Source organism: Haemaphysalis longicornis, unplaced genomic scaffold, assembly GCF_048455015.1.
Source record: "Haemaphysalis longicornis isolate Haplotype H1 unplaced genomic scaffold, Haemaphysalis longicornis Haplotype H1 scaffold_1, whole genome shotgun sequence".
Taxonomy (NCBI): Eukaryota; Metazoa; Arthropoda; class Arachnida; order Ixodida; family Ixodidae; genus Haemaphysalis; species Haemaphysalis longicornis.
In genome coordinates, this window is record NW_027526203.1 from 356445752 (window position 1) to 356517473 (window position 71722).

The window sequence follows — 71722 nt, forward strand, 5'->3', positions numbered from 1 at the left end:
AGTACTAGGTAAAGAGAAAATCGCGTCCACAATGTTCGCTCTACTATGGTCCCTAATACGGATTTTTCGCGGACTTGTGTCGGCTTGTGATGTGTACTGACGTCACCTAAACTGGTGATTTTTCTCATTTTATTTAAAAATATTCCTTTGTTATCTTTTGAAAAAATAGTTTGTATGAAAACATTCTATATCGAGACCTTTAATTCGATCTCTCCCAAGCCCCAGTGGCGTCACACTCACATTTAACCCAACTTATGACTCACGTGACTATATCTCATGAGTATAACTATGAAGCAATTTTTAATTTGTCCCACGTGATTCCCCTCAATAAGATCTTTAATTTGATACGCCACAAGCCCTAATGGCACAACTTTCACTTTTAACCGAATCCATGACTCACGTGACTATCTCATAACCATAACCAGGAAACGATTTTAATTTATCCCACGTGATTCTCCTCATTGAGATCTTTAATTTGATACCTCATAAGCCTAGTGGCACCACTTAGACTATTAAAGGAGCCATGAAGAGAAAACAAGTTTGGTTCATTCAAAAGATTGCCTCGTTAGAATCAACGAAAGAGCGCGGTCGATCGCAGGCCAACGGAGTGGCAGAATGCATGCCAAGAATGCATGCGAAATACAGTTCGCGGCGTGTCCCGTTTTCCTTTCTGACTGTATTCGTCAAGTTCTAGCTGCTTTCCACCACTTCAAAGGGAAAGCTTGCGGGACTGAATGCGCATTATTGAATGGGCAGTAATTTACCGCACAGAGCGCGCGAGGAGAGCACATTGACTTATTCATTTACTGTGACTGATTAAAAAAGAAACCGCATTTCGTTACCTTTTTTTTCGTTCTTCCTTCACGAACGCTTGCGCGAAAGTTCGAAGCACGAACAGCTTTAAGAAGCTGCACGAATAAAACAACTGGAACCGAACGATTATAAAAGCTCCTTTTATTTCTCTTCAAACGGGAACGATCGCTGGCTGCCACTCCGTAGCCTGTACTGAACTTGCGGTAGTCAAGGTCAGATCGGAATCGCTGTTCCGGCGTGCTTAACGTGAAGAAAGAATGACAGCCTCGCAAGCGCCCGGGGAGGCACTTGCACAGCGCGTGCATCCGAGTTGTACCAGTTGTACACATTTTGTACGCACGCAGATCTGAGCTGGAGACTGCACACACACACATTGCGCAATTCAGGCGCAAGGGCCTCGCCACTTCCTAGCACACTTAAAGAAAACCGAAACCAAAACTGAACTATGCACTTACTCTTTCTCCGCTAATTAAAGCTTAATTACACTAAAAGTTTTTATAGAGCTAGTTTTATTTACTGATGCAATTATTTGTAACTATTTTGCTTCAGTTCTTTGTTTTAGTTAAATAATTACGGAACAACTTTTTAGAATGCTGAATACAATTGATCTGACAACCATGGGAATTGTTTCATGTCAGCGCCCACGATTTGTACGGTCTCAGAGCTCGCTTTACCATAGAGTTTCTTACAGTATACACTAGAGAGGAATCTGGCGCTAGCGTCTATGCGGCTCACATCAAGGTCGTCTGTGTCGTCATGGGCCGCCATTATACATCGCGCTCGCCTTAGTTTCATCATTGGCTTGGATTGAAACGTTTTAGTGACCGCAAATTTAAACAAAGTGCCACAAAAACGAGAAGAATAGTGTTCAATTAAGTAAGTGGAAAATAAAAACACGCTGTTTTAAAACTAAGAAAAAAAAGAAGTAAAGCGTATTTTTGCCGGAACGGTTGCGCCTGCTATTCCGCAGGCCAATTAGTTACGAACAATGTTATTATTTGGGGGGTAACTCATTAGAGACTGTGATTTTATTAATTTTACCATTATTTCAAAAAATAAGTTGTTTGAAGAGTTTCGAAAGTTTTTTGAGCGTGCCTACGAAAACGTTGCCTTCGTGGTGAACCGGCGCACCGCGACCGCCAGCTAGTTTAACAAGAAAAATGAAAACGTGGCGTTAAACAGTAGTGGACGATGACAAGATAGGACGCATAAAAGAGCCCATTTCTGCCGTATCTTGTCTTCGTCGAAGTACGTTTTGTTTCTTCTTTTCATCGGCTACAAATTTCGCGGCGGCATATTACCCGCTCAGTCATACGTCCTTCGACTGCGGCATGAGCAACGTCAGGTGCGATCACGCATTGCCTGCTGTTTCACTGAACACGGCTACCACAGAAACGGGAGGATTTCGGCTTCCTTGTAGCTCGTAAACGTGTGAATGCATAGTGAAGAAAGCAAATCCCCAAAAACGCTTAAGAATCCAGTTGTCATGCCAAGCCCAAGCCAAAAAGGATGTATTCCCATGAACCCCCATGACGACATGGCTTACGAGGCGCAGTTTCCTCTCTAGTATACTTACTAAGAAACTCTATGCGCTTTACCACAGAACGGCTCTCAAGCTTGGACGTTCCCTGTCTTCCCTATAGGCGGCGTAAAAATCGACGCCCCACGTGACCAACCTAAAGCGCTGTTTTCGACCATCAAGCCCACCAGACGGCGCAGGCAAAATGTTACTTTTGGTATAGAATACAAAACATTCATTCCGTGACTCAAAGAGCCCACACAGTTCGCTTACAATGTGTTATTTAAAAATACTATTAACAAGTTCCGCATCAAACATTCGTTGAGCAAAAATGTACGCAACTTTTTACGAACAGCCGACTGGTGCACCACCTCGTTTCTGAATTCGCAACCACAAAGCCGCCAATTCAAATTGAAACCGCTGCAACGGCCGACCGTTTCAATGTGCGCGGAGCACCGGTTTCGTGACTGTTATTGCTGTTATGTGCTTTTGCGTCCATCAGTTGTTGAGAGGACTGGCAAAACACGGGAATTGAGTGCTTGTGGAATGACAAATGTGGGAAATTCCGTATCGGAAGGCAGCTGTCGAGGCCAGAATATTCGATTCTTCCAACAGAAGGTGAGTGTTATGCACTCCGCTAGAAAGACGGTGCAAAGGAAACCGTTGTCGCCGTCAATACTTCATTTGTGCCCTTCGTTCGAAATCTTAGCGCAAGTGAACGAGTTGTTATGGCAAAAAAAAAATGTTGTCACGAAAGCGACGTACAATTGCAGCGATCGAAATGAAATGATGTCCTGGCCTCTGTAAACTTGCGGATGTCAATAAACGATTTGTTCTCACTTGCTGCTCACTGTGGTCTGTGCCAGTCGAGGCCATCTGGTCACCTGGCGTAACATCACTTCACTAGCGCGGCGCAAGTAAACACGCGACCAGCGTGCCAGCCAGGAGCCAGCAGGAGCAGCCACGGCCGGACTCGACGCCCCTTTCGCGCGCGGGAGGAGGAGAGTCGAGTCCGGCCGTGGAGCAGCGAGCCGGCGGCCGCCGTGCGAGGGCAGCCATGTTATTAAGGAGCTCAAGCGGCCTGTGCAAAAAGCATCCGCCATGTTTACAAAGCCGTGTTTACAGCGCCATCAAGCGGGCGTACTGGGTAGTTCACGACGCCGCCACTACGCTTTTTCTGGCACTACAGGCAAAGCTAGACCTTTGCTTCTCTAAAATCCTCCCTGTTCTGTGACAGAACAGGGCTTTACCCCCCCGTGCCGCCGCAATAGGGACCGGGCAGCTGGACGGGTGGCGCCACCACTCGGCGCTTCCCTCGTCAGTGGAATGAGCCGGTGCATTGGACTACACAGCCTCCTGTTGTTGTTGTCGTGTTTGCTTCGGTGCTTTGAATGTTTTGGTGGTGTTGTGGGCCTACATGTGAGATGAAACGAAGTCTAGACAGATGTGTTGGGTTCTTAGATGCAGTAACGGCTACGCAAACTTGTCGGACGCTTCTAAAGTTGGATATCGGCTACAATGGCATGAGCGCTTTTTGCAGTGATCTACGCTTGGCTCCACCCGTTCTGAGTACGAATAAAACTACTATTATTAGTATTCATTTCTCCTTAAATGCACAAACGGCTACATAAACTTATTTGACGATTCTAAGTTTGGGAACGGGCTACACTGACATGAGCGCTTTTGGCAGCGCTCTGCGCATGGCTCCGCGTGATCTGAGTAGGAATCAAACTATTACGAATATTAGTATTCATTTGTACCACTTTAAATTAACTTCACTGGCTTCAATGACTACTGCTTCCACTCCAGCCTTAGAGCTGGGATACTTCGATACGTGTGCTTTGAAGAGAAAGGCACTTGCGTACGAGATGGATTACCGTGTAGCCGTAGAAATGTTGCGGTAGTTTCTACTTTCATTCGGTAACCGTGAGCTTTGTGCCTTCGTTTTTGTTGAGCGACACTGTGACAGCGTGGGAGCCTGAATGCAGAAGTGGAACTCCCACGTTTGTGGTGGTCATTTTATCAGCAAAAGTTAATTACCCACCCAACTGCCCAAGCTACAAACCATCCCTCCTCCCCTTCCCGTTTTACCACCTGCGTGAAATAAATGCTGGCACCGATAGTTAAAAATGTGGCAGTGTTAACGTCAGCCGGTGTATTTTAATGCTTAAGTAATATTTACAGAGTACCTCAAAAATTGTGTAATGCCTTGTGAAGACGCCAAAAACGCGCTATTAGTTGCCTAAAATATGGGTGCATCACCCCGAGTCCTCCAGCACAGACACATTTCCGACACGCTGGAAAAAGTGTAGCTTTGGAGAGGGGTGCACGGAAGTTCAGAATTAAACAGCAAAATCATCTAGCCCTCCGTCTAATGATTACCATGGTTGAACGCAAAGCTTTCTGCGCGCGAAATCGAATGGGAATTGGTCAAAGACGCTGCGATCAAAAAACCAAACTGCGTGCTGGTCAAATTCGAAGCTCAAGTAGTCAAAATTAAATCCAGAAGGCAACCAATGAAAGCCGCACGAGAAAGTTTGCGAGAAACCATCATCGTCGTTAGACGGAGAAGTGCATGATTTTTCAACGGTACGTGGCAGATTGTAAAACGACCGCAGCATTCAGTTGTGAAACTGAGTACAGGTTTTCGGCACCCTCCTGTCTATCGTCCTTCAGCCACGCAGGAATTGGTTTTTGAAAAACCATTAACCAATACTAGCCAGCAACCATTGCAATTCTTGTAAAGCAATGCTTCTCCACGACAAGCAATAAAGTTCTATCATGCGGTATTTCTTCTGTAAACAATTCCCGGTGACTGTAGTAAGAGCATTTCGGTGAAATAAACACGTTTCAGCCGTAGTTAATGAAGTTACGGAAGCGTCGTCCATCACAATTTCTGTTTTGAGGTAAATCTTAGAAGGGACCCCCCAACTTTGCCTTTCGCTTGTGCACGACGCTGTTTCCTCATCAACTGCCAAAGGCCAGCACCGCAGCATTCCTGAATCGGTTGCACACACCAGCTTTGTGGGAGCATTTAGCTGCAATACACTTCTCGATACGCGAAACTGCATGCAGGCATCAAAAAATTTCATGAAGGAAAGGACTTTCACTTCCAGCTTGACTTCCAGCTTGGCGAATTGAGCGTCGTCTGCTATTTGTAAATACTGAGTATGGGCGTAAATTACACACATGGCATGCCTCGTATAAAGGTTACATCCACGCTCAAGATTTACCGATCTGAAAAAAGCCCCTGTAGTTATCTACGCTTTGCAAACCGCACCGCAGAAAAACGACAGAAAGCCATGCACAGTAACGCTGCGCTGACCGCCACCGGCATTCCACTGACGAACGGTTCGCCACGGGCGGCGCTGTTCGCTGAAGCGACGGTGGTGCCATACAACGGCCGCCCGGTCCCTATTGGGCCAACGTGCTCAACGCGTTGTTCTTTTCGTTTCCCACGAGACCTAGCAAAGCGAAACAGGCAATATGATTCAAACTTAATTCTTCAGTAAACCGCGTTGCGGCGATAATTTTAGCGCGGTTTTGACACAATGACTTGCTTCGGCGGCGAGCGAGCGACCCAAAATGGCGGCGCCAGCGTATACGTGTCTCTACCCTGTACGGCGGATGCGTGAATGAAGGTACTCTAGGCTGCAGAGCGGTCGGTTCCTGTGATGTCATTGCAGACCCCGAAAACAAACGATTTAGTGGGAAAATCAGAATTTTAACTTAAAATGTTTAATTTCTCAGTGAATAAAGCATCGTTTGTATCCGGATAAGCGCTGGGGGCACTATAAAACACGAAATCTTTCGAATAAAACCAACTTGCATTTTCTCTTCATGGCTCCTTTAACCCAATTCGTGACTCACGTGACTATCTCATCACTATAACCAGGAACCAATTTTCAGTTTGTTCTACGTGATTCCCCTAATCGACACTTTTAATTTCATACCTCACAAGCTCTAGTGGCACCACTTTACTTTTAACCCAATCTATGACTGACGTGACTATCTCATACTATAACAAGGATGCAACATTAGATTTGTCCCACGTGATTTGATTCCCCTCGTTGAGACCTTTATAATTTGATGCCACACAAGCCCTAGTGGCATCACTTCGACTTTTAACCGAATCCACGACTCACGTGACTATCTCATGACTATAACGAGGAAGTGATTTTTAATTTATCCCACGCGATTCCTCTCATCGAGATATTTAATTTGATATCTCGTAAGCCCTAGTGGCACCACTTTGACTTTTAACCTAATTCGTTACTCACGTGACCATCTCATGACTATAACCAGGAAGTGATTTTTAATTTATCCCACGTGATTGCCCTCATCGAGACCTTTAATTTGATACCTCACAAGCCCTAGTGGCACCACTTTGACTTTTAACCGAATCCACGACTCACGTGACTATCTCATGACTATAACGAGGAAGTGATTTTTAATTTATCCCACGCGATTCCTCTCATCGAGATATTTAATTTGATATCTCGTAAGCCCTAGTGGCACCACTTTGACTTTTAACCTAATTCGTTACTCACGTGACCATCTCATGACTATAACCAGGAAGTGATTTTTAATTTATCCCACGTGATTGCCCTCATCGAGACCTTTAATTTGATACCTCACAAGCCCTAGTGGCACCACTATGACTTTTAACCGAATCCACGACTCACGTGACTATCTCATGACTATAACGAGGAAGTGATTTTTAATTTATCCCACGCGATTCCTCTCATCGAGATATTTAATTTGATATCTCGTAAGCCCTAGTGGCACCACTTTGACTTTTAACCTAATTCGTTACTCACGTGACCATCTCATGACTATAACCAGGAAGTGATTTTTAATTTATCCCACGTGATTGCCCTCATCGAGACCTTTAATTTGATACCTCACAAGCCCTAGTGGCACCACTTTGACTTTTAACCGAATCCACGACTCACGTGACTATCTCATGACTATAACGAGGAAGTGATTTTTAATTTATCCCACGCGATTCCTCTCATCGAGATATTTAATTTGATATCTCGTAAGCCCTAGTGGCACCACTTTGACTTTTAACCTAATTCGTTACTCACGTGACCATCTCATGACTATAACCAGGAAGTGATTTTTAATTTATCCCACGTGATTGCCCTCATCGAGACCTTTAATTTGATACCTCACAAGCCCTAGTGGCACCACTTTGACTTTTAACCGAATCCACGACTCACGTGACTATCTCATGACTATAACGAGGAAGTGATTTTTAATTTATCCCACGCGATTCCTCTCATCGAGATATTTAATTTGATATCTCGTAAGCCCTAGTGGCACCACTTTGACTTTTAACCTAATTCGTTACTCACGTGACCATCTCATGACTATAACCAGGAAGTGATTTTTAATTTATCCCACGTGATTGCCCTCATCGAGACCTTTAATTTGATACCTCACAAGCCCTAGTGGCACCACTTTGACTTTTAACCGAATCCACGACTCACGTGACTATCTCATGACTATAACGAGGAAGTGATTTTTAATTTATCCCACGCGATTCCTCTCATCGAGATATTTAATTTGATACATCGTAAGCCCTAGTGGCACCACTTTGACTTTTAACCCAATTCGTTACTCACGTGACCATCTCATGACTATAACCAGGAAGTGATTTTTAATTTATCCCACGTGATTCCCCTCCGAGACCTTTGATACCTCACAAGCCCTAGTGGCACCACTTTGACTTTTAACCCAATTCGTGATTCACGTGACTATCTCATTACTATAACCAGTAAGCAATTTTTTAATTTGTCCCAAGTGATTCCCTTCATCGAGACCTTTAATTTAATACCTCGTAGGCCCTAGTGGCACAAATTTCACTTTTAACCAAACCTATGACTCGCGTGACTATCGCATGACTAAACCAGGAATCGATTTTTAATTTGTCCCACGTGATGACCCTCATCGAGACTAATTTGATACCTCAGAAGCCCTAGTGACATCACTTTCACTTTCAACCCACTATTTGTGGCTCACGTGACTATCTCATGACTTATAACCAGGAAGCAGTTTTTAATTTCTCCCACGTGATTCCCCTCATCGAGACCTTTAATTTGATGACCCACAAGCCCTAATGGCACCACTTCGACTTTTAACCCAATCTATGACTGACGTGACTATCTCAAACTATAACAAGGACGCAACATTAGATTTGTCCCACGTGATTTGATTCCCCTCGTTGAGACCTTTAATTTGATGCCACACAAGCCGTAGTGGCATCACTTTGACTTTTAACACAATTCTGACTCACGTGACTATCTCATTACTATAACCAGGAAGCAATTTTTAATTTGTCCCACGTGATTCGCCTCATCGAGAACTTTCATTTGATACCTCATAGGCCTTGTGGCACCATTTTCACTTTTAACCCAATTTGTGGCTCACGTGACTATCTCATGACTATAACCAGGAAGCAGTTTTTAATTTCTCCCACATGATTCCCCTGATGCCCCACAGGCCCTAGTGGCATCACTTTCACTTTTAACCGAATCCACGACTCACGTGACTCATGACTATAACCAGGAAGCAGTTTTTAATTTCTCCCACATGATTCCCCTCATCGAGACCTGTAATTTGATGCCCCACAGGCCCTAGTGGCATCACTTTCACTTTTAACCGAATCCACGACTCACGTGACTCATGACTATAACCAGGAAGCAATTTTTAATTTGTCCCACGTGATTCCCCTCATCGAGACCTGTAATTTGATGCCCCACAGGCCCTACTGGCATCACTTTCACTTTTAACCGAATCCACGACTCACGTGACTCATGACTATAACCAGGAAGCAGTTTTTAATTTCTCCCACATGATTCCCCTAATCGAGACCTGTAATTTGATGCCCCACGTACAGGCCCTAGTGGCATCACTTTCACTTTTAACCGAATCCACGACTCACGTGACTCATTACTATAACCAGGAAGCAATTTTTAATTTGTCCCACGTGATTCCCCTCATCGAGAACTTTCATTTGATACCTCATAGGCCCTAATGGCACCATTTTCACTTTTAACCCAATTTGTGGCTCACGTGACTATATCATGACTATAACCAGGAAGCAGTTTTTAATTTCTCCCACGATTCCCCTCATCGAGACCTGTAATTTGATGCCCCACAAGCCCTAGTGGCATCACTTTCACTTTTAACCGAATCCACGACTCACGTGACTCACGACTATAACCAGGAAGCAATTTTTAAAGTGTCCCACGTGATTGCCCTCATCGAGACCTTTAATTTGATGCACCACAAGCCCTAGTGGCACCACTTTGACTTTTAACCCAATTTGTGACTCACGTGACTATCTCATTACTATAACCAGTAAGCAATTTTTAATTTGTCCCACGTGATTCCCCTCATCGAGACCTTTAATTTGATACCGCACAAGAACTAGTGACAATAATTTGATTTTTAACCCAATAAATTAATAATTAAAATGAATTAGGTAATTAATGAAATGAACAAGCGTCACCCACACCTAATTTCTGACAAAAAATGTGTCATATGACTGCCATTATCAGGCTAACGAGCGGTTACACTTTTAAATAACACGGAAACACGCGCGCTCCACATTCACACGCCAGGGCATGTCCATACCATTTTTGCGATTTTCTTCCGCGGGTGGCGCTGTTGAACGGCACCAGCAGCGCCACCTGTCCCACGTTCGGGCCCCTATTCAGTGTCCCTTTAAAAGGGTACTGATACCAATTTTTGGGGTTAATATTATTACACAGTTCGCTTCTTTTACAAGGCAAAATAACCTGGTTGAAATATGAAGAGCCTGCGACATGTGGAACATACTTTAATTTCATCTCGTTTATCATGCCAACAGAATGGCGGGCGGAGTGGCATGCAGCAAGTGGACATCACTCCGTCGTGGGAACAGAAGGTAACGTAGCCATCTGCCTCCTGACGTTCGTCACAAACTTGTGACATCACTTCACACATGCGTGCAGCCCGGCGAGAGGCAGCTAGGTGCTGGCACGTTCATGAACTGATGCACGTAGCCAGGGCTACAGGCATAACCGCTTCTCAGAAAGGCACTCTTGAAAAAACAAAGTTCTACATGCAGGTAAGAAGCCAATAATTTAGCATAGAATCGTAATAGAAGACTTAGAAGAATTAAGACTTTTATTGAAAGGGGTCACCAAATATCTGCAGTAAAAGTAGGCCTAAACCCTTCAGGCAGGTCAGCTACTCAGCTCCGGTGGAAGGACAGTTCAAACACCTCCGCAGTGTTTCGACTTATGCACAAAACTGTGAGGTCATGGCGTGGTTCTGCCATATGCACCCTCCGGGCTGGAAGCGATTTCTATGCAATTAATTATCATGCCTTTAAGAATTTAATGTGCTCCTGGTGCCAGTACTCCTTTAATTGAGCAGAAGAGCATGTTCCTGATAACAGCGTATACCTAGGAATAACAAGGGCACCCGGCCAAGTAACCGAAAGAGGAAGAAAATGCTGCAGCAAAAAAAAGATAATTGGACGACAAATGTGCACCACCGGACATGAGCTACCGTGGGCATCACTTCATTACAGGGCGTAGAATGAACACACTCCCTTCCATATGGCACTTGTTCCAAAAATTTCATCAGTGCTGTGTTCACAGAGATGGACCTTGCAGAGTGTACATCAACAGCAGCTGTGAAACGTATCTGTGCCATAGGTCAGCATTCACTAGATCATGAGGAGTGCTTAGGTGTCCTGGAACTTTCACCAATACTACAAAGTAACCTCGCGTTTCAACTGACTTCCCTGAATAAAAAATTGTTCTATTTTACCCGGGCAGAGCCCTCCCAGCGGGGTACTATACCTCTTTTGGTAGGGTTACAAGATCTCGGAATAGCTTGTAAACCAAGCTTGTGACCAAAAGTGCAAGGCTGGCCGTAAACAAAGCAGTTGCTGTTAATCAGCTAATTATGTGGGCTCGTACGGGAATTAGTACTGCACAAGCACTAATCTAGAACTGCTCAGTTTAGTTGCTAGGAATTATGAAATCGACAATTTCGCGTGATCCTTGACGCAGGCCTAGATGCCAGCTTGCAACAACATGGGCTATTTCAAGGGTTTTCAGGTGACAGAAGCTGCGTGCAGCACTGTGGAGGCTGCATTGTTGTCAACAGTGTGCCCACTGAGCACACCAAACTCGCCGTGAAAGAAAGCGAAAATAGGTGCGAGGGCCTTGCGGTTCCACCTGCCGAGAGGGGAGACTGAAATCTCCTTTCAAGGCCCCCTTTGCTGCGAGTTAGGACGTGCTCAGTGGGCGGATTGTTGACAACAATGCAGCTTCTGAAATGCACACTAAAGGTTCAGAGGATTTAAGGTTCAGAGAACGTTGGCCAGGAGGTGCGCATAATTCGGTGTTCTTCACCTTCTCTTCTGCAGTCAGACTACCACACCAAACAGAGTACTCTGCTAACAGAGTGAATTTCACAGATGCTTCATGCAAGTGCACGGGCACGTATGTACCCTGCAGCTTATTAATGGAAAAACAAACAGGAAGCGAAAAATTCTCTCCAATAACCCATGGGTGGCGACAAGTACAAAAAACCCGCTTCAAAATTCGGCACTCAAAGTTTTATTGTGAACATCGTCGGTTGTCAACTGTGTGTGGCCACAGGTGTTTTATTTTCAAAAATACAGTTGCACATGACCCACAGAAAACAAAAGAATTTGAACAAATATTTGGTTCATGCTTTAATTTTGAAGCATCTTTTTTCTTTTGCACTCTTCCGTGTTGCCTTAATAAACTGCCAGAACAGAAATTTCAGGATGCAGCTTAAATTAATGTTTCTGCATATCATGCTTGGCAATGCGTGCATGGCATCACATGCACCCAACGTGAAACACAGTACGTGGTCGCAGATCATGGGATACCACTGCACTCTCAATATCACCAGCAGCTCCTAGAGTTTCTGTTAAATCCTACGCTGTAGCTATGTAAAGCTTTCGTTCGGATGCCAGAGTTGCTGAAGTCAAAACAACAATGTCCAGTCACAACAAGAAGGCATGGTACGCAGTTATGACTAGCATTAGGAGCAACTAAACGCTGGACGTGCTAGACAGGCCCTCTGTCCAAGAGGTAGCAAATATACAAAAAATGTACATCCTTGTCCTTGGTTACGTTCCTTGTGCACCGGTTACACCCGCACGCACCGGTTTCATTTCCCAACACGGAAAAGCCTCAGGAGGCTGGTTCCTCCCACGACCGAAGATCCACCACTGTGACTGTGGCCCTCTCATCGAAGCGGATGTGTTTGCATTCCTGCAAGAGCCACAAAATAAGAGGTCAGCTGAATATATACACCAGAAAATGTCCTGGCACCCCTACAAAGATCTTCTACTAGATGCTACAAGCGGTCAGTAACATGGGGGCAACAGAACAAAATTGCTCTCATATGCAGTAAAGCATGCTTTTAGTGTACTTATGACTGAGGGTACAGTGCTAGCAGTGCTAGCCTGAAATGAGGGTGGGATACTAGTAATATACAGCAAAGAAAGCTTGCTTACCATAAGATATTAATGTCCAAAAGCAACACAACTACAGTCAAGTCCACTTATAACGATACCGTTTATAACAATAAATCGAATATAACCATGACCAACTATGGACCCGTCCACTTTCGTATGCATTCTATAGTAAAATAAACCGTTTATTACAATGCTCTAGTGCCGCGATATCGGATATTACGATTGAATTAGGTTATAGAGGGCACCGAAAATGCGAGCTGTCAGCGGCTCTGCACGGTGGCTGCGCTGACGGCATACCCCGCGATGCGCCTTGCATACCTTCCACCCCTCAGAAAGCGAGTCAACTGCGCCGCTTCCGAGGAAGTGAGGGGAGGAAGGAAGCGGTTTTCCTTCAGAACTCCCCTCCCGGCGCCACCGCTTTGGCCTCGTCCGCTCACTCGCTCGCACATTGACTTGTGTCACGTGCGTGCCGCTTTGAATTTGGCTGGGTGCTTCTTCAACTGCCTCCGTTTTTGCAGAAGGGACGTCAGGGCCAATGTTTTGGAAACGTCCGAGTGCCTCACTGAAGAGGCGATCGTTGCGCGGATGCGTGCTGCAGACAGCAGTGACAGTGACGACTCTGGTAACGCAGTTCCGCAGCCTACTCAGGTAGCGTCTTCGCAGCTTAGCTGAGTTTGTAGATATAGCGCAATGAATAACGGTGAAAAAGACGGAGCGTCTTTGCAGGTGGAAACACCGCTAGAAGCGTGACCGCGGCAGACAAGGAGCCCACTGTGCGGTGTACGCACGATACAGCATACACCGCAGCAGCTAAAACTTGTCACCGTCCGCCAGAGCGGGACTATTGCAGAAAATCAGCTTCTAAATGCATGAAAGGGGGTGATAGTGCTGTAGAAGACTGCCCTGGTGATCGTTGTTGGTGCAGCTTCGTAAAGCGGTGACTAAATAACTGAGGCAATGCTAAGCCTTTAGTGCACGAACAGTCCTCGGAGGGACTGTTCGCTGTGACAGCGCTGTGCCGCCACATGTGGAAATGCTAGCGGGCCGCTAGTTGTCGGTGGAAATCTACCGTATAAACCGGAATATAGGTCGAGTTTTTTTCCAAAAAAATCCGCACAAAAGTCACCCCTCGTCTTATATAGCGGTCATTGGCAGAATGTAAATCGTTGTCTGGCAACAATGTGCAAGCGTAGTCCGTCGCCATCGCCATTCGTGTCGGGCTGCTCTCTCGCACTATCAGGCCTTTATTTGATTTCGCTTTTCTCTAGTTTTTCGTCTTTTACTCGTCTATTGTGCGTGCGTGCGTACATTTCTGTACGTCTCTGTTCCGAGATGAGTGGCGGAAGTCGACGCCAGTCCACCGCGGCGTTTAAAGGAGCCATGAAGAGAAAACACAAGTTTGGTTCATTCAAAAGATTGTCTCGTTAGAATCATACTGACACCACTTTTAACGTAAACTTCGCTCAAATAAGCTACATAATTAGGAAAAACGGGAATGGTCATGCGACCCACCAGCTCATTTCCCGCAACAGAACCTATGATGTCACATGAGCTAAGCTCTGCGATTGGCGGAGGCTGGCAGAAGCAGACGCACATTAGGTAGAGCTTACAAACTAGACAAACGAGCGATTTGCGCTTAAATTTAGGGCACATTCTTTACAAAGCAATAGGAATGATGGGACAAACAGTGGAAGTTACGAAAGCACATGTAAACATAGAAGTACTGATGCGTTCTGCTGTTCGTACTGCGCACAGCATGCTTGGTTTAGCTGCACAGCACTACGGGGCTTGGAGTTGTCTCAGACGACACTGGCCGATTGACGCAAGCAACGGTGTCTTACGTGACCCCATTTGTCGAGCGAGCACTGTTTCAGGGAACGAATATTTTCTCCCAGAACAAAAACAAGCTAGGTTTAACTCTTTCGCTACCGCAGAAAATTGACCAATTTTTAGGGGTCCAAGAAAACATTGTTTTTTCCTGCTAAAAAATTATTTAGGCACTAATTGCAGGAGCAAAAAATGCAGATTATTTAACGGCCTTTCCAATAACACCAGTTTTTTAAAGGTTTTTATATACCATAGTTGTGAAAAAAAATATCAAAATCAAGTTTTGTCAAGTTGTCGAAAAAAATGATAAAAAAGGAGTTGTGTATATCAAACCACCGGTAGTAGAAAAAAATTAGAATATACATTTTGTAGGGAACCATTTCAAAAACAAACCCTAAAAAAAATGTCGACTTGCGCGGAACAGTTTTTCAGATATAAAAAAAAAATGTTAGCAGGCATGGTGCTCGTGTCATGCGGTGAAGCCCAACCTCTAATTCAAAATGTGCAATTTCGGGTGGTTCCCTGGAATAAATCTGGCGGTTTGACGTTATCAGAGGCACCAATTTGCCCCCATATAACGTAAAAACATCTTGTCAATGGCTGACTTTGCATTTACAGCGAGCACAATATTTGGGACAAGCACGCGATGCGGAAAAAAACATGCATGAAGTTGAAAACGGAACGCCGTGGCTGATGCTTGTTGTCGTTCACGGTCAGTTATCTCTCAAAACATAAAGCTGAGCTTTATTATCATCTTCTTACTCGCAATTGTAGCCTTGCTCGCAAAAATTAGGTACGATGAGCTAGAATCGTGCCCTGCGATCTTTGGCCGAGTAGCAGGAGCGCGATGAAAAAGAACAGCACAACGAGCCTCCTCTATTGCAGCGCCACCTAACATTTTTCAAATGAAACAGTACAAAAACTTATCAGAGACTCCGTCCGAATAGACAGTTCAACTAAGCAGCAATATTAGACACCCGGATATATCCTCGCATGGAAACGAAACTGGAAGGCGAACAGCTGGCAGTGTAAGGCCGGTTTGAAGCGCTGTCCTCGGCGGAACAGATATCTGGCGACTGGGTGTGACCTTTTGACTTGCATCTGAAGTTCTTATCGCAGAAATCGGGTTAGGGTGGGGGGAAATCAGGAGCGCCGTGCTTTGTTCGAGGATCAGTCGCGGACGCTTCAGGCGCCATGGCAGGTAGCCTTGAAGTTGGGTAACTGCGTAGTAGCGCTAAATATGAATTTCGCGATGCAGAAACGAAACCGAAACTGTTGTAAACTGTTTGCTAATGGTCCTGGGGTGAGTAGAACTACCACAGTACATAGAACAACTTGCGCAAAGGCAATAAAACTGTCTAAAATCATAAAGTAGCTTTGCAACCAGGCACTGCTTGACATTTTCAGCCGATTTCTGGGATTAGTACTGTCAGAGCGCGAACCTGACGATTGAAAATCGTTTGCTAGTTCCCCATTCACGCCCTGATAGCAAAAAACAAGCGCTGGTGCAGTGTAATTACGAGTTGCACGCATTCTTCGTTGGTAGCCGTGACGCGCGACGACCACGCCCCTTTTCCACACCCAGGTGATTCAAAAGCGTGTCAAAAATCACGTTTCCGTTGCAAAAATGAAAACAAAACTGATTTTGAAAGGCCATTTTCTTATCTAACTCCGAACAGCTTTACTTGTTCGAGAAACGCCTGGAACGCTATGAAAAGGCGCTCGCAAAAGTATCGATCAAATTGATCGATTTTGATAGGCGCGGTAGCGAAAGAGTTAAATGCGGGCAAAAACAAACCAAACGCTTGCCACGGTATGGTGGCACCATCTAGGTTACGGAACGTAAAGAAACGCGGGAACAAACCAACACCGCTGTACAGGGTGGAGACAACCTTTGAACGGTCCCGTGGCGCCGCAATTGGGCCAACGGGCTCAACGCGTTATTCTTTTCGTTTCCCACGAGACCTAGCAACGTGAAACAGACAATATGATTCAAACTTCTTCAGTAAACCGCGTTGCGGCGATAATTTTAGCGTGGTTTTGACACAATGACTTGCTTCGGCGGCGAGCGAGCAACCGAAAATGGCGGCGCCAGCGTATACGTGTCTCTACCCTGTACGGTGGATGCGTGAATGAAGGTACTCTAGGCTGCAGAGCGGTCGGTTCCTGTGATGTCATTTGGGACCACGAAAACGCATGACTGAGCGGGAAAATCAAAATTTTAACCTAAATTGTTTAATTTCTCAGTGAATAAAGCACCGTTTGTATCCGGACAAGCGCTGGGGGCACTATAAAACACGAAATCTTTCGAATAAAACCAACTTGCATTTTCTCTTAATGGCTCCTTTAAGCTGACGACGATTGAGTCACCGAGCAGAATGGGAATATGGCGGCACAACGTCAGTTAGGCTTTTCGGAGAAAAGTGTGTGGTACTGGCGGAGCCAGAAAGCTAAGCTGTGCGCGTGCAACCCCCGAAACCGATCGTTCCGTGGACGTCAAGCGGTGCACCCTGAGTTGCAGAACAAAGTGGCGGACTTGGTCCGGGAACTTCACTCACGATCACTCTGGAGGCCATGCACGGACCGGCTCCGCGAACTGTACAATGAGTGGATAGCCGGCGACAACAAAAAGACCTATACGGGCCGGTTGCGACAGTGTCAAGTTGGGTGTCCTTCTCTGGGCAGTCGCTGCCTGACGACATGGTTACACGAGCGTTCAGGAAGTGCTACATCAGCTACGCGCCTGATGGCATGGAAGATGACAGTGCGAAGCAGTCATCCTCGGACGACACTGAGAGCTCGGACGAGTGACTTCGGCAGGCATAGTGAGTGGCAGTGACGGACGGGCGTCGAAAATAAATATAGACATTGTGAGAGCACTTCTGTGCCGAATTATTCTTTTTGTCAACTTTTCCCACCTCAAGGTGGGGTCGACCTATATACCGGGTCGACCTATAATCCGGTTTATACGGTAATTACTGTCGTGACCGAGCATGTTGTGTTTGGAACCCCCCACCTGGCCTTCAAATGCTCGTATCCCTATTCTAAAACTGACTCGCTGACGCAAGCCTGACCGATGCGAGAAGCCCGGCCACCTGGCAGTGCGAGCGGGCCAACCGCCGACCAGCCCCACTTGGCAATAGCAGACAGAGCATGCGCACTGGCTGCTCAAGCCTTATTGCTGGCCCTTTTTAATGAACGATAAAACTCAGCTAATACGACACACTTTTAAACCATATTTGTGGCAGGACGTTCCTTTGAAAGTGCACTCCAGCGATTGCACATGTAAAATCGCAAGTCCAACTTGCACCTGCAGTTAGGACGTGCTCCAAGGCATGAGGGTTACGGTAGGCTCAAGTCAGGAATCCTATTCTAGCGACTTCCATTGTGAAAGAAAGGAAAAAGCTCCTTGCTACGCTGCTGTGTGGTATATGATGAACCCTCCCCCAAATTCATTCCGACTTTCCAGAAAAAAGAAAAAAAGGTTGGTTAATTACGCGAGTAAATACGGTATGTCGTAGGGCCCTTCGGAAGTCGTATCACGGTAGAGGGAGGGCGCAATTTGGGATCTGCCTTTTCAAAGCACAAAGTCTTCAGTGATAACAGCAACTTTTACCGTCAAACAAAATTGCAGTAAGCTATAATAAGCTGCCCCTTTCCAATAAAGCACAGTTATATGTTATCTTCACAATCTCTTTGCAGTGCACAAAATAGATCACAAAATACGGCCTTCTAGTGAAATTTCCATGTGAAGAGGTTTGAGCAATATAATTTAAGCAAAAATGGTATCTGCAACTTCCCCCCAAATTATCAGTACCAAAGTTCAGGCACAAAGCTTTCACTGCACACCAGCAGGGAAAACGCAGCCCGGAACTTATGGATAAGGCTGATACAAATGTGCAGGACACTGCATCACTTGAGGAACTGCTTCAATCTCACAGCGATTTTTAGATGTGCACTCGGCTGGAATTTAAGGACGTTAAGGGCTGAACATAAACTGAATATGGAAGTAAGGCTTTTTAAACCTCCTTTATCTTTCATTTGCCTACAACCATTGCTTGTTTTTATTTAAACACAATTTTTTTTCTCTCACTGCCATTGTTTTTGTCTTTTTTTAATGCGGAAGAAGACATTACAGGCCTTAATAAGTGAGAAGGCCAAGCAGCTTTGCCATCAAACAGATGGTGTACAAACAACTGGCTGCAAAGGTAGGTGGGCACAAAAACTGACAGCAAGCTTCATCAGATCACCTGTGCTAATGTGCCAACATAACGCTTTACTGTACACAAGACTCTACTGTACAGAACAACCCCTACCTCATAAAGTGGTGGATCATTAGGGTGCGGATGAAATCCAGAGCTATTGCATTGAGAAATGAACGACAGGCCATGGTCAACTGTCAGGCTGAAGATCTTGTTCCTGAAAGCAAACAGTCGCCAGGGCATCAGCAGTAAATTCAGATGACTTTACAGTACACAAATTGACACTATGAAAACAAAATTGACAACTCAGAGCAAGCAAGTTATGTTTAAACATTGTGGCCCTGCCAGATAAAGGATGGACGAAAACTGAAACGAAGTGGAAATCGCAGCGTTTTCAAACCTTTCTAAAGTATAGGCACACATAGAGGCAGCAATATGTAGTCAATGAGAGCTTGCTTCTGGGCTAGTTGGTACATTATTTCTTGTAAAAACACTGCACTAAATTGAAATTAACGAAGACAAAGGACGGCGAAACACAAGATGCAGACTTACAAAAGCGCAACTATCAACTGCAATACAAGCAATATGTATGCAGGAAACTTTCCTACTTAAATATCATTCTTGAGATAGTATTGTCCTTTAAAATCAGTCTCAAGAGGCACTACACTCTGCTGCAAAGGTCTGAATATATGTGTCACAGCTGACAACACAACACAGCACAAATGCAGAATTTGTTGAAATCAGCTAGAAGTCATCCCATTTGGTGCAGTGGCACATGGCTGTCAATAAGTACAGTAAAACCTCATTATAACGAAATGGAATATAACAAACTGATAAGTGTAACGAAGCAATCATAATCCCCCTTGAAATTCCCATAGATGCCCATTTTTCAGGATCTCATTTTAACGAAGCTAAAATTTCCCCCGTAATGAGTATAACACACCTATTTTTTCCACAACCAGCATTTACGGACCCTTTTGGTAACCGTCACATCAATGTATTATAGAGCGCGATGGGTTATGTAGCATCTCGGATGCGGTAATTCAAAACTCACGATAGCTAGGGGCCGCTAATTCCAGTGCACTAAAATGGCTGCAAGCGCCTGGCAACACGCGAGAGGTTGCGGGCCTCCTGGGCTCCCAGTAGGGTGCCTGGATGTTCCTCCATCCACTCTACTAGGATGTGGCAGACCTGCTGTGCCGCTTCTTTGGTGCTCATTATGGCGATGAGAGTGGACCCAAAATCGCCGATACAGCTTAAAGGGACCCTGCAACACTTACCATCGAGTACTAGAAATGTATTTTGGGGTAAAGTCTATTGTCCCAGCAATATCCTCCCGCAAGAATTATGAAAATCCGTTCACTATCACCGAAACTACGTGCGATGAGAAATCGCGCATAATCGTTCCCTCTCAACTCGACGGCGGCCAACGCAACGAAAGCTGCACGCTCTCTCCCGGAGAGGGGGGCGGCTCGCTGCGTTCTCTTCGGCGGCATTCGATATATCACAGGCCGGGGAGTTTTCTCCTTTTCTCCGCAACGTGGAGGGGCCTATTTCTGGTCCAGTGCCACAAAAAAGCAGGCATGGGTACCTGCTCACAAGCGTGCGCTCGGGCGGGTAGGGCGTTTTTGAAGCAATAAACGTTTGTTGTCTAGTGTTCCTGTTGAAAGGGAAGTATTGAGCTCATCACTCAAACTATGCACGCACTCAAAACACAAAAGCAACGGCAAAACTGTGCCTACAGGTTCAGGCATAGAAGAGGCTCGTACACAGCGTTGACCACAGCGGAAATGGGAGAAATTAGCCGCGAAGTTGACCAGTGACAGCTGATCGGACAGCCATGGCCTCAGTGACGTCGTTTAGGCCATGCCAGGGGTGCATAATGAGGAGAACAGAAGAGAGCACGGTTCGGTTTTCCGCGTCTTTTACAGCGATTTGCGCGCTCCCCTCTTCCCGCGCACGTGTAATATTTGGCTCAGGTATTCCTGCCAGTGTAATCTAAACGTCGCGCAGATTTACTTGCACTGCTCAGAGTGTTGCAGGGTCCCTTTAAAAAGCCATCATACGCCTTAAGAAGACACAGCAAAAATTTGTAAAGGACTTTTTCTCTGCAAAGTGAGCTGTCAGCTCGTGTGCTCTTGAATGATCATGGATGAGCCATCTGGCGTGAATAAAGTAAAGACTCTTTGATGGTTTTTTTTCTTGCTTGTTTTCTTTATTTTCGCGGGCTGCTGCGAGTTTTGGTGGTGAGTACATTCGCTCTTGCATATAAATTGTTGGCAGAAATGGACATTGGCTATAACAAAGTAATGGTTACAATGAAGTAATTACGACCCCCCTTCAACTTTGTCATAACAAGGCTTTATTGTATCACTACAGCATTCAGTCAGTGCATGAAAAGCACCCGAGTGCTGTGCAAGAGCTGTTGCACTTATCGCCTGGATTTCCCCCTCCCCCTTCAAAGAGCAAAAAACATGCAGAGGAGCGGCTGGCACTGAGAAATCAGCATGTTTGTGAAGTAAGCCGAGAAAGAGCCGGCAGGTATGGTAATAGCATACGCCACAGCTTTGGTGTATGCAGGGCTCCTCAGGCGATTTCACAACTGTTTGAAAGCAAACTCCAGATTTACACAGATGTTCAAAATAACCTATGCAGTCATGAAACATACTTGACCGAATCAAGTTGATGCAAAAAGGAGAGCTTAAGGGGAGATGCGGGTCTTAGAATCCCGAAATTTGACCAAAACGATTTTTCAAAATCGCCATTCTGGGAAAGTAGAGCTATTTTTCTCCCGGACAGGCAAATATCCAGACCCAGGAGTACGTAGTTGAGCCATAATATCAATTTATAGCAGCGACGACTGCTAAAATCAGCCAGGATTCGATACGAAAAACAGCATTTTTTCGACGACTCGCCGCTCGGGTTCTACATGTGCTATGGCATCCACCTTGGTCTCATTCGGAAGTGCGTCTTTTTGTTTTCAATTCCCGCCAGAACTGTTTCGTTTCATTCGTTGGTTGCGAGTAAAACCGGGGTAGAAAAGAGCTGGAACGCGCTGCCCAATTGGCTACTGACTGCACGTGACCGTAGGGCGCAATCTCATTGGCTGGGCGCCGTGGGTCGTCTGCTCGGCACACTCATCACGGTGCAACGGCTCACGTACTCGTCTATGCAAGGACTGGCAAAAGCACCAGACGGCGTAAAAACGAAGTAACTATGTCTATCGATAACTGAAAGGAAGAACGAGCAGTATTAAAAGCGACCGGAATACGCTTTTGTGCGTGTTTGACGACGACTTATCGCGGGAACGACGCTGAGACGGAGGTAGGCATAGCGCATCTGCGGGCTGCCGAGACGACAGCGCAATACACCTGAGGGTGCGCTAAGATACGTTTACCTTTAGATCAGCAGCACATAGAACAAAAATAAATGATAAAGTGGAGGATGCCGCTTGCCGACGGCGCAAAGGAAGTGTGTTCGTTCTGTTATCAACGATGCCACGGCGGGTCGGCAAGCATCCCGGCGTGCGCTTCCTCATCGGCAAGTTACCATAGAGATGAGCGATTTGAGATTGATAAATGCTCGCACTGTGCACATCGTGCGAGGGTGATGTGATATGATATGCGAGTAGATTAAATCGAAAACGTGGTTATCCCACCCAACCAAGCGCATACACATCACAGAAGAGTGTGGTGCATGCTATTACCAGCCCCTTCGTTGCAACTCACTTCGCACGATGCAAATCGCTTTGGAGCCAATTTATTTCAACGAATGAAGCAGTAACATAACAAAATAAACGTTTAAAACTGTGGTGCACGATCGGCACCTCAGCCTTGATTGCCAAAGAGAGACGGCGCACTGCCAACAGTGTGAAAATTGAAGCAACCTTCTGGCTTTGCTTTTGTTCTTCTGCCAAGTGCCATCTGTGTACAGAGGATTTCATAATTTTACCATGAACTGATTTCAGTAAACTTGGTATGCTCGTGTTGACCGAAAAGAAAGCTACATTCTAAAGCATTTCTCTTTTTCACATGCTCAATAAATAAAACTTACTTGTAGTAAAACTTCAAGTGCGATTTTCTCAGCTTCCCTTTTTTTGCATATGTGCCTAGCCTTACAGGGGTTTTCAGGTTGTTTTTTTCAAAGGATTTCTATAAACGTTATACCGTTAAATTTGGGATGAAATGAACTGCATGCGGATGCTATTTTAATTGGCTCAATGTGCCTCAAATAAATGTTATGAGTAATAGTATGAGCTCATTAGGTATTCTGAAAACTTTACTTGGTATAATTAGACTGATTCAATCCAATCAACTCTCTTTACAGGAATACAAATAGCATCAGCATGCATGGCAGGTGTTAAGCTACACATTCATACCATTTATTTTCAAAAAATTTGAATAAAAGGCCCCTTAACTCTTTCGTTACGGCGGAAAAACGGCCGATTTTAAGTGCTTCCACAAAACGTTTTTTTTCTCTTGAGCTACTGGACACACGTAGCCTTGCTATGCATGAAATTGTAGCTTATAGATTGCTCTTCCAAACACAAACCAGCAGTTTTGTTAAAGGTACAATAACTTACAGTTTATTCGTCAAGTAATCAGAAAAAAGCCCCCAAGAAAAGTATACGAAAAATACAAATCGGCACTTTTACCGAGACTAAAAATTATTGCAGGTATTTTAAGATATACAAATTCTTCCTACGTTCCTTGGCTATGATTCTATATATAACTCAACAGTGTACACCAAGTTTTGGCTTTTTGAGGGCCCGTCAACCTAGCGCAACTGACGGCTGTGCCACGCCGCGAGGGCACTCAAGGGTGAGTTAGTCTCTGTAAAACGTGCATCCAAGTACCGTACTTACCCGATTCTAACGCGCACTTTTTTTCCGGAAAAATAGGTCGAAAAATTGCATGCATCGGATACGAAACCGAAACAGCAGAAATTTCGTCCCACCCATCGCCATCGCCATGTCAAGATGGCAGCAAAGCTTTTAGCAACGATTTTTCGGACGCAGGAAGCATAGGCGCCTAGGCTTTTCTATCGGCGTTAGACAAATCCTCAAATCGTTCCACTTGCGCGCTTGATAACAGCAATGGCAGCAGCGGCTCTCACGCGTTCAAAACGAGCGGTCGGCTGAAGCGTGCGCCTCTGAAGAAGCTCGCGGGATGGGCGTGTGAGGCGTGGGCCACGATCCCATCGACCATGGTTGAACGTTAGTTCAGAAGTGTGGCATCGCGAACGTGCTTGACGGCACCAAGGACGAGATGTTGTGGTCAGCGGAGAGCGACGAGGAGCGAGATGAGCGACGAGGAGTGGGATGAGTGAGACTACTTCGGGAACTAAATCTCCCGTTTCTCTCGCATTCGTTTTTCTTGCTCACACAGTTCTGTGCGCGTTACAATCGGAGGTGCAAGTTTTTTAGTTTTTTTGTCAGGAAAATCGGGTGCGCGTTAGAATCGGGTAATTATGGTATACTCTTTTGTGTCCTCGCACAAAATTCTTATGAGTTCGGTGGTAAAAAACAAGAAAAAAAATCGAGCGCTCTTGACAAGCGTCGCACCTGAACCCTGACGCGCTAATCTGACACGAGCGCCAGGTTATCTTGAAGGTGATAGCGCGATACAGCGCGGTGCATTTGGCAAAATATCCCGGCCGTACGTTCTCGAGACCCTAAACACAAAATTCAAACCGCAGTCGTCAGATAACAAGCACGTTTTGTTTATAAATACAGCGCGGAGTCACAACGAAATTACCTGCCAGCGCTTGTTGAAGTGCGAGGCACCTGAACCGGAGCTTCGTCGTCCTAACTGAAATCTGAAGATCCCACATCATTGCTTGACCCCTCACTGCTGCTGGAATCAGAAAAGTCGACAGCAGGATCTGCCGAAGTGCTTGCTACAGCAGTCCGACTGTGCGGAGCGCGGCGCGAACCCGACGCCATTTTTCCTCCTCCTCCTCCCCTCCCCCTTCGGTTCCAATTTCTCTTGCTACGCCACCACCACACGAGACACATAAACAAACGAAACCGAAATTGAAAGAGAAGTTGCCAAAGAACACACCAGATGGCGATAGTTGTCTGTGGAGCGCGGGTTTCGGATTTTGCGGGAGATTTAAAATCATCGGACGCCGGCTTCCGATTGCCTATGGCGCCGTAGTGAAAGAGTTAAAGGAGCCATGAAGGCAAAATACAAGTTGGGTTTATTAGAAAGACTGCTTAGTCCCGATAACAATGATACCAATATCATTGCAATCTTCGAACAAATAACGGAGATATTAAAGAAAACACACCTTTTCTATGACGCCACGGAACCTTGTTTGTGCGATTGGCGGCCACCTAACTGACCTGTCACAACGGCACATGACTGGAAATCTGTAATGGGGCCTCTAGTTCCATTTGACCGCATCACTTGAATGCTAACGTGCAGTTAACGCATTGAAAATTATGTTTTATTGTTGGCCCGTATGACGTCATTCTTGCTCATAACACGTCACTGTGGCGCAAAATTTGAACGTTTTTAAATACTTCTTGCTGTTTTTGTCGTTAAAAAACATTTTTGGGGCTGTAATGAAGCTGAGTGAGATATTGAATCCTAGTTCTTTCAAATTACACGAAGTTGTATTTTCTCTTCATGGCTCCTTTAACGGCCCATAAGAAATTACTTAATTAGGCTCCAGTATTTTCTTTGTAACTGAAAAAATAATTGTGCCACATGAAAACTAATTACACATTTGAAATGAGAAAAACAAAACATATATGCCCAGTGATTTTCATTATCATAGACCAACCAATAAAAAAAGTTCATTTCAAGACCCTCGTCTTCTCTTAAATTTATGGCACAGCATGACACTCTATAGTTGATTGAAACTGCCTGCTATAGGCTGCCGTTGTCAAAAGCACTGAAATTTCGAAACATCGCGAAGACAAATCAAATTTGGGCCCCAAGGGATGGTGAGGGGCTATGGATTAATTTAGACCCATTGGAGATTTTCATGCGGCAAAGCCTCCTGTGAATGATTTCATGCCTGGCTACAACTTCCTGCGTCATTTGCTTTGAAATTCTTGCCAGATGGCCTGAATAGGGTGGGGCATGTAATGTGTCTGTACGTACTTTATTTAAGGGGGGACACTGCTCTTAAAAAAACTTTAATTTTTAAGTAAATTCTGTGAAACTTGACAGACTTGGTGGTTTCCCTCCACTGATTTCAAATATGGCATTATTTTTTTGTTGGTCAATTAGGTCCCAAGATAATTAGAGGTAATTAACCATTTTTGGAGGAACAATAGACAAAACTGTGTTGGTAAGAAAACTGTAATCTTTACATTTCCCAATACTATGAACACTGGTGAGTGCAATAACACAATCATTTTTTTGATGCATCGCTTAAAACTAATTTTACAGCTCATTAAACCTTGGTGGCAACACTGGCAAGAAGCCATTTTGAGTGCCAACTTCAAACACTGAAGTTTAATGAGCTGTAAAATTACTTCCAAGCGATGAATAAAAAAAACTGATTGTCTTATTGCACTCACCAGGGTTCATAGGGTTGGAAAATGTAAAAATTACAGTTTTCTGACCAACACAGTTTTGTCTATTGTTCCTCCAAAATTGGTTAATTACCTCTAATTATCTCAGAACCTAATTGACCAACTAAAAAAATAACGCCATATTTAAAATCAGTGGGGGGAAAGCAGCAAGGCTGACAATTTTCACAGAGTTTGCTTAAAAATTAAAAGAAATAGTTTTAAGAGGAGTGTCCCGTCACACACAAAAAGAAAAAAAAAAGTGACGCACAGCCAGGCACAAGGCAATAAAGACAATCTAATAGGCTCATTTGACATTGGAAATGGCAAGTTTTTTGACCTGTGCATAGTCTCCCTTGTGACTGAAATAATTCACTTACAATTTATTTGCAGCACCAAACACACTATGTATTGCCTTGGCTATAGTGCTGACTTTCTTCACGAAATGCTAAATGAAAATGTCACACACGTTAGAACTGCATACAAAACTAAAACCGCCCCAGCAGTGACCTATCACCACTGGCACAAAAAGGCGGTCTGCTGCAGTCTTGTTTTTTACGGCAATAGCCGTAAATACGAGAAATTACTGTTTCCATGAGTGTGGCCACACCAGCACACCGTATACAAGTGTGCCATGCAAGCATGCTCACTTAACAATACAATCGCTACATGCCGGCCGTGCCTGCTCAACGTATTTATGAAGCAGTGTGCCCACTTGCTAGCGTGCTGGCATTCCAGACGTTTGTAATGATTCGCTAGGCTTTCCCAAGGCATAAAGAAGGTTAGCATGCAGCATTACCAGCAGTGGCACAACAGCTGTCCCCATGCTTGAATTACTGCAACTTTTCCTGTAATTGTGTACAGATCCTACACAAAGTTTGTATTATCTCCTTCCCCGAAGTCGTGTGCACTCTGTGTTTTGCATTTAGGTAGCAGGCCTTGTTAGCTATTCCTTCATTTCGAGAATGTTCTTCCGACCAAGCACATTAAGTCCACATGGAAATGCTGGCTGCGACGACAAGTCACGTTCACTGTGATGCCAAATTCAACAGCAGCTGAAATACAACTGCACTGCATGAATATGATGCTTCGAAAATCTGCATGTGTGACTACTGCGCGTGAAAAAAGATTTTCTCTCCTAAGTTGACTCGCTTCCTTTGTTCCCGCTAGTACACCAAAAAGTGTGTGCAACAAACACAAAATCAATTAGAGCACAGTATTGAAATACATAATTCACAGATGGCAAGAATGAGAAAAATGTGCAGCAGATATTAAGGCACTCACTGGTTATACTTCGGGGAGCATACAATGGCCACAGCTTCAGGCAGCATGAGCTGATAACTGCAATGCGTGTGAAGATCCACACTGGACATGAAGGCAGTCTGCGATGGGTGGGTCTGAAAAGACGGAACGCACAAACAGCTTAGCTGAACGCTCCCAACCTTAAGAGAGAACAAGATTACAAAACATAAAAGTTGGGAAGAAATTAGTTCATCTTTAGACGTAACCAACTGTGCACTAACCCAGCCAGCATTTTTTAAACCTTACTATCCTGACAGCAGCTAGGCAAATAGTGAAGACTATGATAGGCACTGTTCATTTATGAGCCTCTTCAGGCCACAGTTCTGGACTAATCATAGATTGCCTATGCCCAACTGAAGCAACTGTCCGGCACACCTATCCATATGCACTCGACTGAGAAGTGTTCATAGACCACCAGTGGCCCCAGCCCGTCAAGCCTGCACATGCACACAGAAGATATTTCATATATTCCAAATCGAAGAGTACTTTTGCTGATGCGCTGGCTTCTTTTTGCTTAATTCGGGGGCAAGAACCATTTCTATTCCCCATTTCTATGGTACGATATCTGCATACAGTTCCTGCCTAAGCTGACTGCAAAAACATAAAATGAATTATCTGCATCGCGCCTGGCCAGGCAGTGCTGTCTTTTTGCCATGTAGCACCTCTTCAAAAAGTCACCACCCACTCCGCAAAAACAGTGGCCATCACCATTTTGCCACGGTTCAGCCAGCTTATAGCTGGCAGCACTTATTTTTTGTTTTTATGGATAGACCAGGAAGATGTTGTCTTCAAACATGGGCTCATACAAAGACCTCCCTGCACACTTCAGCCGCAACAAACCAGTAGTTCTAGAAAGTTTTTCTTACGAAATAAAAATGGCACATAATGGCATAAGCCTTCTAGAGGTCTTAAAAAACAATGTTAATGTTAACAACAACAAAAAAAAAGGTCTCTCCCAATGAACAATTTTTTTCTGAATTAGTTTCACCCCCTTTGAAACAGGAAATGTTAATCCATTCTTCAAACGCAGCACAATAAAGTGAACCAACAGGGTCTGATTTCATTGCTCGTTGGTCCCTTTCAGAGATATTTTATTAGTAAACAGTGCTAGTAAACACTACACACCAGTTATTCTAATTGAAACTTCACTCTTTCGTTACCGCGCCTATTCAAAATCGTTCAATTTGAACGATACTTTGGGAGTGCCTTTTCACAGCGTTCCAGGCGTTGCTTGAACAAGTAAAGCTGTTTGGAGTTAGATCAGAAAATGGCCTTTCAAAATCAGTTTTGTTTTCATTTTTGCAACAAAAATGTGATTTTTCAGGAGTGTTTGAATCACCTGGGTGTGGAAAAGGGGCGTGGTCATCGCGCGTCACTGCTACCAACGAAAAATGTGTGCCACTCAAAATTATTCTGCATCAGCGTTTGTTTTTTGTTATCAGGGCATGAATGAGGAACCAGCAAACAATTTTCAATCGTCAGGTTTGCACTCTGACAGTAATAATCCCAGAAACCGGCTGAAAATGTCAAGCAGTGCCTGTCAAGCAGGCAGTTTCATTGCCTTTGCGCACGTTGTTCTAAGTTGTGTGGTAGTTCTAGTTACCCCAGGACCATTCGCGAACAGTTCACAACAGTTTCGGTTTCATTTCTGCATCGCGAAACTCGTATTTAGCGCTACTACGCAGTTACCCAACTTCAAGGCTACCTGCCATGGTGCCTTGAGCGTCCGCAACTGATCCTTGAACAAAGCATGCTGCTCCTGATTTCACTGAACCCTAACCCGATTTCTGCGATAAGAACTTCAGATGCAAGTCAAAAGATCACACCCAGTCGCCAGATATATGTTCGGACGAGGACAACGCTTCAAACCGGCCTTACACACTGCCAGCTGTTCGCCTTCCAGTTTCGTTTCCATACGAGGGTATCTCCGGGGGTCTAGTGTTTCTGCTTAGTTGAACTGTCTATTCGGACGGAGTCTCCGATAAGTTTTTGTACTGTTTCGTTTCGAAAATGTTAGGTGGCGCTGCAATGGAGGAGGCTCGTTGAGCTGATCTTTTTTATCGCACAACAGCTACTCGGCCAAAGTATGCAGGGCACGATTCTAGTGCATCGCACCTCATTCCTGCAAGCAAGGCTACAATTGCGAGTCAGAAGATGATAATAAAGCTCAACTTTATGTTTTGAGAGATAACTGACCGTGAACGTCAACAAGCATCAACCACGGAGTTCCGTTTTCAACTTCATGCATGTTTTTCCGCATCGCGTGCTTGTCCCAAATACTGTGCTGGCTGTAAATGCAAAGTCAGTCATTGACAAAATGTTTTTATGTTATGTGGGGCACATTGGTGCCTCTGATAATGTGAAACCGCCAGATTTCTTCCATGGAACCACCCGAAATTGCACATTTTGAATTGGTTGGGCTTCACCGCATCACACGAGCACCGCGCGTGCTAACGTTTTTTTTATATCTGAAAAAGTGTTCCACGCATGTCGACATTTTTTCTAGGGCATGTTTTTGAAATGTTTTCCTACAAAATGCACATTCTAATTTTTTTCTACTACTGGTGGTTTGTTATACACAACTCCTTTTTTATCATTTTTTTTAGACTTTTTTTACAAAAATTTTGAATTTGATTTTTTTTTCACAACTATGATACATGAAAACATTTAAAGAACTGGTGTTATTGGAAAGGCCGTTAAATAATCTGCATTTTGTGTTCCTGTAATTAGTGCCTAACCAATTTGTTTAGCAGAAAAAAAAAAGTTTTCTTGGACACCTAAAAAGTGGTCAATTTTGCCGCGGTAACAACAGATTTAAGCAGCACCATACTGTCTGAAAAAGTGAGATAATGGCAACGAATGCACAGTTCTGGAGCAAGGCATACTTGGATGCCAGAGAATCAAGTACTAATGATGCAACCAAATCAGCAGCACAGAACCAGTAAAATGCTCTTTTCTGGCTAAGCATGGCAGGCGAAGAATCTTCATGGCTCCTTTAAATAGTCGGGTCTACTAAGGTTAGTCAGCCCCTAGTTAGTGACTGCCCGTGAATATGGGCTTAAGAGTTAACTTCACATTCTAGATGCCCATGTACCACTAAGCCAGCTTTAAAGGGACAGCCAACCATTTTTTCTGGAGCACATGTTCACTACTGCCCATGAAATTCACAACTTTAGTATACAGTCAAGAACACAAACAATTTTCAATTAAGCTAGAGGAAATTATTTTAATACGGCACCAAAAGTAGAAAAAATTAAAAGGTGGCGACGACCAGTGCGTAAACTCACCATACAGAGCATGCACATCACGTCATCTAAAATAATTTTGCCAGCGTAGTAAAACATGCCAAAAACATAAACACAAATATTTATGCAACTTGTTTTGGTTAACTTCATCACTTCAAACTACTTTACATCAAAAATGTTTAAGCGCCGTGGTCTTGGCAGTATTACTAACTCTATGGTTTTCTGCACAAATCAGCAGAGCCGTCCACCGAAATAAAATTGAAACACATGATGTGGACAGGCTCATGAGTAAAACAATGCATACAAAAATGTCATGAGTAGGTAACACGTCACCGTTTTAGTTTAGATCACGTTTTAAACAACTTTTTTATTCTTGTGTGCCAATAAGCAAATAAACTCAGCTACTGATGGTGATGGTGGCTGTGCCCTTTGAAACGGGCTATCGCTGCTCAAACGTGCAATCAAGCTTAAAAAAAAAAACAAAAAAAAAACACACAAAAAAAAAACAAAAAAAACAATAAAAAGGTCACTCCTTGCGTCGCTCCACAGAGCAGCGCCCCTGTAGTCCCTCTCACAGCCTTTGCCCTAGCGCACAGTTTTGCCACCAAAACTCCAGCCGCCTCTTCGTCACTTCACGCTCTATGCTGCTGCCAATCCGGAAACCCAGGGCGGTGGGCAGTGACATCGTCCGGGCAGGGATATGTTGGGGCACCCGACGATCACGTGCTCCAGAGTCTCGTCGCACTCCCCACAGAGGGCACAGGAAGGCTGTAGCCCTCCACACCCGTGTGCGCAGCACGCCTCCTCAAGCCTCGGCCAACAAGCCGCTGCCCCACGAGTTGTCGTAAAGGCCCTCTCGGCCTCTTTTCTTGAACGTACATCGTCAGCGCCGACTTCCATTGTGGTTTGGTGTCATGGTTGCCAGCATTACTCCCCGCCCTCTATGGTATCACCAGTGAAACAGGAATGAAAATGCCAATGAAGCTCTTGGGCACAAATTGAAGAATAGGCAGTGGGTGAACAGAGTACACCAACCATAAGAGCTGGTGCTACAACTGCTGTTATATTTCAAATACCTTAAGTTGCTTTGTGAAGCATACATGAGAAGAGAAGAGGAGTGAAGAGGAGAGAGAAAAAGAGAAGAGAAAAGAAGAGAGATAGAGAGGAGAACAGAAGAGATGAGAAGAGGAGAGAGAGAGAGAGAGAGGGGGGGAACAGAGGATGCAGAAAACAAAAGGGACATACATGTACCCAGCCAATGGTGTCTAGGCCATAGACGTCCTGATACTCCAGCACTTCCTCCTCACTCTCTGTAAAGCAGGAATCGGCGGTGCCTGACTGCTTGGGCACCAGAAGGTGGCTGATCGTCAGCTGGTTCTTCGACTGCAAGTCACACCAAGAAACAAAACACACATCGCCATTCCACCAACACGGAGAATTTTGTAAATTACACTGCATACCGCTGGGTAAATACACTTACAATTCGCAACAAGTGCAAGTCGGATGCAAAGAGGTGAACACGAGGAGCTCACACTTTAGCTTTAAACGGGCTAAGTTTGTTTTTCCTTCCAAGGCTAGTTTTTGCATCATAACCTCTTGCGTAGATGCTGCTCCTCTTTATTTGCTCAGAAGGTCTAAGCTTACTCTAACATGTTAACACAGCAGAATTCGTCATCTACACAGACAAGCTACAGTATGCTTAAAGGCTCTAGCTTCCCACGATTTCGCGAAAAATTGTGGGATTAATGTTTTTTCGCAGAAATAATAAAAAAAAAAGAAACACGTGGCGCTATGCCCTCAAAAAAATAGATTCGGTGAAAGGTGGAGGAAAGGTAGTATTATCTTATTAGTAATGGCAAAATGTTTTTTATTACGTGCCTGTAATTTCTTACTGTCTGATTATTCCAACTTTATCAAATAATAAAAATGGCTATGTGGTACAGCTGCCACCCGAATCAAAGGGCTTAGCCATAGCTGGCCATAGCCATAGTCAACTATCCATCCAACACGCAACAACAATAGGCTCCTCGTTCCTTTTGCTTTGTTCATGACCGATGATGTTGGCTTGGTTTTTCAAGGCGGTGTCGAGATGGCTCCTTCAAAATTTCCTTTAAGCAAAAAGACAGCCAAAAAAACGCGCTTGAGAATGCAAGCACGCTGGCTTCTACAAAGATAAAGAAAGTTTTTTTTTTCCTTTTTTTTTTCCAGAGCTTGCATGAGAGCAGTTGACTATCGCCGCAAGTCAACTATTGACGAGCACATCAAGAGCAACCGTCAACGTAAGAACCTAAGAACACCAAAAAGAGGTGAACAATCATTAGGAGACGCCGCTGAGAGTTCAAGAATGGCAAGTAAGCAATGTTGACCGCAAATGCTGGAGTCTGCAATCACAACTGGTGAAGTCAGGAAACAGCGTGCCTAAGTTCCTGGGTGCATTGATATTGGCAAATATTCTCTAGGAGAAGCGGACAATTCGAAGTTGCGGACGCTTATACAGACACACATGCGAAAAGGTGGATCGGTGCCTGGGTCTGGCACACTCCACCACCGACTTCTTGAGTTGCTTGAGAAGCACGAGACAGAATTGAATTCGAGGAAGTAATGGGCTTTGTAAGTGATAACACCTTTGATACGGTAAAGTCCTTTAAAGTGCATAAAGCCACTTTGCGAAGGGGCTGTTCACATTACAGGTATATCCCATACAGTAAACATTGTAAGCAGCACCTTGCAAGACTCTTTTCCAATGGTGGACAAATTTGTCGCCTGTATGAAGAAGGCGACCCATCTGTCAAGTAGAAAGAGAGCTTTCTACAAATCTCATCTGGAAAACTGCGGGGTTCAGTGTGCCAAAACACCTCCAGCACATGTCAAAGGTAGGTAGAAATCGTGGATTGAAGCTGTTGAGCAGCACTTTGCTTACTTTTACACTCTCCTTCCTTGCTATGGCAAGTCCATGAAAAGTACGCAGAAATAGCATGTGCTGATTCTCTTCTGGAACTTTTGAATGAACACTCAACTGAGTTGAACTCTTTCTCACAACACCATAGGCCATCGGACATGCAGTTCCGATAATTTCAAACATCCCGCGAAAGCTAAAATTGGCGCCTTGCAGACAACTAACGCCATCTGGCATATTTATTAGGAACTCGTTTTTCGATTTCATTATGGTTTGTTTACATTTCGCATGCATAGACGGCATCAAAAGTGAAATTTGAACCTGAGATAGCGGTGAGTTGTGCGGAAATGGTGTCCCCTTCACAGCGTGCTCCGCAAAAGCGGACAGCTGTGGCAGGTGCTTCGGCAGCTGCAGCTGCTGATTTTTCTTACCCCAGCAGTGATGACTCCAGCAACAATGTGGATTCACCAGATATTAGTTCTGATGAAGACACTCCCATTCAACAACCTCAGACTTTGACAAGTGCTGGGGGTAAGGTTCGTTTCTGACTTCGCGCTGTATTTATAAACAAAACGGTGCTTATTATCTGACTGCATTTTTACTTTCATGTGTAGGGTCTGGACAACGTGCAGCGGGGATGTTTTGCCAAATACACCGCACCATATCATGTTATCGCCTTCAAGATAGCCTGGTGCTCATGTCGAAGTAGCGCTGCGGAGCGACACGCACCTCTTCTCAGGAGTGCTAGATTTTTTTCTCTTGTTTTTTACCACTGAAGTGATAGGGATTTTGTGTGAGAGCACAAACATGTATGCTTGGATGCATATTTTAGAGCGACCGCCCTACTCTCGAGTGGCTTCGTGGAGTGGCACAGCCGCCAGGGCCACTACCTAGGTTGGCAGACCCGCAAAAATCCAAATCTTGGTGTACAGCATTGAGCTAAATATTGAATCATAGCTTAGGAACGTAGAAACAACTTGTATATCTTATAATTCCTAAAATAATTTTTATGCTCAGTACAATCACCTATATGTATTGTGTGTATACTTTTCTGTGCATTTTTATTTCTGTTTTTATGAGCAATAAACTGTGAATATTTGTAACTTTCACTAAACTACTGTTATGTGGCTGAAAGAGCAATCTATAAACTACAATTTCATGCACAGCAAAGCTAAATGTGTCCAGTAGCTCAAAGAGAAAAAAAAAATTTGCGGAAGCACTCAAAATTGGCTATTTTCCTGCCATAACGAAAAAGTGAAGTACAGCATGCGATGCATTGCAGTATTTCGAAAAAATGTGGCAAGCGTGCTGAAAGCAGCAGAGGGCTAGCACGTAGCCTGCCATAAAACATACAATGCTTTATTTGCACTCTAGGGATGCTTGGAAGCAGCTGCACAGAAGAAATTCGAAATGGAACTGCAGAAAGAAAACAGCGCACACTACGAGGTCCATTGAATTGCAAACTAAATGAAGGCTGCAATGAGTAAAGCAGCTAGCAAGGCACTAGAATACTTGGAGAAATCTGACACTTTAAAGTTCGAGTGTGAGGTGCTTGGATCCCCTGAAAGCTGGGTGTCTCTCAAAGAAAAGATCAGAGTTCAGGGATGTTCCTGGACTTGGGAAAGAATCACTGGCCCTAACTGCTGAATGGCAAGTGTACCTGAAGTCTGCCCGAGAACTCGTCTCCTGACAGGGACTTGGCACCATTTCTTTCTAAACAAGAAACGCCAGGTGAAGATTTTGGTGTTCTGGCTTTCTGGGCTGGGATGGAACACCTCACTCCAACACTTTTTCCCGTTGCTCATACCTGTCAGTGCCAATCAACTCTGTCGACGCAGAAAAGTCGTTCAGTCACTACTATGGTGATATCGTGTCTCACAAGCGACATTCTCTCAGTGAAGAGAGCACAAAGGATCACCTAATGCTCAGCCACAACAGCTTCCTTCAGTTTTAAATTAAATCAAGCGTGTTCGGAGTCTGACAGTGTTGAATAAATGAACTGTTTCAGGTATGTTAATTCTTTTCAATTTTGCCACAGAATTTTGCAGATTCTGTACCTAGATTCGCAGATTTCATTCGAGCTGAAATAGAGAGGGTCTTAGCTAGTTCCTACACCATGAAGCAATTGAAAGGTGCAATAGAAAACGAAACAACAAAAAAATAAATTTCTTCAACACAGAGTTAGACTAGACGCTTTCAAATACTGTCTTCACGCTCACTGTGGACTGCCAAGAGCCAGTTGATGGCGTCTTTCTTTTCTTGCATGGCACTGACTGAGGTGAACGGATGCCTAAGAGGGCTGTCTAAGATGGCTGCAACACACAGGCTATTGCAGCTTAGTGAATTGAAAAGGACCAACATGTAGTACCACATGTAGTGAATTGAAAAGGACCAACAAAAGGACCAACTGGCATGCTGATGTAGTAGCATTACAAAATGAAGACTACGTTAGCGGCCTTGAAGAAAAAAAAAAAAAAAAAGAAAGGCGCTTCTCCGCAGGATACTCACAAACTTTCCAGCCAGAATGGCACAGGTTTCAATGTTTTTTTCCGTGTTCCGCCGGCACATGTGGAGAAACCTGGAGAAAAGGCTCTCAGGCACGACGACCGTTCGCAGCCCCTGGGTGCCGAGGAAGTAAGGCTCCGGGCTCAGCAATGGCAGGGGCTTGGTGCTGCGATCTACCGTTGGGATGGCCCTCCGCACCACACTGATGCAAGAGAGATGTGCACAGGGGACGAAAATTTGCACTGAAGTCTCGCCAAGTGCACGTCAATGGCCACACAAAGTAATTATTAGGGCATAGCAGTTCAGGCAAGTGCCTACAAAAATGTTACAAAAGCCTAAATGCAGCTTTTCAGGTGCTGCCAGCCTTTATGGAGATTTTTCCTGACTACTGCCCAAGGAGAACTCAACCAGAAGTGTGTCAGGACCATCAAGAACTGATAGCCGCACCAGAATTCGATCCTAGCTGTGCACACAATTTATGCTTTGATGATGATGTGTGGATTTTTTTTATAGCGCAAGGCCAGCTTCAGCAGAGTCTAGTGCTTTAACGCTGTTGCACTGAATCACAATCAATTCTGAAATTACCACACAAAGAGTGGGTGAAAATGACCCTTGCAAGGTGAGCAAAAAAAAAAAAAAAAAAGATTTATGGATCACTAACTTGTTGAATTTTTTGCACCTCAGAAGCCCCATAGCCCCTTGTTCGTGCAAGGGGTTTGAGGCAAAACCATTGCATGAACAAAGGGCGCAATGCCTCCGGCAAACTGAAAATTCCTCAGGCATATACTCAAAACATGAGAATGGACTGACACTATGGTCGATACGACATCTTTGAAAAAGCAGTGTTGGTGCAGTGAAGTTGCAGCATGTTTAAAACTAGACATTCTTTAATATCCTAAAAACAGTGAATAATGCAGAGTACAGTCATTAGAAAAAGAAGATCGTATTTTGTAGAGTTTTTATCTTCGCTGTCATCAGAATTATCTTATTGTTTAACACTAACCAGATCAAGCGTAATTAAACACTACCATGCCGTCATTTCCACCTAATACAAACTTTTAGAACCTGCAAGAAACTGTACCATAGTAAAAGCTTGTTAATTCAAACTAAAGGGGGACCATGAATAAGTTCTAATTAAGTGGAGTTCGAATTAGCGGGTGGGTGTTAAAATGAGCGACCAGCTCATTCTGGCTCATTCTGTGATCACAGCTAATTGCAGGCTCAGTGACCAGGCACTACGAAAACCTGCAACGGTTTGCACCAAAGCGCTGGCGTGCGCCGACTCCATCAGTTAAGGGGGGACACCCCTCTTAAAACTATTTCTTTTAATTTTTAAGTAAACTCTGTGAAACTTGTCAGTCTTGCTGCTTTCCCCCCACTGATTTCAAATATGGCATTATTTTTTTAGTTGGTCAATTAGGTCCTGAGATAATTAGTGGTAATTAACCATTTTTGGAGGAACAATAGACAAAACTGTGTTGGTCAGAAAACTGTAATCTTTACATTTTCCAACACTATGAATCCTGTGGTGAGTGCAATAAGACAATCAGTTTTTTTATTCATCGCTTGGAACTGATTTTACCGCTCATTAAACTTCAGTGTTTGAAGTTGGCACTCAAAATGGCTCCTTGCCAGTGTTGCCACCAAGGTTTAACGGGCTGTAAAATTAGTTTCAAGTGACGCATCAAAAAACTAATTGTCTTATTGCACTCACCAGTGTTCATAGTATTAGAAAATGTAAAGACTACAGTTTTCTTACCAACACAGTTTTGTCTATTGTTCCTCCAAAAATGGTTAATTACCTCTAATTATCTCGGGACCTAATTGACCAACAAAAAAAATGATGCCATATTTGAAATCAGTGGAGGAAAAGCAGCAAGACTGACAAGTTTCACAGAGTTTACTTAAAAATTAAAAAAGTTTTTTTAAGAGCAGTGTCTCCCCTTAAGTGCCCTTTGTGCCTTGTGCGCGCCTGCTTGTGCATCTCTCTCATTATTTCGCATCTCCAATAAATTTTGTTTGGCTTTGCAACGCACTGTACTCACTATGGGCTGACTACTTTTGCCGAGGAGTGGTGTACACCAGCTGCTGCTGGTTCTAATTAACGGTTGTGAATACCGACACATCTGAATTATCGAGAGGTTTCCCCCATTGCAATACAGTGTTGTGCCAGGACCCGGACATCAGTCCAAATTAATTTTGAATTAACGAGCTTTTACTGCATAGCTATCTTATTTAAACACTATATGGTCATTTCTAACTAATACGGGACTTTTGAAATCTGTGATAAACTATACTAGCAATTTTTCAAGTGCCAACATCAGGCTTTATTTAGAGACTATCAGATTAGGAGATTGGGGGTACTAAATGCTTGCAAGAACATGTTCCCCCCCTAATAAAAGATGTTTAAAAATCTGTTTCACAGCACTTTCATAACATTATAAAAAGTAACTGAAGATGTGTATGACCGAGGACAGGCAAACCGAAGCACCCGTCAAACTCTTGAAGCAGTGAACAAGGAAGGGGGGGGTGACTACATAGTATACTGACTTCAAGAAACCAACAAGTGAAATTTGTCAGGTATATGACGGGTTCTCTGGCCCAAATGAAACATAGCTTTGGACTAGGGATGGGCGAATATTCGGTGTTGTCGAATACTCGATCGAATTGCTCTCTATTCGTCATTAAGTTCGATCCGAATACAGGTACTATTTGATATTTTTGAATTACTCAGCGCTTCCAAATAGGCAGCCAAAGCTAAGCTTTTCAGTCAAGCCTTCCGAGATGTCATCCCAGGCTTGTCGCAAGACCTTGCCAACATGAACATTTCTATCATCAGTGCCAAGCTACTGCCTTCCTTAGTGGTTCGATGAGATCTCTGCCGCCATCACAGTTTCCGTTCAAAGTCAGCACTGCAATGACACTGCTGCCAACATAGCGGCACCGTGCTGGTGCACTCGTTTTGCCGATTCGAGACGGAATTAGCGGAGCATTGTGCAAAATGGAGGCCTGTATTTCGCGCTTTGGTTGGCTACAGCCGCGGAATTTTTTTTTCGCAGAGCTTCTAGGTCATGCTAAAAACCAGAGTTACTCGAAAGACACCAGTTGCGAAACTCCCTATAGGCCCCATGTATCAAAAGGCGGTTCGCGGTTGGCCCGCCTGCACTGGCACAAACACGGGGGGTAAGTTGACTAGCCTGTCATCGGCCGGCAAAAATTTGTAGTAGTACTGAAGTGCTTGCAGCTGCTGCTGCAAGTCATCAAAAGAAAACCCGTAAACATATAAGCAAGCGCTACCTAATTTATATCTTCTCATTTAAAAAGCAAGCTTCACTTTATGAAAATTTTGCGAATAAGTGTTAGTTTAGCAAAGTCAAGTTTTCGTCCTCTAGGGGACGCACCAGTAGACTTGCCTCTCAGCTTCAACGGAGCACAGGGGGCGTGCTGCCTGGATTCCGAAGAGGAGTTTCTCAACTGGTATATATCTAAGGACTCTGTTAAAAACGCTGAAGCCAACTCCATGTCACTTTCAATTTTAGAGTCTGCTAATTGCACTTGAATATGAATTGTGGCAGCATGAGGCAATGAAAACGCTGCACCACGGAACAACACATATATTTAGAACAGAAGGCAGCAGCTGACGGGCCAGCGGCAGCTCTGCCTGGCCAAACGCTCGGAGTTCCTAGGAGCACTGACTGCATGCGCCACGAGGCTCGCACAGTGAGCCGCAGAGTGGTGCTTCGTCGTCTTCGGCAATGCTGCTACAGAATCTTATATTCTAAGTGGACCCATCACTTTTGTATTTACATTTTTTTCAGTATCTGCTTGTAATTTAGTAAATAATAATCTAGTAAATATGGCAGCTCACGGCGTGAGCTGTGACAGACAAGAGACAGCTAGACTACTTGGGCGTCCCTGTGCTCCTACGGTCTGAGAACCCTCTGGAGCGGTGGAGGAACCACGGCAGCCGGCTTTAGCCAGCGCTGGTCATGGTGACATGATAGTATCTTTCAATTCTTGCCACGCAGACGAAGAGTGAGAAGAGAGAGGACGTTCTTAACAGCAGGAAATGTTGTCAGCAGCCGGCGGGAGCTGCTTCGACTGAAGCATGCGGAGCAACTAGTATTTCTTGACGAAAACGTGTGAATACAGTAAAGGAAAGCTGAGTATGTAATTTCTGAATAAATATTCAGCTGGTAATAGTTTCACAAAATGCTGTCCTTACGCAAGTTCTAATACTTACTTATATGTGTGACAATTTGCTCATTTTTCTTTGTAATGAGTGGTGTTTACTATTCAAACTATTTGATTAGAAACTTTTCGACCAAATCAGTATTCGCTTTGAATTTGCTTCAAACCTCAAATTCACTATTTGCCCATCCCTACTTCGGACACACCACACCAGAATGGTTTCGCCAGAACAATTGTGAAACATTTATGAAGGTATGTTTTAGCTCCACTGATACTATGTAAACTATACCGCACAGTCACGCTAATTTATACTATACAGGTTTTCCCACTCACTTTCATCCAAGCGCAGTCTAATTTAATCCAGGCACCATGTAATTTAATCCGAGTGCCAACGAATTTAATCCATTCGCCAACCAAATTAATCCAGCTATCAGAAGAATGCTCAGAAGTGTTTTGTGCGAAATTAGGCACAGCTTTGTGGATTCTGTTGCCGTGGTATGGTGAAAATGTGGTGTTTCTTGATCAATTATGTGCAAAATATTATATGCACGCAGCTTAATGGACATTTACTAACACCCGCAGACCAGGAGAGCGGTGTCATTTCATCCACTGGTGCCGTGTGCTTATCGTCTGCGGGATTGTCAAAAGTATCGTCTGCTCGCGCACTGTTAAAGCCAGCAGAATTGCCGGCGTATTGTTACGCAAGCAGACGACACTTCTGTCGCGAGCAGGCGATATTATAATTTGGAAATAATGCTTAACGCTGCAGAAAAGCATTCATTAATTGAAAATCAGAATGCAATGGGTATTTAAATAATGTGCTTTTATCAATGGAGCTTCTGAAGGCATTGTTATTCGAAGAGCAGACAATACTTCTTGTGTTTGTTATCGACAGCTTTCTCGCAGACGATCAGCTCACAGCACGCGGCACCAACAGTCTGCGCGTGTTAGTAAATGTGCATTAAACTGCGCGCATATGATATTTTGCACATAATGGGTCAAGAAACACCACGTTTCCACCACACCAAGCCAACAAAGTCCGCAAAGATGTGCCTAATTTCACCCAAAAACACTCTTGAACATTCTTCTGGTAGCTGGATTATTTTGGCTGGCGAAGGGATTAAATTGGTTGGCATTTGGATTAAATTTGCTGGAACCTGGATTAAATTACATGGCATCTGGATTAAATTAGATGGCACTAGGATTAAACTGGCTGGCACCTGGATTAAATTGTATGGCGACTTAATTAAATGGAGCGGGAAAACCTGAAGAGGGAAATCTGGCAATAGTATCTACATGAGCCACACTTCAACAAGTGTGCGGTTGTGTACCGCACAGATTCAATCCATTTTTAGTCGAAAACAAGCTCAAAAGTTGTCCGACTTCAGATGAAGTTTGCTTTATCAATATAAAAGCTTGGTTACCAATGGATTTAATAATGAAGAGTCAAGTTTCATGCAAGACAAAAAAAAATGTTGCCCTTTTTAGTCCTGTTATGAGCAGCAAAAAAGAAACGCTGCAAACAAAATGTTGCCCCTGTTAATGGTTTTGTCATCAGGAGATGTTGCAAGCCAGGCCAAGGAAGAAAAAAACACTGCTAGCTGTTAAGGTGGCCTCCATGGCAGCACGGCACTTGAGCGGCAGTGTTTTAGTGTAAAACTCAATGGGCTGTACAGCCACCAAGATTCTTGCTGGCAACCGCAGAACTGAACCACAATTCAAACTGTTTGTATTGGCACATGAGAGTGAAGAAACACTATTTAAAAACACAGTTTAAACTAAACAGTGACAAGTGGTGTACTTATGACATTTGAGTATGCAACATTTTACTCATGAGCTGTCTGCACAATGTACTTTCATTTAAATCAGTAGGGGGCTCTGCCAGTGAAGATGAAAGGCAGTTTCAAATCTATTGGTAAACAACCACGTAAATTCTGTTGTTGATAGTGTTGCTCAAATAAATAAAGCATAGACAGCCGTCATCCTGTGAAATCTGGGCTAGAATGAGCCTGCTGTTTAAAAAGCCACATTATGACATAGCCAGTGCCCCCTGCGGTTAAATGCAATGATAGGCGGCCCTTAAAAGTTTTTGATGGGGAGCCATTTGAAATAAAGTTGATCGTAATGACCTGAACATACATTTGGATTTATATATTTTTTTATTTTTTGTTAACTCTACTAACATGCTGGCTAAAATATGTTCGGTCACGTGAAGCACCTACAATTGCACAGACAAGAACGTTGCTACCTTTCAATGTTCACTACTTTTGGCGCTGGATTAAAGTTATTTCCCTTAGGTTAAGAATTATTTTCATGCACTTTACTACATAATATGCCGACTTTCAATGAATATACACTAGCGAGCAAGTGCTCCAGAAATTTCAGTTGTTGGTTCCTTTAATTAATGCTCGGAAAAGCCTGCTGGAAATTATTTTGTGCATGATTGTGGCAGCACAGCGCAATTTCAGCCCCCACCTTCGGCACACAACTTTGCAGAAGTGGCAAAGGCAAAGAGGGGTGTAAAAATGTGCAGCTGATCCTCTGCAACAAAATCTGATACCGAATTCAGTTGTGCGGAACAGGTCTCTTTTTCTGCCCATGGCAGCACTCCAAGTTCGAGACAAATGCAACCGCAACAGGCACATGTGCAGCCATACATGCCTTCAGAACCGCACAAGCACAGCAGTTGAGACACGGGCTGCTCGACTAACTGTGCTTTAAATGTTGGAAGTACTCCTTAGATGGTTGTCAGCCATTGGTGGTCTCCATCTACACTGCTGCCCCCAACCCCTTTATTTCTCATCTATTCCACCACAGTCCACTACAATGCCCCTTACACCACAATGCCACTTAAGTGCACCACAATGCCAATTAACAAATTGCAAGGCCCCATTAGTGTTCTGGATTACTCAAGGGAGTGCCACCTTTTTTACCCCTTGGCTGCAAATGACAACAGTTCTATGCAGCCTCTGGCCAGAGTGCAAGGGCAAAGTGCGCAGCCACAACTTACTCCAGAGGTGCCAGAGGAGGAGCAGAAGGCTTTGACGCTCTGGAAGGAATGTCTGGCACTTGGAAGTCCGTCGCCAGTGGTGCGAACGTCGCCGTCTTGGGTAGGGGGGTACCGGAGGCGTCTTCCACTTCCGGCAGCAGCAGTGGGTACACGTCCGAAGGGGAGAGGCCGCCACAGGGCGGAGTCGGGGTCGCCGGCCGGTCGGGAACCACCTCCTCCTCGTCCCGCTGCTGCTTCCGCTGCTGCCGCTGCTGCTGAAGGGCAAGCAGCTTCTGCTGCTCGTACACCAGGCGATCCATTCGCTCCTTGTTGCGGCGCTCCTCCTGCAGGGCGGCCTCGGCCTCTTGCCTCTCCTGGGCAATGCCACACGAGGGACTATTGCACGGGCACCTTTCTACGGGCACTGCTGTAGAGCAGCTCCAACCTAAGCTCATCCAGTGTTGGGGACTGAAAGTTCAGAACGATGATCCGAAAAACCATATCAAGCAGCAAGTCGTCTGCGACACCCTTACGATAGCCTTACCGCCGTGGTAAACCTGTACACCTGAAGTGTATTCTACCGACTGGGCTAATAATTAAGATATGACAGGCTTTTTATCAGCTGTTTTTTTTTTATCAGCATTTTGAGGACTATCAAAAAGATATAGGGGGAGGACAGAGGTTTAGCCTTTGAAGCCTCCCAGTACAGCGAGATTGCCCACAAGTTCCTTGTCAGCCTATATGGTGCCATCCACTGGGCGAACAAGAACACCAGAAACCCCTTCCCACACCAGAACCACACACACCGATTGGCCAGTTGTGGCGCTGGGAGCAGATTTTGTGTTCCTGTTTACCACAGGATAGTGCCACAGGCCTTCTCACAATGTCCAGATTTGGGGAAAACTACTCCCATTACCCACTATAAACCCCATTAAAGGTGCACTACTAAAGTGCAGTAGTCAGACTTGGCAGGTCTTTAAAATGGAAAGACAGTTTTATATTTTTTCAAAACCTCATTCTTCCAATTTCAAGGCCTCTTTTTTTAAAAACTGTCAGGATGCAGTATTGGAATGCGCTAGCCTGTATTTTTGTTCACAAAGCACCAGATTCCCATGACAGCAATTGTTATAAAGAACATAGGACAACTAGACTTCCTAAGAGTATTCACTTGTTTCTGTAGAATTTTTTAAGGATTTTTTTAGCATACACACACAAAAAAAAATATGTGCTGGTCAAAGGGTCTGTTCGCTAGAGTGGCCTGATGAAAAATGAAACTGGCAGCATACGGCTCGGTAAAAGCCACACAAAAGCAGAATGTCGGCAAACAGGAAGTACTTGCCTTATTTTTTACCATAATGTTGTACTCTTGGGTGTACTTTTTTATGAGCTCTGACTTCAACTTCTCCGCAATAGGAAAAACTTGCTTTAGAGTCTAAAATGTACAAAAAGGCAATGATTCATAACTCATCACTACTGGCTTGCAGGCTGACACTAATAACACACAAATGCACAGCACTCTTTCGAAACAATAACAGAAAAACCTAGTGCCGAATTATTTAAAGGACGGCCGTCGTTTTGAAGCGACGCAGTGCTGGCATGCAAATGCATGTACTATTCCTGAGTTGTAGCAACGCTCGGAGAGGCAAGAAGTGGTAGCAGATCACACGCAGCTTGATGAGGTGCTCAGCTTGACAGCGGTGCAAAGCAACGTGCAAAACGACGAGGGTCAGTGCACATCATTTTGCACGTTGCTTTGCGCTACTGTCAAGCACCTCCCCAAGCCCCATGGGATTTGCTACTGCTTCCCGCCCCTCCAAGCGACGCCTCAACCCAGGAATACATGCATTTGCATGCCAACACCGCGTCGCTTCAAAACGACGGTTGTTTTTTAGAGAATTCAGCCCCTGGCAGCACTTGAATGACAATGATAGCAGGTGTGACTTTGTGACAAAAGTACCTTATCAGATACACTGTCATCATTTACAAATGGTATTTCATGCAAAGCACTTATAGGGCCAGCCCTTCAAATTTCCATGTCTACACTCATGCGCTAACGCAGAGGAACATAAACTGCTAACGATCATTTATTTGCAAACTTTGTACATCAAGTAGCAGAATAGTTTACTGGTACTAAACTTAGCAAAATGAAGAGCACAAGAAACAAACAAACAAACAAACAAAAAAAGCCCCAAAACCCTTGTCCCCCATTGATGTTTTCTCAGCCCCGGCTGGTATTTTGTTGTTTGCCTTCTCAGAAGCTAAAATTAACCCTGTCACTGCCGCTCCCAAGAACTCAGGGAAGCGTGGACGCATGCCCCCTGCCACTCCCGAGACAACTCGTGCAAAAAAGAATATTCTGGGCATGTCGCATCTTCTATGGAGAGGTCGCATAAACAGACCTTGCAGGGCAAATTTTAGACTACAGAAGGAGCACAAGTTTTTTTTTTGTCTGCGCTGCTTTGTATTTGCTTCAGAAACGGAGCCATGTCGAGCCAGATGCGACCAAAGAAGGAAATTTCGCTATCCGTGTTTTAGCTGCCAGTTGTCACTTTCTCTAAAGCCTCATTTGGAAGAACACCCCACTAAAACGTTTTCATAACACCTGGAACTAGTACTAATTAGCAGATATTTATTTTATTAACTAATTAGGTGCTATTTGTATGCAATCAATACAACTTTTTATTAGATAAGATATCCCAGTATAAAACTGTTTATACATTCTTCAGAGAATCGTAATGCATTAGCAGCATAGAGTTCCCTGGGAACTAACACCTAACACACAAAAAAAGAAAGCAGGGAGTGACAATGAGTCAGAAAAAACTTGCCAGTGAAAGGGTTAATGGAGAAACCACTTAAAGGGACACTGGAGGTAGAATAACTTTTTATTTTAACAGAACGATCATATTTTTCATAGCTCTCTTGCCTTTTATGTTCAGCAACCAACAATGCCTTGTGTGATGAGAAATAAATCACTGAAGCTGGCATTTCTCTCTCCCATTTCAGTTTCATTTTTTTTGCGACACTGAAGAGCACGTCACGTGCCCCGACCAAGTTGGGGCCCTATTTGGAATTTTACTCGATTGTCACCATCTTTTTGAGTGCCTGTTCTCATCCGCTTCCACTTTCGCTGTAAAGACTGCAAGTCAATTTTTTTTATGCCATCTTGGTAGGGCAGAGCCCAGGCAAACTTGGTCGTCAAGCCCCACCCTTTATAGGCAGGGATTGATAACCCCAGCAAAGCATTATAAGAAAATGCCACCTGGTGGCAGGTGTACATGCACAATTGCTAAATGCAGTTGTCAGCAGTTTTGTTTCAAGCTTATTGCACGAACAATCTCCTACTTTGCCGCTGGTTGTTGCATGCATGCGCACTAGTGGTAAGTAGGTAGGGTAAGCTCTCGCATTCACTCGCGTGCACGCATTTTTTGGTTGCGCTTGTATGCAAGGCAAGAGTTCCAACGAAACTGAAACTGAAACAAACTCTACCGCCTGGACTGAAGCATCCTATTTCGTAACACTTGCCAGCTGAGGTTAGCGTCTCATAAAAAAGCCTACAACGAGCAAAAATTACCACATCCATTAATTTTACACTTGCATGTCCCACATGCCTCGTTGTTTGTTTCAGAGAAATGCTTAAGCAAGCTCCACCAATCCTGCACTTCATCACTCAAGATTCGTGAAGTCACCAAATGTAGTGCGGGAAAGCATATCGGGCGGCAATACCCGTTTCATTTTTTTAGCATTTTCTGCGTTAATGAGCAGCTACTGATGCTGTGAGTGGTGCACTTGTAGTCACATTTTAATCAATCGACGCAGGCCAACTTGTGTTTAAGCCGCTTTAGTGTCCCTTTAAATAGGTGCAAGAAGAAATGGTGAACACATTCGATGGAAACAAATCCTCCCTCACACTGCACGTCTTATAACATTCAAAGCGAATGACACTAGCTGTAAATGATATTCAGTTTGGCCGTGCGTTTCCACACGGCAAACTAAATGTGGCGATTGGGAAACTCCCAGAGTTGCAAGAAAATAATGTAAGTGCATCCATAAACATTTCACATGTTTTACTTTTCAAAAACAAAACGAATTAACTTTTTAACTAAAACAAAGTTTCACTCTTTTTAGGTGCCATTTATGTCACAAGCCAAGACAAGTAAGCTAATAGTTTGTATTTCAGAAGCAGCAAACACAATGGAGCTCCGCAAAGGTGTTTGTCTTTTTCTCCTATATAAAACAACACACAGGGGAAATATGGATTTACTAGTAGGCTTTAACCACAGTGCCTATAAAACTTCCATGTTTATTGACAGACCACTGCAGTCGAAACTACTCTTTCAGTTCAGAAACTACTAAAAATGTGTTCCCCGAACTCAATCAATCCCCGAATGCCATTTGCGCCAAATTTCATTCGGAATTCTCGTGTAAGGCCAAACAAATGGCATTCACAGGTAATGTCATTCCCTCTAAATGCCATTAGATTTGCCATGTGACAGGCGCATAATACTTCTGCCGTCATTGTTGAAATGCTCACCTGCTTTGTCTGATCCCACTCTGGCAAATAGGATCCCTTCATGCCAGGGTGCTTTGATATCTTTTCTACAAATAGTCTACATGCGAGACAGAGAGAGAAAAGATAAGTGCTTTTAAGAGTTCAGTAAATCAAATCGCATAATCAACACATCAAACATATCAGTTGGCAGAGACCAGCCACCCCACTTAAAGGCACCACACATGGAGTTTTTTCGCACAGCAATTACTTTGTGTATATAATTCATGTTAAGAAGTTATTCATAAGTAAAACCTGACACCTGCAACTGAAGTTGCCTGACAGATTTGACTGACAGATCTTTTAAGTTTGCTATATCTACGTGCTTGCATTTTATTTTTTCTATAACATAACAAACTCCTACCATCTGACACACAATTTGCATGCCTAATATTTTTCTGCTGCATACTGATATGCCATAACTTCCGACACTGAAGAACAAGGTTAGTGTTAGCACATAGTACGTCAAAATGAAACAAACATACAGGCACTGGCAATAAAGTAGCCCCAAACCTCTTGATAGGGCCAAGTTGTAAGTGGTGCACTCAGCAGAAATTTTGACCGAGACATACCTAAATGACCGTGCAAGCTTAATCGAAATTCCAAACACCTGTATTAAAATATTTCACACCTTGTGCCTGTACCACAATTAGCAATTTTTTTAGAGAATATCCGATATGGTTTTAAAGTTACTATAAAACAGCCAGTCTGAACGTTTCCATAAGAAGCAAAATTACTAGAAAAATTATTAGTACGTACAATCTTTATAATGAATGCTGAAGGAGCTAGACGAAAGGTGTCAAAGGGACCTTGAAACAGACTGACTGAACATTGTTACCATTTTCTCTCCGTGGAAACATAGCAATGTCTATAGCCGTGACCAGTACCTAGCCACTCCTGTTCGCCTCCAAACCTTATTTCGTCTCTCCATCGAGTTAATGGTCTTTACCTACTTTGAACCCCGTCTCTCAGTAGCCCTCTACCCGCAGACCAAGGGCCATCCCACTCTTGCTTAACTTCTTCTTCCTCCTCAGTAGCCACGGTCGTTACCCCAGTGGCCCACTGGTTGCCATTGTTCCTCATTACATGCCCAGCCAAAGTCCGCCTCTTCCTTTTAATTCGAGCTGCAACGTCTTCCACCCAATTATGTTCCTGACCCAAGACACTTGTTTCCTCTCCCTCAGCGTTACTCCTATCACCTTTCATTTCATGGCTCGTTGGGCCAACCAAAGTTTTGCTTCCAGAGGCCGAATTCTACTGGGCGCCCGGCAATATCCGGCGGGGTTGATTTCCCGTGGGGTCTCATGCGACTGGCACAGAGTGACAACGCCACCCAGCCTGTGTTGCGCGAATAAGTTTTGGCTATAATTCGGTGAAGTCACGTAGACCCCGCGGGATATCAACTCTGCCGGATACCTTCCGACACCCAGTAGAATCCGGCTTCGGCCCCAGGTGTTCAGAAAGGCGGCAAGTTTCTGCCCCCCCCAAGTCAACACTGGCAATACGCATTGGTTGCATACCATTCTCTTCAGCGACAGAGGTTGCCTACTGTTCATTATTTGAGTGTGTTAGCCAAGTGCACCACAGCCTATAACAATTCTGAGCCAGGTTCCTATTTCGTGGCAGGGATTCATCCTGACAACATATCCACAGTAATTTATCCTCTTCTTCGCGCATCCCATTACCTAGGTTGAAGAGGGTGTTCATAGTGAAAACAGCGCATCCAAGATGAAGACCGAGAAGGGAAAACACAAACAAGGCGCTGGTTAGGAAGGGAAAACACAAACACGGAATATGCTTCCTGCATATTCACCCACACGACCAAGCTTTCTGAGTGCAGGTCCTGAAACATTTTTGCAGTTGTTCTCCAGGCTTAATGAAACAGACAATCTCGAGAGGCTCAAATATTCTTCATTTACCGGTAGCCCTGACTCCTCCCAGTTAATCTTCCCAAGTGCCCCTTCCAAAGAGGATGTAAGCAGTTTTGGCAAGCTAGTAGACCCTGTCTCCCTACCGCCCTTCCTGATAGGAAACTTTTCCCTCTTCTTGTAAAAAGTTGTTCTGCCCATGTATACGTCATCTGACTTAAATACGTCTCCTTTATTTCCTGGTCTTTCAATGCTTTCAGTGCTGCAGCTGTGCCTGCAGGATCAAATGTTTTTGTAGTCTATAAATGACATATAAAAGGGGTTATTAAACCGTGGATTTTGCTGTTTAGTTGGTTATCAAACAGCCTATCTGCTGCAACTGAAAGAAAACCAACAAATATCAGCCCGATTCCCTGTGATGAAATGGTTGACGACAAGGGATGCCCAAAACCTGAAGAATTCAGCAAAAAGGAACGACCATTTGGGCAAGTGTCTACACTATCTGTTGTTGCGAGACCAGTGATACTTGGCTCAGATGTTCTGTGGGAACACAATTTAATGTCTGGACAGATTTATTCCCCACGTTTGAAAAGCAAGTGTTCGGGGGCCCCTTTGAACATTAAATACAATTAGCTCTCCAAAAACACACAGGTAATTACTTTTTCATACAAACGCTCAATGCCCTTACATTCTGCAAGAAAACAACATGCTGCAAGTTATGAGCAGTGTGATAGCGTAGAGTAATTGGTGGAAACTTCATGACACGGTCAAATATGGGCTGGAGAAAGAAATGCTAGTTGGCATAAGCATAAACACAAACCTTTCTAACTTTGTATGAACAAATGCCCCAAAAGGAAGCCCAACACACTCACGTGATGTATTTGGTGTAGAGTATATACGCGCTTTCCAGGTCCCCTTCGTGGCAGTAGACGTCAGCCATCCGCAGCATCTCCTTGCCAGACCTGAAGTACCGCTTCAGTGGTACGCTGGCGTCAATTTCAACCACACTGCCCACATCACTGAGGCTCCGCACCTTGACGTGGGGGTCATACTTCTCAAGGCCCCGGCTGGCAGAAGGCATTCTGCAGCAGCCAAGAGGTTTCAAACATTAACGGCTCGCTGGAACATTTTAACGTGCCATTAAACACTGCTAACACTACTTCCCTACTTTCCGTGATAGACTGACTTTCAGTTTTTAAAAGACAGAAAGAGGGACAACAATTGCTGCCCTCGTGTTGTTTTTTTCCCGTAGTTATTATAACCACTTGTAAGCTGACATGTCCACCCCCCTTATGTAATGCCCAAGGGAAAACAAACGATGACAATGATGATGATGATAAACATTTATGATGCCCCATTACACCCACTCACTATGGGACCTCCTTCAGTATTAAGTACTCATGTACAGTCGAACTTTGTCGTAACGAAGTAGTATCGGGACAGTAAATTATTTCGTTACAGCCGAGATTCGTTGCAACAGAAGACGTAAAAATCGGCTCTAACAAATTGGCAATCTGGCTCACGCAAAAATCCAAGATACAAAAACACATTTTTCTAGGCTTCTAACCCCTTATAAGTGAGGTAATCCTTGCGTCTCCTTGTGGAATTTCAAACTAAATGGACCGGAACATGACAACATGAAATTACAGCAGAACACAGTTCGCAACAGGCTGCATTCTTATTTATTTGAAGAAGGATTTAATCATCTGGTGGCTCAAACCCTCTCCCCCCCCCCCCCCCCCCCCCTTCCCCCCTTGGCCTGATTGATTGATTGTAGGGTTTAACGTGCCGACGCAACGCAGGTGATGAGGCGCGCCGTAGTGGAGGGCTCCGGATTAATTTTGACCACCTGGGGATCTTTTAAACGTGCGCCGAAATCTCCAACACACGGGCGTTTTTGCTTTTCGCCTCCATCAGAAAAGCGGCCGGGGATCGAACCCACGTCCTCATGCTCAGCAGCACAATGCATTAGTCACTGAGCCACAGCAGCTCAGTTATTATTGTTGTTGTTAGTTATACCATTTGTATGAAAAGGTTTATTCTGAAAATAACCCGACCAACATTCAGTTACTGTCTGCTGCTGTCTTGTCGTCGGGATGCTATTAGCACACAGAGGGAACACAAAGTCGTGAATTGGAGCAAAAAAAAAGTAGTAACTTTGAAGTATTTCTGGCAGATGCGGGAGAGGTTAAGCCCCAAAATTCCTGTTAAGAGTCCCATCCTTTCAAGCACGCCACATTAAGGGCAGGTGCATCTGTTTTTTGCCTCCCCTCGAAAGCTGCCAAAGTCTCCAGCCGCAAATGCTTTAGCCAGTTGTCAGCATGGTAGGTGCTAGCAATAAGCACAGCCTGCGCAAGCCGTGCATGCTGCCTCTACGGCAGTGTGCAGGATGAATGAAAACCTAACAAAGCTGAACCCAAGGACATGGTTTCGATCAGCCGTCTTTCTGACGGTGGCAAAAAACGAAACCGTCTGTGTGTCAAGATCTCCAAGCCCGTTAAACATCCCCAGGCACGCCTCATAGCCCAGGAGTAGCAAAAGTGCAGCGAGCTAACAAACTACCGAAATCGAGATAAGCTTTGATGCGTGGACGAACATCAGGGTTTGTTGGTATATTTCACAGTGATAACAAGGAAGTCGCTGACAAGTGAATATCACAACCTGAACGCCCACACTGGCCCCAGCGACCACAAGGACGACAGCAATGCAACACCACACAGTTTGGGAAACGGAGAAAAGCCAGGGCGAAAAAAAAGGTGCGTTGGGCAAAATACAGACTTCGTCACTCAATGCAAAGTTGTCAGGTAACTTGCTAGTGCTTACCTAGTTTCTTGCTTCTGGCGGCTTGTGTGTCTAAATGGACCACTGCCAGTTAACCATACCACGAGACCTTAGACACACCGGCAGCAAATCGGGAAACATGTGCACATATTAAAACGAAATGCAATTGAATCGAATCACTGACATGATACAATCGACGAAACCATGGAGGTGAGAATGCTTTTCTTATAAATTTTTAGTTTACCAAATTGAGTGGTGAGTCACCTAGCGTCATTTCCGCAATGCGCTGCTATTCTCAATAACTTCCGTTTTTAACTGCTCCTTAATGATAATACAAGAAAATAACAAAAAATGTAGTTACTTGTAGTCTAAATGGCGTAACGTTGCGCTTGATAGTTTAATTCATAAACAAAACACCATAAACAAAACAAAAAAATAAGATTGTACTGTCTACTTATAACTTTATTTACTACGGATACAAATTTTTATGGGCATTGATTGTCGCGCGAGATTATTTAGCAACTATCATCATGCGCAGCAAGTTCATTGCAAGTTGGTGCATGTGCTCAAAAATGGCGCGTTAGCGTCGAGTACTCGCGTGAATAATCCGTCGTCTTTCACCTGTTTGGCTCGAGCCTCGCGGTCATTGTCACGAAGAAAGTTTAGAGACACTGACCTTCAGTGTTTTCTGTCGCGTGTTATTATCGTCAACTCCGTGAATTCTTCATTTCCATTAGGACACGCATTTGCACTTGCATTTACAGCAGGGCAAAATGAGTATTGGAGCGAAAAAAATCTCTAAATTGTGCGCAGGGCTATTCCTGCGTAGCCGACCAGACGTTTCTCTGTTGCGGAGACTGTTCTGCGAGGAAAGACCGTCGACTTTGGAGAAGAGCATCAATCAGGTGAGTTCCGGGGCACTACTTTCTTGGCTTTGCATATAAACTGAGCCTACTCATTCATGACAATATTACCACTAGTCAGTCTGGAGCGGCTCCTTTTTTTTTTTTTTTTTTTTTTTTTTAAACAGTGGCAGGTTATCCATGCATCGCCTCGGGTTCCCTCACTCTGCTGCGAAGTGCACCGTTTTCCTCCTGTGGGTCGATGGGAGAAACGTCGGATTCAACCAGAGATTTAGATTTTCTTGCCGTGCGTTGGATTGTGTCTCTTTGGTACTGTTCCAGCTAGTCCAGCGGAATCCGCGGTACGTTGCTGTTATCTGATAATGTAATGACAAGCAGGCGCTGATGCGCTTTCAGTTAATCGCCGTTTCAGTCACCAAAGAGAAATTAAGATATAAAAATGTAACACTTTCATTTTAGGCCATTCCGCGCTTCTACTTTTATTTTCTCGTTGCATTTAATGGCGTGAAAAGTGGGCTGGTTGGTGCATTCATATTTAGGAAAGAACTCCTAAAAAATGTGCGCATGCAGATGGAAGAGCAGGGCTGGACTAACTTACAACAGTGTCAGACAGCTATTTCAGTAATAGCTATATTCAGTAATCATCGAAACTGATGTCCGTTGATAGTCTCATGTAAAAGTGTTATGGAAGTGTGTAGTGCAACTCTACTAAACTGCAGGCACCCCGGAAATTAGATGTATCGAAGAGTGAAGTGCACGTACTCTTGGAGGGCAAACCCCTAAGATGGCCAGGATCCCGCACTCTTCCCATTAGCAGTGGGAGAAGGAGCTGCCCAGCTCCAGTCCTGACTCCGAACTTCGAGTGGAAGAAAGGGCTGTTGCAGCGGGAGTCTGCAATGGAGTTTGGAGCTGAGGACCGTACTTTATATTTTGATGCTCGAAGTAAAATTTATTCGTTCTTCCCAAACATTTTTGTCACTGCTGGGAAGGAACTGCATGAGAAGTATAGGTGACGACAGTTGCCTCTCCTTGGGCAGAATAAAATAGCAAGATATTGCATTAGAATGGTGGTTTGGGCTAGTTGGTGCATACTTGTGTCGTCGTTTTCTTGTCCCGTCTTTTTGCGCTGTTTCGAATTTCAGCAAGATATTGCCCTGCAGTGGCCTTACCTCCATTCGTCATCATAGAACTATACTCTTCAGCTGCTGTGTTGCTGTGGGGATGCATTGCAGTGCGTAATTGCACGCATTGTGCTGTAGTTGGAGAGCGCAGATATCACCGGTGCCTAGGGGTATGGCCACATGAAAAAGAAAGAATCGACTGCTTGCGGGCAGTGTTAAAGTGCTGCAGGACCCTGCAAACTTTGCACTCGCCTGTTTATGTAAATTTAAGGTCAATCACGTTGCTATAAATGACTATTTTATAACAGCAACCTGCCATGGGGAAATCGCAACGGGCTCATACAGGAGTAGGCACATGTAATGTAGGGGTGCTTTGCTTATGCATTGTTAGTGTTTAATCAAGAAGTTAATTTATCAACTGGGAGAATCCCAAAGGTCGATGCATTGAGTCACTGGAAAAGCCACATTCATTTTTAACAAGACCCAGTTACTGATCATGTGCCTGCCCTCACTGTAAATCATGCTGAGAGCAGAAGATGAGATGCGCCAAGTATTATTGGTTTCGAAACAAACCCAACAAAGGCCGCTGCGATTCATGCAGGTGGCAGGGTGTAGCACAAAAAGTGTGCTGATGTCCAATCTTTGGGATGATTTGTGCACCTACGGCACTGCACATCATTTAGATCCAAGCATAAAAGCAACCTGTCATTTTTCGTATGTTTTCAGCCCCCCACGCTTATGCTTATAAAAAGCTGTTGACAAGCTCTGATTTGAATTTAACATAAAAATTTTCAAACAGGAAATGTGCTGTTGCAACACTAGCTGTCCTTACTTTGTGGTAATTTCTTTTAGCCAGTCAAAAAACTTTTTACCTGGTGTGGTTTACTATGCGTAAACTAGGTACATTATTGTACAAGCCAACTTTTTTCTAGCCTTTGCTGGCCTTTTAACAGTGAACGGGTGCTGTCACAGTGCAAATGACTTCTGTGATTAAAGCATTGTTGCAGCAGTCAAGGGCAAATGGGTTGTCGCTCGTAGCATGCTCAGAGCCAGCCTTGCTTCTCAGTCATCCTTGAGCCTTGAAGATGACTGCACAGCAGCGGCACATGTCTATTGGATGTGATTATCCTGTAAAGCTAGTAAACATTGTTTTTCAAGCACTGTTTAAAGGGACCCTGCAACACTATTTGCAGTGCAAGTAAACCTGCATGACGTTTAGATAACACTGCCAGGAATACCTGAGCCAAATATTACATGCGCATGTGAAGCAGTAAGCACGCAAATCACTTTAAAAGACGCGGCAAAACTAACCGTGCTCTCTTCAGTTCTCCTCATTATGCACCCCTGGCATGGCCTAAACGACGTCATTTTGGCCATGGCTGTCCTATTGGCTGTTGCTGGTCAACTTCGCGGCTTATTTGTCACATTTCCTGTGACGATCCGCTTGTACCAACCACTTCTATGCCTGCACTTGTACGCACAGTTTTGGCGTTGCTTTTGTGTTTTGAGAGCACGCAAAGTTTGAATGATGGACTCAATACTCCCCTTTCAACGAGACCACTCGACCACAAACGTTTATTGCTTCAAAAACGCCCTACTAGCCTGAGCGTATGCTTACGAGCAAGCAGCCATGCCTGCTTTTTTGTGGCACCAGACCGGAAATAGACCCCTCCACGTTGTGGAGAAAAGGAGAATACTCCCCGGCATATGATATATCGAAGGCCACCGAAGAGAACGCCGTGAGCCGCACCCCTCTCCGGGAGAGAGTGCGTTGTCCACGGCCGAGTTGAGAGGGAACTATGATGCGCGATTTCTTATCGCACGTAGTTTCGGTGATAGTGAACGAATTTTCATAATTCTTGAGGGAGGAGATTGCTGGGACAATAGACTTGACCCCAAAATGCATTCCGAGTAGTCGATGGTAAATGCTGCAGGGTCCCTTTAAAAAGGCCACTCCCACCAGCCAAAAAGCTCCCGCATGTGTTCAGTGCTTTTATTCGGTTATTTTAAAAAATTAAACGGAAAGATGCTATAGAAATTACTCCAAAAAATATGTTTATGGTAGCCGTGGCTAATAAGTGGAGCTGTGTTCAATAATAAACCAGTATGTAGACATCATTAAGCAGGCCTTTCCCAAAGAAATTATTTCATCCAAAGAATGGTTTATAGGCTGCTGTACCTCTAATTTCAATGCACGTATCACTCGGTCTTCAGCATGCTCATGCAGTAGTTTCATGGTTGTAGTCCAGGGCCGAGATATTTCAGTGCGATGTTGATAGTGCCGGCATTGAGAATCTCAGTGCACCCTTATCCCTCAAATGGGACGAACATTGCTTTGTTTTGCACCGCATTGCAGGTAACCCTGTTGGGTCGTGTTGGAATAGAGCCCCAGCTGCGTGGCACAGACTCGAACCCGGTTGTCGTCTTCACACTGGCCACCAACAGCAACTACCGATACGAGAGTGGCGAAGTGCAGCAGAAGACTCAGTGGCATCGCATCAGTGTGTTCAAGCCCTTCCTTCGCAACTCTGTTCACCAGTACACGCGCAAGGGCTCCCGAGTGCTGGTGCAGGGCCGTCTAGTGTACGGCGAGATCACTGATGCCAAGGGGGCCACCCACGTGACCAGTACAGTCGTGGCTGACGACGTGATCTTTCTGAGCCAAGGAGCCAGGATATCCACCACTGAGGACGAGCACCTTGCTGATAGCTCCTACTAGTGCTGAGATTGTAGCACACAGAACGCCATGTGGCAGTGTTTAGGGAAGCGGAATAGGTTACTATTGATGATTTGTCATTTTGAATTCTTGAAGACAAGTTTCTGTTAAATTAAGTCTTGCCTCATTGAAGCATTGAAGTTTGTATGTAGCATTGAAGGTTTGCTAACTTCGCAGTAGCTGGCTTGTGTACAGTTCTACACCTTGTTTGTGTGCCAGTAAAGCCACAGCATCTGCTAGACGGAATGTGCACTGCGGTATTGTACTGTGGGGAGCCTAAGTTGCACATTTTATGCCATTCTTGTTCTTATTCAGCCCGCTTTTGTCAGGGAAACATGCTTACACGTATCTTTTGTGCCCTTGCAATACACAACGGAAAGCTAAGAAAAATGCCCCAGAAGAGGTTGAAGCTTTAAATAAGTACATGGTTTTAAATCTACTTTGTCACTGTTTTGTTTTTTAACGCTGTCTCCCCAGCTTATGGCTGTTACTGTAGTCTCCTAGTTTGTAGACTATTACTGATGTTTATCATAACCAGCTGCAGCTTGAGAGAGCTGTGAATTAAACCTGTAAAGCTGCTTTTTTTGGCTCAAGATATATTTTGGGACATTTTTCATTTTATGACATAGCTGTTCATGCTTACACTTTTGCTATTTGCAGAAATTATGTACGAGTATTTGAGCTTGCAAGAAACATGCTGACTTCTTTCCTGCACAGTGTTCTTTTCTGCACCGCGGTAGTGCTAATGGTCATGTGTGAACTGCATAAATGCCAGTGAAAGTGAGCCCACGATAAAACTAGCAATGGTGAATTTGATTTTTTTTTTCCCGAGTGAAAGCAAGTAGTTTTGAAACACACTGGGGTTACTGCATTGTTATATGCTGTAGGACACACTTATGTTACTGATGACAATTTCCTACATATGACAATTTTTTTGTTTCTTTTTGTAGCTAAGAACCTTCTGGCAGGGTTTATTTTTTTTTTAAGCTTCCAGAAAAGTGCACAGAGACCTTGGAAAGCTGGTTTTGCACCTTTTGGCAATGGCCACAGAATGTGCCCCTAGCTGAGGAATGTGAGGGGGCACGAATAAACCTTTGTTTAAGCTGAATAAACCTGGTATATTTTAATGAACCTTGTGTGGCAGATTGTGTTAATGCTGTATGTGCACATTGTTGCTATAAAATAAATAAATGGAAGTATTAGTATTCCTGCAAACAAATAAAATGGCTGCATTTACTGTACACAGCAGCTTATTTCCTCTTGTATACAGGGTCGTCAAGATAACTTCATAATATGTTCTGATTTTGCTTGGAAACAGTAACGTTAAGAAAACCAGCGATGTAGGGTAACATCAATGACAAGCTGTTAAATGATAAGCAAGTTGCGACTTGCCAAATAGTAAGCTGCATCAGGAAAGCAGTGGTATTTTAGCACCCTTGAGGCGGGAAATACTGCCTTAGCTCAGTTTAGTTGTTTACCACAAATTTACCACATTTCTGTGACATTCATAGAGTACCAAATACTGAAAAGAAATTACTCTTAACTGGGCGACATACATAAAGTGATGCAATTTAAGAAAACTGCAACTGCCGTTCAAGGGACCCTAACGGCAGAATGACCCTTTGTTGTAACTTTCAAGGCTGCTGCAGCCTTTTTTTGGCACTGAATGGTGCTTCTTTTGCTTAAAAATAAAAGTGAGAGAGTTGTTCCACAATGTGAATGTGTATTTTGCATGAGTGTCATTTTTGGTTTCTTTAATTATTCTCTTGTTTATCTTATGGCTTGTCTAATTATTCCCCTTATTTTTTTGCCCACTTCAAGGCAGTATAATTGCATATATTATTCTGCTCTGACAGCTGCACTGCTGACCTCGTTCATGGTGGTGTGCCAACTTTTTATTGCCACGCTTTTAAAAGGCCCGCTATGCAAATGTTTAGAGCATATACGCTCGTGCGTAATATTTAAAGCTGGCACGTCTCTACTGGTCCCTTCCATTTCTCAATGGTAAAAAAGAGCGTGTCGCGTATCCTGAAGATGTATTGCCTGAAAAATCATTCAAGTTAGGGATGTGCTGCCACCTCTGAAGAGGAGTAGAAAATACCCGTGGAATTTCCCACCACGGCAGGTGACAGCCAACTCTGTTGTGTAGACAATTCTTCGAGCAATCTCGGACTTTTGTATACAAATAGACACTGACCATAGCACGTGGCAATAGCTCGCATTCACCTGCAGGAATCTTCTGACTATTTGTACAACAGTGCCAAACAGTGGCTAAAATTGAAACTGAAACAAATCTTGGCACCAGTTGGAGGCACCAGAACCTGCTTTATGGTGTATCAATAGTAGTGGAATTTTGTACTTTTGAAAAGCATGCTGGGCGAGAGTTCCCACATACTTTTGTTTTAAATGCGAATGCATTGTAGTCGAGCCATGTCAGGTGCCGTGCGGCATCCACGCGCCCGCAGGTGTTATCTCTCCGCTCTCACCCCCTCTCCCATAGCAACAGCTGCGAGCGCGCGCGCTCCTCCTCTCCCCTAGCAACCGGAGCAGGTGGTGCGGGTGGATCAGCGGCGAGTGAGTGGAGAGGAGGAGCGCACTCGGGCGTGTGAGGGCGCTCGCATCGCGGGAGCTCGCCGGAGCTCCCGCGTGTGTGGGAGAGTGTAGGCGAGGGTAGGCGCGGTGCTTCGGTGCTTCTCCTCTCGACGCTCGCCCCACTCTCCCGTTCGCTCGGTCGCTAGTATATATAAATGCAATGTCTGCCGGCAACGGTACCTCGAGCAAGAAGTTTAATACAATCCAGTTCGAGCATTACACCTCTCGCTGGAGGTGACGTCACTGTAGTGGCTTCAACGTCATCTTCAACCGGAGGAGAAGAAGCGGAAGACAAGGCTGCGAAGCGAAGAGCGCGTGATGCCGAACGCAAGCGCTTGAAGCGAGCTGCCGACGCCGAACTCCGTGCTCGGGAAGCCGCTGCGAAACGCCAACGCCGAGCCGAAGACACCGAAATACGTGTTCGACATGTGCATTCGCATTTCCTCACGATTCCCTTCGGGGAGGTGGGGTGAATTTTTTATGTTAATATATACATACAATAGTTTTTTTTTCAGAAGGATGCCTAACCAAGCTCCACCAATCCCGTTTCACCATTCACGATTGGTGACGTGAAAAATGGTAGCACTGGAAAGTGCATGGGGTGGCGATACACTGCAATCTGCTGATGGAGGCCAGCGTGTTTTTACACTTTAGTGTCCCTTTAAAGCAGACAATCAAGCTGAAATGTCCTGGTGAAAGAAATGGGCCAGGCAAGAAGGGACCACTCCAGTGGCAGGTCCAAAATGGGGTAGTGGGAGCGAACCCCTAACCCAGTTGCAGCTGAACATAGCACTACCAAACCCAGAATGCATGCCATGTTCCTAGCATCCATTGCACCATTACACGTTCTCCAAGCAGCCGGCCGGAGTTTTGGCTGGCTGATTTACATTTGTGCTGAACGACTTGCTTTAGGTTGAAGCCCGGAAATAAAAAAAATGTCGAACTGGCGCAATCGGATAGTCGTCGACTTCATAACACGAGGGACCCAGGTTTGATTCTGGTTGGTTGGTTGGTTCCAAGAAAATGGCTCGTACCGACCACGGGGAGCGTTTTCTCCTTACCCATGATCATTACACATCGTCAGTGAAAGTTGACTTCCTGCAGTGCGTTTCCGACGAGACATACGCCATCAGTGAAACATAGAAAGCTTCGCCTTAAAAAACGGGACCAAAATTTGGGCTGATCCCCGCCGCAGGCTACTAACCCGAAAATGCAGCGCATTAGAAAGAAAAACGTCGTACTTGTATGCGAATAGATATTTTCCTCAAAATGGCGATCTCGCACCTAATGCAATTGACCTATAAACTTGCGCGAAATCTGCAAAAAATGAAAACTGGCAAAGGAGTTTTTAAATGCACGGGCCTGCACTTTCCGCGGAATTTCCTGTGCGTTTCTGCCAAGCGACGCAGTCGGCGTGCAGCTCCGCGCTCGAGGGGGGCAGCAGCGCTTGTCAGTTGGGGGCTGGGCCCGAAGAAAGCGGCGCGATGTCCACTGAGCATGTCGGCGGCGAAGGTGAGCTGCAGATAAGCTGCAGCGCGCCGGTGCATGCCGCTGGCCATGTTGCGTCGACGCGCGCTTCGTCGTAACGGACGAGAGCGCAGGCCGCTGCGCGCATGAACTGGTCGCACCGGTTCGCGGTCCGCTGCTGCCGAAGTAAGCGGTTCTCTCAAGTGAGAAGGCTGCCTTGCGCTTCACGGTGGGAAGCGCGAGGACGTCTCAATGTCAAGGGCGGGCGCGCTTTGTGCAACGCGAGAGCGGCCACCCGGCCGCTGCAGACCGGGCCGTAGGGCGCCCTAAACTCGATTGGGGCTCTTTCTGCGTAGCTGATCTGGCCGGGGCAGATATCTGCCACCGCCAGTTCATTTGAGCGATTGGGCGCCCATTTCCTCCAACGCGGGGCACGAAAACAACTCGGGGCCATGTGTCTCTCTTCTAACCCGAAGTTGACGCTTGGTTGCCTCGGAAAAACACGGCATCGAGTGTTTGCGCTGGGATGGAAGGGACGGGTATAAACCGACCACGCGGGCTGGTCTCGCGCCACGTGTTATTTTATCATTGGAAAAAAAAATGTAATGCATGCTATCCGACGCTTAACAATTGGTACACGGGAATACCGGAAGTATGTGGCGAGAATGATGTGCACATATCTCTCACTGAAGCGGGAAACAAGCTTCGGGGTCTTATGAATGGAAAGCGAGCCATTTTTATGGATCTGTTGTCATGGGTTTCGGGATGGTGCCTCAAGAACATTCCAAATTATAGAGCCGAATGTGGATGAGAATAAAAACAATTACGGAGGGCAGCAGAGCCCGCTTATGTGTGAGAATGCGAAATCGTAAATGTGCTGCCGCGACGTGAAACCAGTCGGCGTCCAAGTAGCAATGAGCAGAAGCGGCCGGATGACGCTGTTGCGCCTGACGTCAGGCCGCGCATACATACCCGCGTTGGCAGCCGATGGGAATTTCTGTGCCGCGTTTCTGGTGAGGTCCGTTTTTTATCAATGAACAACCTCATGCTTTGGCGTTAAAATAATTCCCGCGTCAAAGAAATATGAACATGCAAGCACCCGCACGCACGCAGCCATGCGCGCGCGAACACACACACGCCCGCACTCTCTCTCGATTGATTGGTTAATTGTAGGGTTTAACGCGCCGACGCAACACAGTCGATGAGGCGCGCCGTAGTGGAGGGCTCCGGTTTTAATTTCACCACCTGGGACTCTTTAACGTGCGCCGAAATCTCGTACACACGGGCGTTTTTGCTTTTCGCCTTCACCAGAAAAGCGGCCGGGAATCGAACCCGCGACCTCGTGCTCAGCAGCACAACGCCTTAGCCACTGAGCCATCGCGGTGGGTCCGCACTCTCTCTCATCGTCATTGTGGTTGTCCCGTTAGTGAGGAGAATAGGTCGACGAAACAAAGCTGATTACTCATGCACTCAGTATTTTCTTTCATTCGTGCTGTACATACCAAACTCAGACTCAGAACCTGAGTGAACAAAATATCTCGCAAACACAGGTCACAAGCAGCTGCAATTGTACTCGCGTGTACTCGTGCTCACGTGTACTCGACACTAGTGTGTACTCACCTGTGCTCGCGGGGACTCATACTCGCCTGCACTCACTTGTACTCACGTCACGTGTACTAAAACTCATCTGTACCCCCTGCATCTCACACGTACTCGTATTCATCTGTACTCTTACTCAAAGGTGGTCCTCTCGTGCCCTATTAATTTTTATTGAACTGTTTAACCATTGATGTCTACGGGCTATAAGTGGCAGGTGTTCACTTAGCTTTTCTGGCATAATGCGGGCCTGCTTGGGCTGAGCAGCTGGGAGTTGTGGGATATTAAGATGAGACGTGAATTGTAAATGAATGGACACCATTAAGGGAACACAAATGCTGATAACACCTGAACACCCTATCGAGGAGGTGTTAACGGGTCTGGAACAGGTTGAAAAAGCAGAAATAGGGTGTACGCACTACGCAGTGTCCCAGTGAACACGATAGGCGTGCACGGGTTATAAGGTACGTGCTGAGAATTTTTCGAACCTAACTAGCAAATACAATTGCATGCTTCAAAATTTTCTTATAAAGGATGTGGATGAGACTTTATGTGGCTCACTGAACAGTTCAGCAACGAAAGAACATTTTCATGTGTCTCTCTAAGGGACGTGCGCTACCCGCGCATTGAATATCAAAATAAAGCAACGCACAAATCTAAACCAGTTACATTTACTGAAGAAATATCGAATGATAATTGTAGAAGAGTAGCGCGTTGTATGGAGTGTAAAGGGAGCTACAGCTATGTGCACAAAAGCACTCCGGTAATTTTAGATGGTACATCTGTACAGAAAACACAGACATCCTTCCTTCGTTTGAGTAAGGGTGGGCAACGTGGATGCATTTTTACGCTGTATGGGAAAGCCATCAGTACAGAACACCGAGAAAAGCACAGGGGAATAGTTTGACTGTAATTATTATAATATAATATCAGTCTTTTATGAAATTAGTCTTGCTTTCAAGTTTTGCAGCAGGAGCCCCCCCCCCCCCCCGGCAGTCTCTGAATTTGGACCCCTCCGGTATATAGCATGTTTTTTTTTCTGCGAGTAATAAAACTCCATTGAATTAAACCTGGTGCTTCGAAAGGCTTTATATTCTTCATTAAGAATATAAACGTTATCGTGTAAACTCAACATACTAACAAAAGAAATGAAAAACAATGAACCGAGCGAAACAGGAAACGAAACAAAATGTCAAAACAACACTCAACAGGGAATTTACAAAAGTCAGCACCAAACTACAGTAAAATGAATAATTGCACAAAAATTAACACCGGAGAGAGATGCAGAGATATCTAGCTGATTCTTCCACGCAGCCGCCCACAGTCACTGATGACGATCTTGTACGTCTTGCCCAATTGCGGACCGTTAGCGTTGATGTTCTCCACGAGGTCCTTACCTTCGACGGCGCTGCAAAACAACGTGCTTGCAGTCTAGTGAGCTGCTCTTTTCCATGGCCACGCGGAACTGCGAACCATTCGTGTTGGCAACGGCGTTCGCCATGGACATGATTCCCGGGCCCCTGTGCTCCGGCTGGGAGATAGTGTGCTCGAACTTGTTGCCGAAGATGGATGGGTCTCGGATACAGTTGGGGTTCGTGAAGTCCGCGCCCTGGCACATGAAGTTCGGGATGACCCGATAGAGTGGAGCACTTGCCGCCAACCCCCTTCTCCCCTGTGCAGAGCGCCCGAACGTTATCCGCCCTCCTGGGCACCAGGTCGGCGTGCAGCTCCATCACGACGCGGCCCAACTTCTCGCCGCCGCCGTTCGCCATTGACAGGACTCCCGGGCACCTGTGCGCCAGATAGAAGTTTCCGTCCTCCCTCGAACTTGTTGCCGTAGATCCTATTGCCGTCGGAACCGTTTGGTTTCGTGATATATGCGGCCTAGCACATGAAGCTCGGGATGACGCTGTGGACAGTGGAGCCCTTGGAAGCTGAATCGTTTCTTCCCCGTTCAGAGCTCCCGGAAGTACTATGCCGTCTTCGGCCCCACGTCGGCGCGCAGCTCCATCATGATGCGACCCAGCTTCTCACCGCCACCGATCGCCACGGCCAGGACTCCAGTGCACATATGCTCCAGTTTCAAGTTTTCGTCCTCGAACTTGTTGTCGTAGATGCACCTGCTGTCGGAACCGTTGGTGTTCGTGAAGTCTGCGCCCCGGCGCATGAAGCTCGGGATGACTCAGTGGACAGTAGAGCCCTAGGAGCCCAACACTTTCTCCCTCTTGCAGAGCACCCACAAGTTCTGCGCTATCCTAGGCACCACGTCAGTGTGCAGCTCCATCACGACGTGGCCAAGCTTCTCACCGCCGCTGTTCGCCATGTACAGGGCTCCCGGGAACTTGTGCTCCAACTGGAAGTTTTCGTCCTCTAACTTGTTGCCGTTGATGCACTTGCCGTCAGAACCGTTGGGGTTCGTGAGGCCTACGCCCCGTCACATGGAGCTCGGGATGAGTGAGTGCACAGCGTAGCCCTGGGAGCCGAACACTTTCTCCCCCTTGCAGAGTGCCCGGAAGTTCTGCGCCGTCCTCGGCTCCACGTTAGTGCGCAGCTCCATTACGACGCGGCCCAGCTTCTCGCCGCCGCCGTTCGCCTTGTGCAGGACTCCCGGGAACTTGTGCTCCAACTGGAAGTTTTCGTACTCGAACTTGTCGCCGTTGACGTACTTGCCGTCGGAACCGTTGGAGTACGTGAAGTCTACGCCCCGGCACATGAAGCTCGGGATGACTCAGGCGAGCACTGGGAGCCAAACCCCTTCTCCCCCGTGCAGAGTGCCCGGAAGTTCTGTGCCGTTCTCGGCACCACGTCAGCGCGCTGCTCCCCAGCTTTTCGCCGCCGCCGTTCGTCATGTACAGGACTCCCGGGAACTTGTGCTCCATATGGAAGTTTTCGTCCTCTAACTTGTGGCCGTTGATGCACTTGCCGTCGGAACCGTTGGGGTTCGTGAGGTCTACGCCCCGGCACATGAAGCTCGGAATGAGTGAGTGCACACTGGAGCCCTGGCAGCCGAACACTTTCTCCCCCTTGCAGAGTGCCCGGAAGTTCTGTGCCGTTCTCGGCACCAAGTCAGCGCGCAGCTCCATTACGACGCGGCCCAGCTTTTCGCCGCCGCCGTTCGATATGTACAGGACTCCCGGGAACTAGTGCTCCAACTGGAAGTTTTCGTCCTCTAACTTGTTGCCGCTGATGCACTTGCCGTCAGAACCGTTGGGGTTCGTGAGGCCTACGCCCCGTCACATGGAGCTCGGGATGAGTGAGTGCACAGTGGAGCCCTGGCAGCCGAACACTTTCTCCCCCTTGCAGAGTGCCCGGAAGTTCTGTGCCGTTCTCGGCACCAAGTCAGCGCGCAGCTCCATTACGACGTGGCCCAGCTTTTCGCCGCCGCCGTTCGATATGTACAGGACTCCCGGGAACTAGTGTTCCAACTGGAAGTTTTCGTCCTCAAACTTGTTGCCGTTGATGCACTTGCCGTCAGAACCGTTGGGGTTCGTGAGGCCTACGCCCCGTCACATGGAGCTCGGGATGAGTGAGTGCACAGTGGAGCCCTGGGAGCCGAACACCTTCTCCCCCTTGCAGAGTGCCCGGAAGTTCTGTGCCGTTCTCGGCACCAAGTCAGCGCGCAGCTCCATTACGACGCGGCCCAGCTTTTCGCCGCCGCCGTTCGCCATGTACAGGACTCCCGGGAGCTAGTGCTCCAACTGGAAGTTTTCGTCCTCTAACTTGTTGCCGTTGATGCACTTGCCGTCGGAACCGTTGGGGTTCGTGAGGTCTACGCCCCGTCACATGGAGCTCGGGATGAGTGAGTGCACAGTGGAGCCCTGGGAGCCGAACACTTTCTCCCCCTTGCAGAGTGCCCGGAAGTTCTGCGCCGTCCTCGGCACCACGTTAGTGCGCAGCTCCATTACGACGTGGTCCAGCTTCTCACCGCCGCCGTTCGCCATGTACAGGACTCCCAGGCCCCTGTGTTCCAGCTGGAAGTTTTCGCCCTCGAACTTGTTGCCGTAGATGCACTTGCCGTCGGAACCGTTGGGGTTCGTGAAGTGTGCGTCCTGGCACATGAAGCTCGGGATGACCCAGAGCAGAGCAGCCGGCAGTTCTGCGCCGTCCTCGGCACCTCGTTAGCACGCAGCTCCATCACGACGCGACCCAGCTTCTTGCCGTTAGCCTCGACGTCGAAGAACACCTTCTGGTTGCCCATCAGTGCGCCCGGTGTATCGATCCTTCCATCGTTGATGGAATTCTGCTCTTCGCGGCGGCGGAATAAGCGACGTGGTCAACCGGTTGTTGTTGTTGTTCCTTATATTAATGGCGCATACCCAATCAGGGGATCGGCCAAACATCAGTGGTTAAACCGAAAGAGATTACTGACTAAGTACATTACTCGAGGAAAATTACGGAAATTTGGAAGCTTTTTTCTTCTTTTGTTTGAGGAATCGAGTTTGAAAATTAGTCATTATTAAAATAAAACAAAAAGGGAAATAAATAAGGAAAGAAGAAGAAGAAGAGTTCGATGAATACTTCTTCTTCAAGGTGGTGGTGGTGGTGATGATGGTGATGATGATGATGATGACACCTTCAAAGGTTTTGGCACGTACCCACAAGGGGGGATTGGCCAGGGCTAAATCATTTGCTGAAATTCGCGAGGACCTCAAAGTACTAATTTATTACCGGAAAGAGCGAGGCCGTAAAATAAAACTTCGTTACGGTTGAAACCGAATTACCCATGAATTCTTACCCTTCAGCAATTCAAGCGACCTGAAGCTGAAAGAAAAGCTTGAATACAATTATATATATCGTTTTTTGCATACCCAAATTTTATTGCGCCAATAGATAATATAGGTGGAACCGATAATGTGAACCCCAAACGCTGAATTGGGTCCTTGAAAAGCAGCTGTCTAGCTGCCGAGAAGCGGTGACAGGCGATGAAAAAAGTCTTCGATTGTTTCAGGGACCTGGCACCGCACACATAGCTCCGTGGGTGAAAGCCCTGTTCTAAACAGATAGAAATTTAGTCTTGGAATCCTGCAGCGCAGCTCGGTGAAGGTCACCGCATTGCCGAGAACCACGAAAATGAACATTCCTCCCGAAATTTAAATGTTGATACTCTTGAAACGATAGGAATGCGTCTGAACGAGTAGCGTCTAAATGCCAATAACGTCGTAATCCTGAAGACGCAAAAGAGCCAGATTAGGTATGCCGAATTGAATGGCAGCTGTAACAGCGAGATCAGCTAAATGAACCGCTAGCTCGTTCCCCCTGATGTCCGTATGGCCAGGGACCCAACAAAACGTACCTCCTTCACGTGCCCTGGAAGAAAAAAAAACAGTAATGTGCGGTACAAGGGAGAGTCGGAAGAGGAAGTTAATGCCAATATAACTGACATCGAATCGGATAGTATGATGTCTTTTGATACATGCTGCGGTACTTTGTAATAGAGCGAGAGCTATTGATAAAACTTCTGCCATAAAAATGGGTGTATAATCTGGGATTCGTAGCGAATAACTCCAATCTAGAGATTCTGAAAGAAAAACCTATTCCTGCTTTCTTGCCCTTTTGAGATGCATCAGTGTATATCACAGAAGAAGCCGGATACTTGGATAGATACTCATTTAAAAGAGCGGTTAGTAAATAGCGTGGGAGAAGCTTTGCAGCCGAAGGGAAGGGGTTTTGAATGAAAAACTCAGTTTCTCGCTCAATAGTAGATACTGGGATAACTTGGCCGCTCGCACTCTGCCCACTTCTTTCTCTTCTCGTCACACAGGACGAAAATTGGCAGTGGCGCACATCGCCAAGCAGGGCCCTTGAAAAACGATATATCGTAGACAGGCGCGTAGCCCAGTGCTTGTGTTTTTATGGCTACCCATTAAATCAGTACCTTATCTACCAAGGTTCGTCTCACTTATCCAGCCGCTACGGAACAGTATTAAACATTATGCCGACGACTGTGTTATTTGCTCTAAAATAGAGCCTTGCGAGAACACCAATTGTTGTTAAACGATTCGCTATATAAGGTTCTTCTTTGGTTTCAGGATTTGCAAATGTCGTTAAATTTCCAGGAAAAAATTAAAGCTGTGTACATGTTCATTAATGATAAGAAAAACTAATTGTTCAAAACTCCGCCAACAGCGTCATTCTCTCCCACGTACTTACATTCCTATAAATATATTTGGCTGGGGATGAAAACGACCTCAACTTAACCAAGCATACATCGAAACCGAAACTTATATGGCTAACCGGAAAATACTCTGCCTGCGAAGGGCTTTGATACATTCAGCAACACCTGTTGGCTTACTTACACACAGATTCATAGTGGCCCCAATACTTTTTCACTCACGCTGACAATAGAAATGAGGGAAAAAAATACGAAAGAGAGCCGACAATTTGCTTTGACTCTACAGTTAAACCTGGATGTAACGAAACTCTTTGTAACGGATTCCTGCAAGTAGTGAAGTTGTTTAATTACCCATTTCAACCCCCATTGAAGCCCATGTGTTTGCGACCTCTGTGCAAGCGACGGTCAGCGTCGATGTAACGAATTCGCTACGCTGATCAGCCATCTTTTTTGCACTTCGGCAAAATCGGCTGGAGAAACGAACTGATTTAGTGAATTTCGCCAGCACCGCAAACTATACTGTGCGTTTCCACGTGTGAGTGCGGTGTCGGTTAGGTGCTAGGACTGCCTGTCGGCCTGTAGTTGCGTGTCTCCACTGCTATCTGTGGTGTAGGTTTGTCGGTGACGAGTTCTGTTGCCAGAAAACGAAAATGTTTGTCGTTTCAGGACAAGTTCGCCATTTTAAATGCCGTCTCCGCCGGCGAAAAGGAACGTCGCCGTCCGGTGCACAATCCCAGCTGGCACCCTCTTAACACTTTTGAACGCGGTAAAGAGCATCAAGTTAGCAAGAAGTCACCCTTTCAGCATAATTTTGGTCCTTGAAACGCGTTAAGGCACCGAAAAGTGTCAAAAGGCAAAAGCGGTACTTCATTACGTTTGCGAATACGAGGATAAGTGACTTTGCTTCTTTGGAGCGGCGTGTAGAGACTAAGCCCGTAGGAAAGTAGCAGGCGGAGATCACGCAGTATTTCACTGGGAAATAAATCCTTGGAGGGTGAGATCACCGTCACTGATGCCTAGCATTTTGGTTTTGTTTCTGCTAAATTTAAGCGAGCCTTAACTAGAAAAGAAACCCGCATGTAACGAAAAATTGCGAATTTTTGTCAACTTCGTTATATCCAGGTTTAGCTGTAGTCAAAGTAAGTGCTCGGCAGGGAGCTCTCTCCTCGTACTTGTAATAACACTCTGCACAGTATTCCGATGGCTTTTTTTTTTTTTTTTTTTTTTTTTGTGGCGCCATGGTACGCGTTCAGAACTAATTATCGCAATAAAACGTTGGCTGAAAATCAGCGTCGTCATTTGTGTCTGCCATCGCCGGTGTATCAGCGCTTGTTTCATCAATTTGGTGCACCCAACCCGCCCATCAATGTTTGGGAGTGACTATCTGCCTAAGATTTCCCTCAGGCGGGCACATGCGCCCGCCGGTGGCGACATGAAGTGACAGTGAGCTTACTGGGAAGCGAATGAGCATTTGAAAGAAAATAAGTTTTCGCGATTAAGAGAAACACTTAGCCGAAAAAAAAAAACGAAGGAAAGAGCTCACATTCATATGAAAACAGGGTATTGGCGTAATGGCAAACATATATTAAGGTTTTTCGCCTCGGCGTATATATGTGCGGTCATTTCCATGCCCATGAGTTTGATATTTAGTTAGCGCTCTTTAGAAGCTATGTTTTTGTGTTTGTGCGTGTGGTATTCTGCATGACTCGCAATGGCATTTTCAAGCGCAAATGGCGCTGGTTTGGAAGGCACGTGTTACACACCTATGCGTCAGGTTAGTCTATGCGTGGTCTGGTCGCCCGTTAAAAGTTCACGTGTTGCTCAAACGTGAAATGCGCCCAGCCTAAAAGCGCGCCACCAAGGCGCCATAATTAGGTTCATGTATTGCACAGTCGCTTCGAACTCTGTGGAGTTTCAGCAAATAATTGTGCTCGCCGGCCTGGCAGCCTTTCCGCGGCGGCACACTGATGACAGCAGAAGCGGCTGCCTCGGTCACATACAGGCGGCTCCTGAATGGGTCTTCGATTCAGGGCGCGCATGCGCACTTACACCCAATCGATCGTAAAGGGCCACTCTGTGTCAAGGCTTTTCTAGGTCAGAAAAATAAGAGTCCTTTGTGTCGCCTAATCTCTGTTATTTGCTGGATCCCGGAATATGCCGGTATTTGCTCCGCCAGAGCGGTACCTGTAGCGCTAAAAAGTTGAGCTACTCTACCGAGTGTTCGTGAGCTCAGTGTTCCGAAGAAAGTCACGGAGGAGGTGCAACCCTCTCTCCGCTGTTCCCAGTGACTTTTAAAGCAAAGCTTTTTACCTCTACCCCCCAAGGGTTCTTTCGCGACCGTTGGTGTCAACTGAAAACTCCCCCGGACAAATAAAACAATACACTGAGGAATCGAACCTGGAACTAATAGAGTAACAAAGCCAGAGCCCGTTAATTGTCTTACCGATTTAGCTACAAGCACACTTTTTTTAACAATTTTTATTTACAAGGATATACATATATACATAATGCACTGGCACGCTCGATG

General features: G+C 45.3%; 2 protein-coding genes and 3 pseudogenes across 5 annotated transcripts; 3 read left to right on the forward strand and 2 right to left on the reverse strand.

The window, feature by feature from the left end:
• Positions 1-11942: 11942 nt before the first annotated feature.
• On the reverse strand, positions 11943-53020 carry LOC144154959 (STAM-binding protein). Of its 4 annotated transcripts, XR_013319485.1 has the most exons (11): positions 52771-53020; positions 50820-51029; positions 48065-48140; positions 44873-44965; positions 43555-43907; positions 36357-36555; positions 32198-32335; positions 31589-31893; positions 29904-29995; positions 27690-27802; positions 18994-19097 (listed from the first exon to the last, which is right to left on the reverse strand). XR_013319485.1 is itself a non-coding variant. In XM_077686116.1 (10 exons), the coding sequence occupies exons 2-10, from the start codon at positions 51026-51028 to the stop codon at positions 12565-12567; spliced, it is 1359 nt and encodes a 452-aa protein (XP_077542242.1). In that variant the 5' UTR covers position 51029; positions 52771-53018; the 3' UTR covers positions 11943-12564. The 4 variants fall into 4 exon arrangements, 2 of the variants coding, with proteins under 2 accessions (XP_077542242.1, XP_077542241.1); XM_077686116.1 differs by lacking the exons at positions 29904-29995; positions 31589-31893 and adding an exon at positions 11943-12645 and having other exon boundaries at positions 18995-19097; positions 32204-32335; positions 52771-53018; XM_077686115.1 differs by lacking the exons at positions 29904-29995; positions 31589-31893 and adding an exon at positions 11943-12645 and having other exon boundaries at positions 18995-19097; positions 52771-53018.
• On the forward strand, positions 32344-33645 carry LOC144154960 (uncharacterized; annotated as a pseudogene).
• LOC144176039 (uncharacterized) lies at positions 33906-35802 on the forward strand (annotated as a pseudogene).
• A 237-nt stretch (positions 53021-53257) lies between the features above and the next one.
• Mtssb (mitochondrial single stranded DNA-binding protein) lies at positions 53258-58559 on the forward strand. Its single transcript, XM_077686117.1, has 2 exons — positions 53258-53633; positions 57069-58559. Exons 1-2 carry the CDS (start codon positions 53502-53504, stop codon positions 57429-57431), a joined length of 495 nt encoding a protein of 164 aa, XP_077542243.1. The 5' UTR covers positions 53258-53501; the 3' UTR covers positions 57432-58559.
• An 8303-nt stretch (positions 58560-66862) lies between these two features.
• LOC144160023 (peptidyl-prolyl cis-trans isomerase pseudogene) lies at positions 66863-67362 on the reverse strand (annotated as a pseudogene).
• Between the last annotated feature and the right edge of the window lie 4360 nt (positions 67363-71722).

What these genes read in the sequence shown, in the direction of transcription:
- LOC144154959 (XM_077686115.1), bottom strand. Translation starts at nt 51,028, where the DNA reads ATGCCTTCTGCCAGCCGGGGCCTTGAGAAGTATGACCCCCACGTCAAG. An exon ending in AGTGGGATCAGACAAAGCAG is followed by an intron (nt 44,966 to 48,064) that starts GTGAGCATTTCA and finishes TGTACATTTTAG; the next exon opens with ACTCTAAAGCAAGTTTTTCC. An exon ending in CCATTCTGGCTGGAAAGTTT is followed by an intron (nt 32,336 to 36,356) that starts GTGAGTATCCTG and finishes TGTGACTTGCAG; the next exon opens with TCGAAGAACCAGCTGACGAT.
- Mtssb (XM_077686117.1), top strand. Translation starts at nt 53,502, where the DNA reads ATGAGTATTGGAGCGAAAAAAATCTCTAAATTGTGCGCAGGGCTATTC. An exon ending in TGGAGAAGAGCATCAATCAG is followed by an intron (nt 53,634 to 57,068) that starts GTGAGTTCCGGG and finishes ACCGCATTGCAG; the next exon opens with GTAACCCTGTTGGGTCGTGT.